General features: G+C 34.6%; 1 protein-coding gene across 2 annotated transcripts; it reads left to right on the top strand.

The window, feature by feature from the left end:
• Positions 1-24,350: 24,350 nt before the first annotated feature.
• Positions 24,351-51,534, top strand: Dsc1 (desmocollin 1). Of its 2 annotated transcripts, XM_047526912.1 has the most exons (17): positions 24,351-24,800; positions 27,314-27,398; positions 28,685-28,887; positions 30,212-30,331; positions 31,175-31,330; positions 33,831-33,975; positions 35,972-36,138; positions 37,299-37,433; positions 38,126-38,311; positions 39,356-39,618; positions 39,973-40,115; positions 46,359-46,571; positions 47,187-47,429; positions 49,168-49,289; positions 50,014-50,262; positions 50,989-51,034; positions 51,118-51,257. In XM_047526912.1, exons 1-16 carry the CDS (start codon positions 24,738-24,740, stop codon positions 51,022-51,024), a joined length of 2,529 nt encoding a protein of 842 aa, XP_047382868.1. In that variant the 5' UTR covers positions 24,351-24,737; the 3' UTR covers positions 51,025-51,034; positions 51,118-51,257. The 2 variants fall into 2 exon arrangements, with proteins under 2 accessions (XP_047382868.1, XP_047382867.1); XM_047526911.1 differs by lacking the exon at positions 50,989-51,034 and having other exon boundaries at positions 24,352-24,800; positions 51,118-51,534.
• The last annotated feature ends 2,595 nt before the right edge of the window (positions 51,535-54,129 follow it).

Raw genomic sequence — 54,129 nt, 5'->3', positions numbered from 1 at the left:
CATTTTAAAGATGAGAAAAAAGAGGCCTATCTACCATCAGATAAAATTGAGCTTTGGTCAGCATCATCTAACAGCCAGGAAAAAAAAAATTCATTCTTCTCTACTTGTCTTCTGATTTTTAAGAACAGAGTTATTTGATGAATTATACAAGATGAATTTGCTTTACAGGTTATTGTTAGTGAAGTCTGCAATGAGATTAAACATTTGGGTTTAAATTTCATGACTTCCCAACATGGCCATGAATCCCAATCATTTAGGAAATTAAAAAAGAAACAAATAAAAGAGTTAAAAGATCCCACCAAGACCCACTGACTTAGAATCTGGTAAGGTTGGACCAAGGCACAATAATATTTTAAAAATTCTCTAGTTGTGTCTGATGTAGTGTGTGTGAACCAGTATTTGAGAAATACTGGTGTTGAACTGGTACATGTTTTCTTTCAAGATGGTTAAATGGAAAGTGGGCTTAAGTATTCAGCTAAATAACTGTAGTATCCAGCTGTTTAAGAAACACTACTGTAAAACTATAGCTTGGGGAAAACCTAGTAGTTTTAATTTCAAGCTGTTTCTTTCCAGGATCTCTGCTGTTACTATTTTATTTTGGCCTGTGTAAACGAATCTCTGAATTTCCAAAATTATTAGACATGTGCATTGACTTCTTAATGTAGGACTTTATAACTGATTCCATGACTAAAGGAGCTGCCAGAAGGTTTTAACATAGGAACTTAGTGTTTTGATTAAATCCTGAATAAATATCCAACAAAAATTAATGAAAACTTTTATTTTGTAGTAGCAGTGTAAGGATCTCTGTATTAGTTGATATCTAAGAATAACAACAACAACAAAAAAGACAGAGATTACAGCATTTGGGGCCATGTTGTTGATCAGATAGCAACTATAGCCTCATGAATGCCAGGCTAAATCATGGGTCATGCTTGAGGTGTAGAGGGTACATTCCACATGGGATTTTATAAACCCCAGTAGTCTTAAGACCCTTTCCATTCTATTCCTAATTGTGCCCTGCTCATCACTTCAATGAGCCACATAATCAGAAGACCAAGAAAGTTGTTTCTGATTGTGTCACTCTCTGGTAGCCCAGTTAGGCTAGAGCCCAGCACATTGGACCCCAGGGACAGTGGACCGCAAATATTTCTCTCCTTAACACTCTTCCATTCTCCTGAGGCAGAACTTCCCTTTTGGTAATCCATTACCCATTCCTTTTAATCTAGGCTTGTAGAGGAAGATTTTAATCCTAATGTTCCTCTCATCAGGCCACTGGGTAGACACACGTGACACACATAACTCAAGAATAGCTTCACAAAGTTTCCTGGGGACTAACTAAGATGGTGGTTTAAAAAGATTTTCACTTGTTCACTGTGAACAAGTAAAAGGCACAAGACAATCTATTAGAGGAGTTAATGGAGGCAAAGGGAGGGACAAAAAATTAAAAAGGGAGCCACAGACAGTGTGAGAGTTCCTTTACTGTCATCCTGTGGGCCTCCTGTCTCCTCCCCACAAATTTTGCTTTTTTGAAGCAATAAGCTTTTCTTTTTGACCTCAGTAATATGAACTAGATTTTTATAACTTGCAACCCAAAGACTTTTAGTTCAATAAAAATTCAAATGCCCTCAATTTTTCACACCAGTAGGGGAAATTCACATTATTTGTCTTTCTCACAGAATGCACTTGTTGGGGAGAGGAGAAAGACCAAGGAATTTTTACTGCAGGCTATTCTCAAGGAAATTCTTATTGCTGGATATTTTCTGAAAAAATGGGAAGACAAGATAATAACAACAACCATGAATACCTATTAAAAAATGTAGGGGCAAGCCAAGAGAGGGACAATAAAGAGCAGATCTTATTCTTTCTATATTTTGTATTTATGGTTTGTGCAAATATAATTACTTGCATGCCTCAAATTTTAATAGAATACTGTATTTTAAGTTCTAAATACCAGTAATTTTGGAAAAACATTCCTAAGTAAACTAAATTTATTCCTCATATAATTTTAAGTTCTGATAGTATCTTAGATACTTTTTTCTTCCGCTTGAAAAGATTTTGAACCAGGTGTGGTGACTCATGCCTGTAATTCCCGTGTCTCAGAAGAAAGGGGTAAGGGGATTACAAGTTCAAGGCTAGCCTCCGCAATTTAGTGAAGGCCTAAGCAGCTTAGTGAAAACTTGTCTCAAAATAAAAATAAAAAAGGATGGGGATATAGTTCAGTGGTAAAGCACCCCTGGATTTTATTTCTAGTACAGAAAAAAAGTGGATTTTGTTGTTTGACTAATTGTGTTATTTTACCAAAACTTCTAAATGATTTAAAATGATCAGTGTTCTTTTTAGAATCCATCGCTTTCATCCTACATTATTAATATGTAGTAATGTGTTTGTGTGTGTGTATAAAATTTAGGATGAAGTAAAGGAAGAACATTCCTGGTGTTGGACAGACCATTCTTCTGCAGGGGAAGTTCCTGTATAATAGTATTCTGAACAAATTATTAACCCGTGTACATTTGACCTGAGCAAATGGAAAGGAGCTCATACCTCTTGAAGCCCTTTATCCTACCTTAGTTTAATCAGAGTGCTCTTTATGTTCAACAGATTAGTCTGAACAGAAAGTTTTGGTCCCCTCTGGTAGTCTGGCCCCTGTTATCTACAGATCCTAGGATGTTCATTCAAACTGACATCTTGTCAGAAGGAGCGGAGCTTCTGTCTTCTCATTTTATGTCTTCCAAAAAAGGGGTGTTAGGGTCCATGAGGCTTCTTGGAATTACGTAAAAACTCACATATCACCAAGAACTCTACAAGATGAAGAAGGTACTTCGACTCTCTTATATTTATTTGAAACAATCGTGCTAGAAATATCTTTTATTGTGATGCAAGAAAAAGGAAAATGAATGGGTAGAGATTTTAACTTCTTGAGAGTTCCCCAGGTTTCAGGTTCTTCATGGGAAATAGGGATTGTAGACTGCATGCATCACTGTGTGTGAGCCTCATAATGGCACTGTGAAGTGGGTGCCATTCTCTGAATTCTTCATGAGAAACTTGAGGCTTAGAGTGGATAAGCAGAGCTGAGCATTTTCTCTTCATCCACTGTGGGCTTTTGATTTCCTTTCTTCTAAAGAAGGTTTTTAAATATAAAACTATGCATTTAGGTGATTTTATAAATTCTCACCTATCCAGAGTATTTGAGAGTGAACAGGGGTCAGTATTATAATTGTGCACAAACACAAAATGTAAACTGAGACTGCTTGGGTAAGCCTGGACCTCTGGTCACAGTTACTTAAGGTCACCAATAAGCCTGCAGGAGATCCTAGGAATAATGGCGGTAGCTTGGGGACTTAACCACAGGCATGGAAGCTTTAAATTCTCACTTCTATGGCCTCTTTCTTTAGGCACAGTATGAGACAGTAAAGTTTCACATTAACTTCCACTCAAGAAATCTCATTTTTGTCAGAAGTGCATTTTCATCCAAATTCACTTGGTTCTCAACAAAATTCCAAACAAAGGATGGTTTCTCTGGCTCCTTGGGAGTTTTTGGTAAAGATAAAAGTCAGTCCTAGATGGCATTGTGCTTTCTGCTTCTAGAATAGGCTCCATTTTGGGCTCTCATTGACTCAGTTTCTCAAGGATTGAACAGGTTGGGACTGTTCTCCAACCTTTGGTCCTCTGGAATTGCTATGCCTATATACCTCAGGAAAAGGGTGAAATTAGTGTTTGTAGAAGCCCTTTGAGATCTCTGATTATGAAAGATGATTTGATAGTATGAAGTATTATTATAATAAATAGACCCTGGGATTTTGTCCATGGGATTATTATGAACCTTATTCTCAACATTAACTCCCTATGAGGAGATGAACTTCAAACATCTACTTGAGAGTATCTTCAAATAACTTTCATTGTATTGGATCAGCAAATGTTTTATCAATCCATAATGACAAATACTTTTGTGTGATGGTTACTTAACAAGAAACTAAAACTTGTTCTACAAGCAAAGATACAATGAATCATATTCTGAGTTGGGATAAGCACTAATGGTACAGGTAGAAACGTGTTCAATTATATGCTTTGGAAGAGTCAGCTATCAAAAAGAAAAAGACTCAAAATTTGTCAGCATTTCCAAGATGAATCCAGGTTTGATGTTAAAGTTAAGAATCATGCCCAGCTTCAGTTAATTTTCTCTAAGTGTTCAAGTCTTAAAATAAATTCTAATTGTTTTGTTATGTTAAGCTACAGAACAAGGAAGTTGAAGTTGACTTTACAGATTAAATTAATTTTTATGCAATTAAAAAGTCTAAAGTTAGGAAATGCACTGTGGAAAAATGAATTGACTTTTAATTTGTATGTTTTCCTTAGTTATCACCAACTTACAGCTTTTAGACATCATTTTTAAAACTCATTATATTTTGGATGATCTAAAGGGTCTTCTTGTTATGATAAGTAATAGAATTATAACATATCATAACTTAGCAACAGATATTTATGCTATGAAGAATTTTTATAGCTCAGTATTAGAAAATATGTTTTCAATCACAAAGCTACTTTAAAAATACATGACTTGATTATAAGGGCATCTAGTGAGATGGTTTCATAACTATTTCTCACATAAATGGAGATACTTTAGAGCACCCAGAAATAGCAGCAGAGGGTGGTATAAGTAGATTAATGGATTTTTTTATTTAATAAATTTCTTTGTGTAGATTCACTAGGGTTAGGTGAGTTACACCAATTTTTTGAGGTATAACTTTGGTTCTCACCTAGAAAGAAATTGAGTTCTCCAACCTGTTTCTTTGCCACATCAAAGGAAAAATTGAGCCGTAAGGTAAACAAGCTCATTATTTACAATTGTGTCCTGTACTAGGCCTGGAGAATTTAGGTACAGAGGATCACTTTGCAGTTATTTCACTATTGTGCATCACAACAGAAAATTCACAAGCAGAATAGTTGTAGAAGTGGTGGTTTGCAAACCAGTTTGCATAAATGCTACCTGTCCTGCTTGCTAAACATGCGGTTTCCTTGATCCCTCTTCTTTCCCCATCCCAGGAGAGATTCTTCTGGTCTGGAATGAGATCAGGAATTTCAGGTTTATAAGCACCTGGGTGTTTCCCAATGCTTGTAATTCAGACGACACTCAGAAAAACTCCAAATTAGTATGGACTGAAACAAGGGTTGGAAATTTAAAGCAAACAGAGTAAAGTTAGAAACATGTGCTGTTTCTCATAGCCCTGACTAGGATGGTAGAAAAATATATGCAGAACCAAAATGAAAAAGAAAAAAAAAAGTACTGTTTTGTCATTTCATTTCCTTTCTTATCAACTTTTTTTATCCTCTTCTTTCTAGGATGATACCTGGTCTGAGTTCACAATGAGCACTTTTTCCAGGGAGTGTTTCAATTTTTAAGGGGACCTTGGAAGTATATTCCCCATCAAATGTGCCTCTATTTATGAGACAGGAAGTTTAGTGCAGTGGCTAACCATGAACTGCCAGGATTCAAATGCCAGCACTCTCATGAGCTGGTTGTGTGACCTCAGACAGTCACTGTCTGCAGTAGGTTTGCTGTCTTTAAAAAGAGATAATAATAGCTTCTATGTCAATGTCTGCTAATTTATTCACTCACCATTATTAACTTGTGAGAAGTGAGCACACAAACAGTGTAAAATGTTTGGAACAGTGTGAAGAGCACATCAAAGCTGGGTAGATGTTACTTAGTACTTAACTGTGGTTAAACCAGGGCATCAGCTATCTGGACCTAAAATATTGATATGATACTTGAGTAAGGTTTTGAGTTTGGATTTAGAGAAATGAAGAATATTCTGTACATTAATCTTTAAAAGCCATTGTCTTCTCTACATAAACTTATAGACAAAAATGGGCACAATAATCAATTTAAAGGAGGCATGGGAGGAGTATGAGAATAAGTTGGATATTTGTAAATGAAGTTGAGTCTCTCATCGATGTATAAAATAATAATAAAAAGTCTCAGAATATACGCAACACAATTTGGCAGCTATTTGTAGTAACATTATTATTTTTTAAATCTGGGGAGAGAAGTACATTGTATTCACTTTAATGAAGCTCTGACAGGTTTACAGGCACCTGATACTTGCCCAGTTGCCTGACTAGGCCCCTGAAGATGATTGACAGTTGTGGTGAGACTTGCTTTGCTTTAGGAATGAATGCCTTTGTTTAGGGGAATGCCTTAAACAACTTGTTGGTGATAGAAGGTAAGGACTTAGAGAAGCAAGTGCTGGGAAGAGATAAGGAAGAAAAGAAATGGGTAAAATTTCAACCACCCTCAAAAAGATAGCCACAAATTTAAAAGAGGATAGAGAAAAGAGTGGAGCCTAGGTAGAAGATTGAAGAGCAAGAAAACAGAAGAAATTCAGGCATCATCACCTGGGCCAGAGCCTGAGAGTGACAGAAGTGACTAAGAAATCCCCTTCATGTAGTTGAGTAAATATTTTAAGAAATATTTTTAATGTTATTGCAAGATTTGCTTCACCATTTCTACTTCTAAGTTCCTACCATCTACTCTTGTTTCTTCAAAGCTCCAATGAGGGCAGATATGACCATTAATTTCAGTTGGGTGGTTTTGTGGTCAAGAAGGGGCCAGGCCTATGAAGGACCATGACTGCACACAGACACACAGAGAAGGAGGAATTGTCCAGGAATCCCAGATGGTACATTTCTGGAAAGTATATGACAGGTCAGGGCAAGACTGAGATCATCATAGAAAGCTGCTACATGGCTGTCATGACTTCAAAGTGGGCAGACCGCCTTCTCCTTCTCAGTTTAGTAAATGATATGTGGTGAGCATATACTGCTTGTCACACACTAATTATGCAATTTACACACATTGTCACTTACACCTCATAAGAAACTACCAGGTAGATACTATTATTATGCTTGTAGACAGACAAGAAAACAGAGGCATAGTCACATTAATTCACTTGTCCAAGATCACACGGCTAAGCAGAACCAGGATGGCAGAATCAGAATGCAAAGAAAGGTGCCCAGATGTTAGCCAGAGTGTGTCACTCTTACCAGAGCATCGTAAGCTTTGGCTGACTTTGGAGTGAGAGGAGGAGAGCTTGGGTTATGTATTATGGCAGCAAAGTTGAACATTCAGTGGGATGGCCTGAGAAGATGATAACACGTGTACAAGGAGAATCTTGAGCTGGGCATTTTGTGTAATAGCCAAGGCCACCATCTGCAGGAGGGTCAGACACAGAGTGTTGGTCAATTCCTGGATTTTGCCATTCATTGTGACATCATTTCTTTGATAACCAGCTCATTTTAAAGCATGTAAAGGAAGGAAGAGCAGAAAATACTTACAGGTGAGACATGAATGCTCTACTTTAAATCAGAAATGAAAGAAAACTGCTTCATCTCACCATTGCTGAACATTATTCTGACAAATGAAATACAACCTCAAACAGGAAATAAAATAGAAAATCGAAAAGCACTGGGCAAAGAGAAGAGTTGTTACTGTTTGCACCTCCCATTTTAATCATCACCCTACTGAGTATAGAAATTAGTGAACAATTAATAGAGGGTTGTTTATTAGTGTTCCACAGGAAACCTTTATGAAACACAGCACTATAATTTATTTTACATAAATATTTATAGACAGGTAACTATAGTTCCGATTACTGTACATAGGTTTAGTCATTCTTAATAAATTCTTTTGCCTTCTTTATAAGTTCTTGAGTGTACCTTTGAGGCATTGTTAACTGTAAGTACATGGTCTTGATGGACCAAGATGTTGATACCCAGAAACTGAGTAGCATCAGCTGGTATTTCTGCCTCCCGATGGAACTCTGTCCCAAGCAAATGCACTAGGTGTTAGTGGAGAAAGGGTAACTCAAAATAGTGTTAAAATGAATGAAAATGTAAAGGAATGCATAAAAGCCAATATATTTTTAAATACAAACATATTCTCCTCTCTGCGCCCCCCCCATACACACAGGACATGGTGTCCAAACTTTTCCTTTGGGAGGCACAGCTTCATGACAGGTGTGCAGCTTGATATGAGATCATGGCCAGGTTTTATCTTCCACCATCACCCTTATTCAGGGCCAAACTATAATAAACATGCAATAGATTTGTGAAAAGAGATCTTATTAGCAACAACTTCAATAAAATGTAATAAAGAACTGACCTGAATAAAAGGTATGCAGAATCAATATGAAGAAAATTATGAACATTTACTAATAATTATAAAATGGATAGAGTCCTTTTTGTACCTGAATTGGAAGAGTAAGTAGTTTTAAAAAGTAAACTATTCATTCAAGTATTTGTAGAGTTTAGAATCTTTCAACTAAAATATAGCAGGGGCCAGGGAAGATCAAAATGTTGTTCCTTAAGTCACAAAACTCATTTAGTGAACTTGATTGACTACAACACACCCCACAGAATTCAATATCCTCCTCAACTCACCAGGGTTGTATGAACAACACAGCCTCTCAAGTGGGGAATCCTACACACAACAAGAGAAGGGCAAAAGGCGGTGAATTTATTATAGAGACTGAATTAACTCCAGACACTGTTGAGACACTGAGACGAGACTAAGAATAGCAGAGGAATCTAAAATATCATTGTTTATTTTTATTGCTTCTTTGACCATCTCTACTTCTCTGCCTTCTGGAGTCTCATCATCCCCATTATCAGTATGTGACAGCATCCTTTACCATCCATTCCTGCCTGTAAAGGACAGCGCCATCATTTTCCTTGAAGGTGCAGTATCCTTGCATCAGTATAGCCTTCATTTCCTTAGTTTGAGGAGTGTCCTTTCAAGGAAAAGAACATGGTAATGGGTTCTTCCATCTCACATAATGAGTTTAATATTTCCTTCCCAAACCTTCTAGTACCCAGCTCCCAACATCTCCACCTCATTTACTGTAGACATTTCCATTTCCAAATTCAAGGAACATTCTTAGCAGCATGCTAAGACCTGCTCCAAGTGTTCTTGTGGGAATATTAATTCTTGGTCACAGAACAGTGCTTTCATATAAAAAAAAATTCTCCCTTATCTAGTTTTATATTCTACCTACTCCAGTTCAACACCAAATTTCACATGTGATCCCATTGTTCCTGCAAGATAAAATGGACTAGCATTTGGAATTCCTTTCTTTTAGAAATGAATTGTCTCAAGAGCAAATACAGCATTTCTCCCACAAGGCTGTGTTGAGATTAGTGATACATCAACCTAGCTAGTTTATGGGATCAGTTGTTTGATCAAACACAAGTCTAAGTGTTGCTATAAAAGTATTTTTTAGACATGATTAGTCAGTAGATTTTAACCTCTCCCTGCGGGTGGACTCAGTTGAAGGTTTTAAGGGCAAAGACTGAGTTTCACTGAAATAGAAGGAGTTCTCAAAACTCAACATAAAAACTCTGTCTGAAAAATCTCCATAGAATCTGCCTCTGTCTCTTTGTCTCTTGTGCTCGCCCTTTCTTAGTTACTTACTTCAAGAAAGGAGAGTCTATCCTGAGGTTTTTGTCTTCCAGGGTACTACTTAATATCTCAGCCTGAATTCTCCCAGAAGCAGAGCCCAAGACAATGTAGAGTCTTCAGTGCCTGGAGTTTATTTGGGAAGTAATTCTAGAGAGAAGGATGAGGGCAGGGGGGAAAAACGTGGGAAAAGGAAAAGCCATTCCCTGGGACTACTACAGTGTTGGAGTCAGCATTACACCTGATTGATGCTTAATTCCATGTGAACTCCTGAGGGGTCTTATGGAATGTTCCCCAGAACTCCTTGGCCAAGAGAAGAAGGGGGGCATCATCAATGCAAAAACTTTCATCTTCCAGTATTTATCATTGTGTTCCATATGGTGTATACATAGGCACAAAGTAAATCTATTGCTTCCATGATGAACCTTGAAACTTGTCATCCAGAACCACTTCCAGAGTAAAATAATGAACTGAAATACTCTCCTCAACAACCATAACCAGCCTCTAGTAGTTCACTCCTCTCTGTCCCATTATCTATTTTATCTTTTTTCCAACTCCTAATTTTTGATTCTGACATTTTATCCCAAATGGTATCCTGGCTGATGCCAAGCAGTTTCAAATCTTGTCTCACTATTTATCGATTTTCTGACCTTGGGCAAGTTATTTAAATTCTCTGGGTCTCAGTTTACTTGTCTATAAAATTGGATAATGACAGTACCAACTTTATGAATTTGTTATGAGTATGACTTGAGATAATGTGTATAAAGTATTTAATAGTATGCATAATGTATAGAAACCAGTCAATAAATGATAGCTATTATAATTATGATGGTGCTTATGATGATGATATTTGTCTAGCTCAAGTCTATGACTTCATCTACTCTCTTACCTTTTGACCCTTGGTTTCTGTTGGACCTGACCAAGAAACTTCAAATTTGGATTTTTCATGTTTTCAATTCAATTAAGACTATTAAAGCAGTGTCAGATACAATTACCAAAACAGAGAAGATGAGGGCTTATGTTATTCATGGTTCCTAACTAAACTACTGATTTTCACACAGGAGTAACTGCAAGATTTACCACTTCCTGCTGGCTTCCATTCTTGTCTTTGAAATGAAGGTCTTACTCTGAACAAAAACTGAAAGTAAGGCCTAGAATACTTCAAAACCACCGTCAATTTTTATTTGCTTATACACACATACTTTGACATCTCCACCCATCTCCTGCTCTTTCCCTCTTGCCTTAGAAGATGCTTTCTACTATTATCCTCTTCAAATAATTCAACATTTGTTCAGAAGCTCACTTCCTCTGCTCTCATTTTGCTTCATCAGATCAACAAACCATTGTTATCTAGATATGCTGGGCATGGTGACCCTGCCTTAGAAGAGCTCCAGAGCCTGACTGCCCAGGTTTCAGTCTTTACTCATTTTCAACAGGGAAACATTTGCCAAGTCACTTAGTTCCTTAATTTTTTAGCTTAACGTCTACTCAAATGGAAAATAATTCTTACCACGTAGAGTGGTTGTGAAGATGAAATTAATGTCTGCAAAGTGCCTAGAACAGCACTTAGAATATAATAATGACTATCGAAGAAATCATTGTTTTTATTATTCTTAATGTAGGGGATATGTTCATCAAGACACTTAGTGAAAGGCAAAGGGAAAGGCAGAGATCCCCTTTCCTTGCCTTCTGGCATCCTGAGCTAGGAGACTAGGTTCTTTCTCCTAGAGATCTGATACTTTAATAAGAGAAACAAAGACTGAGTGACAGATGAGAAGAGGCTCCGCGGTCTTAGGCTTGGAGAATCTCTGTGGGTGGCAGTGTCCAGTGTCCTGTTGTAATGTTGCAAATGGTAGCACCCTAGATCAATGGCCCTGTGAGAGGAACTTCACTGTATTTTCTTATGGTGAAGTCTCCCTGGCTCCCCTTACATTTTCTGAGCCTGCTTCACCAGTTTTTCTGTTGATTCTATGATGAACTTGAAATTGTTTTGATACTGTCCTTTCCTGTACACTAGCTGGTGTCCATTCTTCTTGTCTGAGTCCTGGAATCCTGACAAGTATAGTGGTCACTACAGCTTCATGAAACTCTTTTTTTTTCCCCTTCGGGGATATTTTTATTTTATTCTTACCTATATGCTGTTCAGATGGACATTTTCCCTGATGTCTCTGTCAAACTCTTTATATTCTTTCTCTGGTTCCTTCTTGGATTTCCTTTTTTTCTCATTCTAAACACGCCCTCTGATTGAATCCATGCATGCCAATGTCTTCAACTACTTCAGCTTTATTGTAAATGGTTCCTATACCTATATTTATATTTAAGCTTTTAGTTCTAAATTTAAGATTCAAATGTTGACTTCTTACATGTTATATTACCTGGATAAAGTGACTATATCTTTCACATCTGCTCATATCACTGTCCTCTTGTAGGAAGTAATGCAGAAGACAAAATGATGCCCATCATCCTCGACTCTTTCCCCATTTGTTCCTTCTGTTGCTACTGCTTTATTATAATCTCTTCTTTAGGCAAGACCTTCTGAACCTACCTTTTTTCAAGTGCAAATTTGATAGTTCCCCACCTCATAATTTTGGATGGTTCTATATATTTTACATATCACACAAAATAATTCTAGTCAAATTATTCAATCCCAACTAATCTACTTTCCAGTGGCCTTAATATGAAATTTGAAGTACTAAGCATGAAGAGATTCAGATAAATGATTCCTGTTCTTAGAGAACTCAAAGTCTTCTAGGAAGGAACCTTGTCAGGTACCAGGAGTATCATTCATTCTCCCTCATTCCCCCAGGCTTGCCTTGTCCCTGCTCTCTTTCAGAGCTGCATGGTTCCTGGTAGACTTCTCCTGAGCACCCAGGTGGACTTGGCCTCCTGCTCACACAGAGAGCCTCTTCCACTTCCTTTCCACATTCTTGGTAGCCCACTGGATTGGAGTTGCATTAAGTCTTTGATACATTACTGTTCAGAAAAATGGACTATTAATATTACAATATTTAAAGCATCCCAGCATTCATGATAAGCAGAACTTAAATCAGAGCAACTCCACATTGCACATTGGAAAATAATTAGGGATTTTTGTGTTTATTATTTTAGATAATCTTTCATAGACTTCCAGCTTAGTAGATTGACAGTGGAAGGTGTCTTTATAAAGAAAATTATTCCAACAAGCCCAGAGGCAACTTTATTGGGTTAATGACATAAAACAAACATCCTAAGAATACTGTTTATCTTAATTCATGGGTGATTACTAAGTCATTAAGTTAAAGCAAGAATTCAACATTTAATAACCTTGGCAAAATAAAAAGAAGTCCCATGATTTTTAATTAAATATTTCCTCTCTTTCAAATGAAAAGGTAAAAACAAAACATAATCTTCTTTCTATCAGGAAGGTGTCTGCTGTGAAATATACTTTTTAGAAGAACATCTATGAATATTTGTAGAAGAAATCAAATGTCTTGACTATTTGGCTTATATACTAACAAGTCAAAGCTGCAAGGCATTTGTGGGCTTTGTTTTTGATCTTTTGTGTTTTTTATTGAGATGAATTTAGACTTATCAAAGAGTTGTGTAAAGGGCATCGAGTTCTCATAAACCCTGTATCCAGTTCCTCTTACATGCACCTTTTACATGATTAGAGGATCATCTGGAAACAAACAAATACATCTTGGTACAGCAGTAATAATGAAACCATAGAATTTCAAGGGATTTTATTGATTTTTCTACTAATTGTTCCAAGATTCAATCCAAGATGCTGTTAGGTTTTGTTTTTTGGTTTTGTGGTGCTGGGGATTGAACCCAGGACTTCCCACAAGCCAGGCAAGAGCTATATCACTGGGCCACACCCTCAGCCTGGTTTTGTGGTATGTCTAAGTGCACTACCACCTGCTTCCAAACTGTAACTGTTCCTTTATCTGTCTTTCTCCTGCATTGCTTTGACATTTTGAAAAGCACTGATCACTTGCTCTGGAGGGTGTGCCTTAATTTGGGCTTATGACTTTTCTCACGATTAGGTTGAGGTTCTGCATTTGGGGGAAAGATTTCACAGGGATGATCTTCCCTTCTCAGTACATCACATCACAAGCTACATGATGTCCATATTTATTGTTGACATCATTATTGTTGACTATCTTGAGTATATGACTAAGGGGGTCTTTAACAAAATTCTCCATTAAAATTTATTTTTCCTTTTATAATTAGTATTTTGGAGGATATTCTTTGAATTTGCAAGTATGCTATTTATACTTAAACTTTAGTTGGTACATTATATGATCTATCAGTGGATCTTGTCTGTCGCAATTACTGTTGTGGTATTCTAAAGGTGATTTTCTATTTTTCTCCTTGCCTCTACATTTATTAATTGGATTTCATCAGTGAAAAAGAATTTTTATTTACTTCTATTTATTTCTTTATCCAGTTACTTATATTAGTATGGAACTGTAATGCTTATTTTGTTACTTGGGTTATAGTCTAACAATATGTACTTTGTCGTTTAAGTTGTTCGAACCTTTGCCATTAGTAACTCTTTTAGGTTAACTCTTGTGCTTTTTTGATATGACACTATGTCTCTTTTCTTTTGGGGGCTTTCTTTACTTTGGATATTATAAGGTGATCTACGTTTAGCTTACATTTTTCCTGCCCCAGATCTATAGTCAATAATTTCCCTGGGATTTCTGGTTACTTTTATCATGGAATGGTATTTAGAAATGAAGATCTGTGGACTAGGTGTGCTCATTGCTAGGGGCATCTGAAGGAGGGGTGGGGGAGGGGCCAAGAAATTCACATGATGATGTTGAAGAGAAGTGTCAGGACATCAGTCCTGCTAAAGTGCTAGAGCTGCCCAAGCCCAACTTGGGGAGGAGGAGGGAGATGCCCAGGAAGAATGCCTGAAAGGTTTAAATGGAACTAAGCAATTACTTGATTTGTCTGGCCTCATTGACAGTTATGATAATGTAGAAACTGAATATTGATTTAACTGTAATTTGTGAAGTAACAAGGAAGGAAGGAAATTTTGTTGGGGAATTATGGATTGAGGAGAGAAAGTTATAAGAGAGATAAGCACTAATTTTCTGTAGTACTAAAATTGAAAAATATGCATGATCACACTTTATTAATTAAGTAGCAGAAGAATACTGATGCTCCTTGACCTAATGGTGGGATTAGGTCCTGATAAACCCATGTTAATTGACAATATCATTAAGTTAAAAATGCATTTAATATTCCTAACCTAGTGAGCATCCCAGTTTAACAATAGTACACAGTAGAGTGTCAGCTGTTTACCCTTGTAATTATGAGGACGACAGAGCTGTGATTCACTGCTGCTGTCCAGCATTACCAGAGCATCTTGTCTCATATCTCTAGTAAGGAAGAGATCAAAATTTAAAATTTGAAGTACAATTTCTATTGAATGCATATTGCTTTCATGCCATTCAACTGTTGAAAACTTGAGGTTGAACCATTGTAAGTTGAGAACCTTCTGTAGTTAAGAGTTGAATGTAGCTGCTTTTAAGAAGTGAGAGTTGGGTTTGGGGAGATATGAAGCAACAAACTGCTATATTTTAAAAAAATTAGTGTATTTGATATTTACACGCTACTTTAAAATAAACAAAAATTAAATTTAAAAAAGAAAAAGTACACAGGCATAACATTTCAGATTGATGGAGGTGTGTCTTATCCAGATCAAATAAATACTAACAACCTACATCTAGAGACATATTGGCAAAATTTTTCTAGTCCAGGATTACAACAACAACAACAAAACAAATAAACAACAACAACAACAAAAAACTTAAAAGAGTACAGGAAAAATATGCAAGTTAAAATATACTAAACCAAAATAAATATGAGGAAAAATAAGTAAAAACTATGATCCAGGAATATGATATCTTAAAAATTGTAAACCTTGTATGAAGTCAGTAAAAATTCAATTTCAAATATTTTCAAGTTTACAAAATATTAGCCATATACCTACTCTGAAAAAAAATTGTATTTTCATGTTTAAAATAGTTGACAGCTTCACAGGTTAAGCTTCATAGGTTAAGTAACTGAACTGATTCATAGAGAAGTTTTTATATGAACTTAAAGTATATAAGGGCAAGAAGAAGAACCACTATTTTAACACAGACCTGTTTGACTTTAGCCCTTATACTAGCTGGAGACAGTTTCCCAGGAGTTTGGCAATGTTTCTTCCTTCTTTTTCCTTTCTTTATCTCTTTGTTTTTTTTTCTGAGAATTAAAAACAATTGCAATAGATTATTCTTGAGAAAGGACCTTCAAATTCAGTATACAAAAGCTTATTAATCTCTCTTAAAAAGAAAAGAGAAATAATCTATTCATTATTTTTTCCAGGTGAAACCACAGTAGCAACAAAGTTATAAAATCTGTATGCTGGGCACTATGCTGGATTCTGAGGCCACAGTGATAACCAGATTGTCATGGTCCTGCCTTAATGGAGGGCACAATCCAATGAGGAAGAAAAAGAAACAAAAGCAAAAGAAATCTTAGGTTATAATAATTTCTAAGAAGGAAATGAAGAAGGGCCTCCATGATAGAAAGCAATTTTTCTTTTAAGACTGAAATTATGACTGGTACATGGATGGAATTGGAGACCATCATGCTAAGTGAAATAAGCCAGACTCAGAAAGTCAAAGATTGAATGTTTTCTTTGATATGCAGAAACTAGACCAAAATAAGGGTGGGGGTAGAAAGAAAAAAGAAGAAAAAGGTGGCAAGGGAATTCCAAAAATATATAAGAGAGATCAATGAAGTTGAAGAAGGGGACTGGAGGTGAGGGAGGAGGATGGGAAAAGGGAATAACAGGGCAATGAATTTGACCAAACTTTCCTGTTTACATAAATGGATATACCACAGTGAATCTCACCTTTATGTGTATTCACAAGGCACCAATTAAAGAAAAATCTACAAATAAATTGAAGAAAGATCACTAGAGTAGAGGGAAGGGAACAGAGAGAAGGAAGAGAGGAGGAAAGGGACATACTGGAGACTGGATTGGAGTAAATTATATTCCATACTGTATAATTATGTCAAAATGAAACGGCACACACACACACACACACACACACACACACACACACACACGCATGCACATAACCAAAATGAACTAATGAACTAATAAAAAACATCCTGGAAGAAATTATTTTCTTTCAAAATTTTCTACTTTTCCCCTGAGTATGTGTTTTTGTGTATATTTGACTTCTCCATTTATTACTTTCAGAGTGTTCCAGATTCCATTTGCACATACATGTTCCCCATGTATACAGGATATAAAAACAAAAACTAAATAGTGGCAAAATGTCTCTGCATCCTTAATCACTCCACATGCTAAAAATACCCTTTCAAATGATTTTCGTGTGTGTGTGTGAAGGAGCAGCATGTCTTTTTTTTAAATTTAATTATCTATTTATTTTTAAATTTTTTTACAGATTGCATTTTGATTCATTGTACACAAATGGGGTACATCTTTTTGTTTCTATGGTTGTACAGCATCTCTCTCTTTACAATCAGACTCTACTTTCCTCTCTAGTCCTGGAATCATCATCTTCTATTAAAATCAATTTGAGATTCTTAATTGGCATTCTTGGAGGTGACAACACTGATGTAGAATGCCGTGTCATCAAGTGCATGCTCTTCAGTTTCCAAGTCTTGCCTCCCAGAACACCTCACCTTCATTCTCATTTGGAGCTAATTGGGGTGGGCAGGGAGCTCCATTCCTCCCATTGACCTTTTCAAGTGGCCCTGCCCAGTGGGACTCCCTACAAAGCTGCTTCTTTTTAGACAGATGTCTTTCAACTAGGAATCAAATTGCTGCTATCAAGTTCAGATGGGTGGGGTATGGAGGAGGGAAGTCATATTATCATATTATAAGAGTTACACATAGCATTCTAATTCATATATGATATAAACATTTGCACTTTTCAAGTCAGCATGGAACTCTAGAAACACACATTTCTCTTTGCAACTTATTTTAAAGAGAGAAATACCTGGTGGATGCTCCAGCCATAGGAGATTTTCCACGTTTAGCAAATGAATAAGATGATCTCATCAAGGACAATAACAAAATAATATATTTGATCAATAACTCATGGGATTCTCATTCTTTATTTTTCTTCTTCATTATTCTCTTCCCCTTTTATTCATGGGTATTTTTCTCCAACATCTCCAAAATTACTGTGGATAGATTCTTTACTTAGGTTTAACTTGTTTATTCTGTCTTAATTCAATAAGAAAGGGAAATATGTGCAGGTAGCATGGCACATGCCTGTAGTCCCATCCACTGGGGAGACAGGCAAGAAGATTACAAGTTTGAGGTCAGCCTCAGCAACTTAGGGAGACCTATCTAAAAATAAAAAATAAATAAATAAGAAGTACTGGGGATGTAGGTGAGTGGTAAAGCATCCCTGGGTTCAATTCCCAATACCAAAGAGACAGAGAGAGTTTGTGATTATTTAAGTTCACAATTAAAGATAGAATAGGATTACTCCTGTCTAACAACAAAGCAAAAAGAACAGGTAATTAGTGTTTTGTTGTTAATGTTTAACAACCCAACTATCTAGAAAAAAATAAAATTTAGAGAAAATCCCTGATTCAGAACCTTTGATGATTTCCATGGTGTAAGTTTTTGAGTGCTGTCCTACTTTTTAGCATAGTTCAAAACAAGTGGATATTTATGATTGCATTCATTGTCAGTAAGAATGTTTCACTTATACTCTGCTTCTGTGATGCGAGTTTGCTTCATATAACAAAAAATATATAAGATGCTCTCTGAAGAGTATGGACTCTTGATATGATGTGATGAAAATAGTACTTTCCCCATCAAATCATAGAAAAACATAAGAAAATCCCAACAGGACATTCCATACCTGACCAGTACTCAACCATCAAGATCATCAAGAGCAAGGACAGCCTGAGAGTCTGCTAAACCAAGAGGAGCCTAAGGAGACATGACAACTAAATGTAAGGCCGTATTCTGGATGAGATCCTAGAACAGAGAAAGATACTAGGTAAAACCTAAGGAAATTCAGGAGAACACCTGTAGGCATTCATTGTAATACTGCATTCATTAATTCTAACAGTACCATACCAACCTAAGTCTACCATGCCAACCTAAGATATTAATAATAAGGGAAATTGTTTAACATGCTTGAAAACTCTCTGTACCATATCTGCATTTTTTATGTAAATCTAAAACTAAACCAAAAAGAAAAACAAAAAAGTATAAGCTTTCTTTATTGATAATATTTGAAACCAACTATTATATGATGTCACCTGAACTTTCTTTTCTGCAGGCTAAACCATTCTCTTTAGGATACAGATTCATGTTCTACTTTCATCCTAAAAATTTCTGATCATTGCCTGAATCAATATTCTTTTCATTTATTGGTATTGATTATACGCTTCTCTGTAAACTGTTCTTCCTTTAACCCCTTTATCTGATTAGCTTCCAATATATCTCAAGCGCCACTAAAATACCACCTTCTTCCTGGGGACAAACTGAATCTACAGCATTGCTATCTTTGCCCACCATGCTGTTACCTTCTCCCTTCTCTGTACTCCTGTCATCTGCACATAGTTGTTTCTTCCTCATGCTGGGTCATGATATTTTCTCACACTGTTTCTTTTATTATACAGTGAATAGAAGCCATGTCTGCATTCTGAAATCCTAGAGAAGCATCAGATACATAGAAGGTACATGCTAAATAGAGGTTGAATACTGTTGGTTCTACATGGACTGGTTTCCCCCTCCAACCCATTTAGTTTATTCCCCTGTTCATGAATCTTCCTGAGTCTCTCCTATTTCAAGGGTTTTCCATCCCTTCTACTGCTTATCTAATTCCTAGGTATGTGTCAATTCTCCATTTACAGGATATGCTCCTGTCTTTCTTAACCTTGGCTTCATTTAGTCAGGACACCATTGCTTTGTCTCTCCTGTTTTAATGTCTATTTAGTTGTCTGAGCTCAGGACCCTCGTCTTATGTGTGTATTCCCCACAGTCATTTGGTCTTTCATTAACATGTGATGATTGTCAATATCCCAGTCTATACTGCATGCCCCTTTTCTGAATGCCTGATGCAGTCCAATTCTATGCCAGTATTTAGCTTGTGATTACATATTTCTTATTCTGTTCTTTCTTTGACACATATTTTTTTCTACATTAGCAGTATTGTACTCATTTTTAGGATCCGATCATTTCCCCCTATTCCTTTTGTTTTCCTCACATTTTCTAATGGTCTTTTAGATACAGGTAATTATTTTAAAATAGTAGACTTATTCTACATCAGCATCATCTGAGAACCTGGAAAAATATTGGGCCCATTCCAATCTGAATCCAAACCCTAAGAGAGGAATCTGGGAGTTCCTAACCTCAGCATTTTCTAGACTCATGTTCCCTGAACTCTCCTACTACAAAATTGTCTGTTACCAATTGATTGCAGAAGCATCATAATGCAATAATAATTTGAGCCCAGTGGCTAATTGAGGCTATTTCATAAAGGGCGTATGCTTTATGGGTGTAGTTTCTTTTGTTTAATGTTAATAACACTTAATCCATTTACATAAAGGAAACCACAGTTAACACAAATGTGAAGTGGAGAGGTGTATTTTTAATGTGGTTCAGTCTAAAAATATTTATGGGTTGCTATTTTCTTTTTCTTCCTTTATCCTAGATTCATTCTATACATTGCATACTGTATCTGAAATGTAAAAGTTCTTATACACTTTATTAATTTACTAATAGATGAAATATAACAGAAATATAATGGGTAAGAAGATATTTCTTTCTAATGTATGTTTGGACTACAAAATATTGACCATATATATGATGCAAACAATAAGATTAAAAACTCTCCCAGTGTTTGCTTTTAACTGAAATTCACAAGGAGGTTTGCAGAAATTAGAAATCTGAATAATATGTTGAAACAGTACAGCACCCAACATCCAGTTCTAAAAACACTTATCATACAGCACTGACTTTTATCTTCATCAAATTATCTACTCAACCAATAAGCCAGATCCATCACCAACTTGAAAGTAAGTATTCAAATTCTGGCTTGAGTCAAGATGTATAGCATAAATTTAGGCAAATCCTTTCACTCACAGTTTTGTCACTTGTTAAATGGAAAACCTAATTGTGTGTGTGTGTGTGTGTGTGTGTGTGTGTGTGTGTGTGTACCACAATTTTTTTTTTTTACCACCAGGAGAAAAATCCAAACAATGCAAAGCATGAAAATCCCTCTCAATTTTTAGCATAGTAAATAAATAGGCATAAGAAACTCCTCCAAGTTCCTTTCTACTTCATATTTTAAACAAATTTCTTGTCTTCTGTTGTTCATGAGGAGAATGTGTGTAATTTACTTGTCACTAGGGAGAATAATTTTCTAACAATGAGGGCAGAGGATGTCTCAGGGTGCACCTTCTCCTCTCTGCTAAAAGAATGTGCAGGACATTGCAGTATAGCAACATATTCCCTAGAACCCAAATTATTTGGTTTCGAATATCAACAGCTGAGTTTTCCCAAGGTACACTATAAGGTACCTTCCAGAATAGTGGCAAGCTCAGGTGAAAAGTCTTAGAAACTCCAGTTCAAACTCATAAAAGGGGGGAAATTTTTACCCAAAGTTTACACAATCTGTGTTCTTCTCTATTCACACAGTAGAGACTGTTTCATTTGATTGTGCAGAGAAGTTTCAGTTTCTCGTTTTTCAGTATGTAAGAAATAGTGGTAGTTCATAGTAACCATTGGGAATACTGGCAATCTAACCCTTCATTTTCACCTGCAGACCTGCAAAATAACACCAGAACTGTTGAGATTACAACCTGCTGGTTCATTTATCGTTAGATAAGATCAAATTCTTAGAAGTATTTCATGAAACACCATTCAGAAACCGATCAATAGATGTTTATTTTTGCTACATCCCAAACCAGTTGCAGGAAGCTTGAGAAATGGGTTTTATTTTTAGTTCAATGAAATTGATTCTTTTGAGTATGTGTCAGGTTTGTTATGGGAATGACAACACTTGCATTTGAATCTAGCCCACAAATCAAATTATTTATTTTCTTTGTTGGCCTCCAAAGTCAAATGATGGTTTTTTAAAAAAAAATATTGATGAACTTTTACTACCAACATTCAACTTTGGAGGCCAACAAAGAAAAAAAAAAATTGAGGAAACAGCAGGAAATGAATACAAGTATAAAACATTTGTTATATTCTCTTCATCAGAATTTTAATCCTGACCATAATAGGAATTACTTCAGCTAACGTTCAAAATGTATAACAGATTATAAGTTCCGTGAGGGCAGAGCTGATGTCTTCAGCTTTGTGTTATCAGCACCATGAATAGTGCTTGGAGTATAAAAGGTGTTAATAAACCAGGAATGGATTATTGACCGGTATTATTAAAATTAAAATAAAGGAAAGGTTGATTTAATGGAAATCTATAGAATTTCTTGTCTAGCCTCTATTCCTGCTTTTTCTGTCTATAACATAATTATCCTTGGGTAATGGCTTCTCTGCCATTTTGTTCCATGTGGTCTTGACTCACCTCTGATCTTGGAACTGATGTTTAAGATTCAGACCAGAGGGATTATGCTCTGCTTAAATTATTGGGAACAAGACACGCTCTTCCAACAATGAATTGCTAAACAAATAGAATGTAATCTTGAAGTGCCTGGTGGCCATCATTGCCTCTACACTGATAAGTCAGTGATAACGAAACAACACAAAGAGGAAGCAGAATGAAGTGATGGGAAGAATGTGCCTGAGTCTAGGATATCCCTGGACTTTCCAGCTACATGACCCAACAGATTCCTTCATCCTAAACAATTCTGTTTCTCTTAAGCAAGTTTGAGTTAAGTGTGTGTGTTGATTAGAGAGAGTTCTAAATTACAGAGATGTGTGCTAACATTTCTTTTCATAGGGTTTTCAGCAGTTTTGATAATGCTGGGGAGTGGTTCTTTTAGGCAAAATTAATCAGTCTTCTATGCAAACAGTCTTAAGAAATAATTTCTAGTAATAATCAAGGCACATATTTTACTTCTAATTTTTAATAACCATTTATTCAGATAAAGTCTATGAGTTTCATGGAATTGAAGGGACTTTCTGCTGCAGGAAATTCATGGGACCCAAGAATTTTTTGTCACAGCTAAGACTTTTTTCCAGTACACTCTTCTTGTACTAAGATTGCACCTCTGTTTTTACCCTTGTAGTTTCTGTTATCTTTGGTCATGCATGTTTTTAGGACAAAGTACCTTGTTACGGCTTCATTTATAAGTGCAGCATTCTGACCACAATCTAGTCTTTTAGAATAAATTGAGTCACCTGACAAATCATAGTCTTATCTGCAAATGACTATTTTAAAGTCTTGAATTGATTCATAACTAGGCCTTTTTATAAACTGGCCACACATAAACAATTCTTATGAAATTTGTCACTCTCTATAAAAACACATAACATGTGTTTTATTTATGCTTTCTTGATCTACTTTAAGCTAACAATTAAAGAAATAAAAGGTCATATGGATCTTTACATTTACATCTTTTTTTATGACCACAAATCTGTGTTGGAAAACAGACTGTGCAATATTAACATATTTAAAATAAACTCTTCTACTTGGGTCTCTAAGACTTTAATTATCATTAATTTCCCTCTTAATTGCTAGGATATTTAACTTTTACTGAAGTGCCTCCTTGTACTCTTCAGATCTTTCTCACAGTCACCTTGAGAAAGTGCACACTTTTTTAACATCATAAGATTTCCATTCTCCTTTTTGATCTGTGTATGGTGTTCCTCTAGCAGAGGACAGAGCCCAGTATAGAAACCTTTAAGTATTTGTTCAATGAACAGACAAGCTTGTATATCTTTAAGTAGCTTCTACAAGTAAGTATACTGACAAAAAGAAGAGTAGCATTTTAGTGACTGAGTCCTCAGTTCAGATGTCCACTTCACTTTCTACTCATGGACAAAGAATAGGATTTTGCAATCCAATGTTTCCATCATTTCCTAAAAGGAGCCCTCCCCAGACTCTTGGGAAGATTCACTGAAATGCCTGCTGTAGCTCCCAATTCACAGCAGTGGACCAGTAAATACAGATTTTAGTTCTCCCTCTATAGCTAAAATTAAGCAATTAACATTTGAAAATATTTATCCTCCTCCTCTAACTCCATTTCTGCCCTTGAGTACCATGGATATTATTGAGCTCACTGAGATGTGACAGAAAAAATGATGTTAACGTCCTTACAAGTCTTCGGTGTTTAGAAAACCCAAACGTGATGGCATTATTGTACCATAGGCTAGGATATCTGAGATATTACTTGTAATGCACAAGTAATTAGGGTGAATGGAGTGATTCTAATGAGATTTGCTCTCACAGATTGTAGTTGTCCTAGAAGAAAAAAGATAAGAACAAAAAACATAGCTTCATGCATAACAAAAAGAAAACAATAAGAAAATCACATCCTAGCTACTTCTTTATTTCACTTTTATGAGGTTGAGACACTCTGGGGGAGTTCCTTGTGATGTCCAGTGCACTAAATCCCAGTAGACAGAAAATAATAGGGAGCAGACAGTGCACCTGGGAAGCTGTTGCTTTAGACTGGAATGCCAGATCTCTGGCACAGCCACGATGCTCTATGTGACAGACTACACCTAAATGCTTAGATGGCGAGATAAGTGCAGATGGATGTGATTGCACATGCTCATGCCCTCTGATTTGCCAATAGCCACCCAAGGAGGCATCACTTCCGTGGATGGAGTTTGTGCACAATTTACGTTTGTACCCAGGGGCAAGGCAGGTTAATAAGGCCAAGAAGGAGGGGAGCCCGTGGGAGTGGGTAATAACTGGGGAGGACTTCATAGCATCAACCTGGGGGTAAAGGGAGGAGGGCTGAGGATGGAGGGTGTTCCCTCCTGCTTCTGCCTATGTGTTAAGTGGCAGGAGAAATTTTGAAAGCTGCTGTGAGGAGGAGCTAGTGACTAGGTTTGGGGTGTTTTGTGCCTTACTCTCCCCACTTGTAGGAAAACCTCTTTACATTCAGAGGTCATTGACTTGGAAGGAGGAAGACTGACCAGAGGATAGGGGGAAAACAATTCTCTCCTCCTCACATCTATCACTTGCCTCCTGTCTCTCCTCCAAAGCCAGCTTAGCTTCTTCAGGGTGGCTGCAGAACATCTTGACAAGTGCCAGCCTCTGCTTAGCTGCCCTGTGCATCCCAGGCTACCCCATTATCTGGTCACCGTCCCTGGCCATTGGGACCGCTTCTGATGGCTGTGGCCTCCGCTGCCCCAGGGAGCATCTTCTGTAAGCAGCTCCTTTTCTCTCTCCTGGTGAGTAACAACTCAAGGATTAGGGACTCAAGCATGTCACTACCCGCTTCCTGCCTCCAGTTTGGGCTTGAAAGAGAGAAGAGGTGGGGATGGAAGGCAGGGAAGACAGACTGGGAAAACAAAAGTAGAGCGGAGAAAAATTCAAAGAGTGGAAAGACTTGTGGTCCAGGATGGGGCGTGTTTAGCTTACTCTTCCAGAGTCCGCTGCCAGGATATTAAAGTTTTTCAAGGGAATCTCTTGTTCTGTCTTGTTGTGGTGTTTTTCTAAGGAGCAGTGGAATACATTCAGTCCTTAGGCATTTGGCCCAGGAGGTTCTGAGGTTTATTTTTGTCATTAAATAAGCTCATGCATTCAAAATGATTCTTTCCACTGAGTTGCAAGAATTGGAAAAGGATTTTGGGTGAAGATATAAATTATCCAGGACTTTCTTAACCAGGAAGATCTAAGAGAAAGGCAGAATTCATAGTTAAGCAAGCCGTTTAACTCAGGAAAAATAATAAAGCAAAATGTGACAGTTATTAAAAATACCATTAACTTTCTTTCTGCTTGGATTTTTAATAGTTTGCAATTGCAGGAGATTCTATTTTTTTATTTGATGGGAAGGGAGGAGTTTTCCTTTATCTCCATCCAGCATTTCTAAACTGAGAATTTCATTTTCCATTATTTTGGAAACATATTTTATTTTTGATTTACGTTTTCAGAATTTGAAAGTTTTGCTCTATGGGGATGAATATTTTTGCATATAAATTATATATGATGCAGGGTTGATGGTGAACTTATACTGTTAAGTCTTGGGGAGAAGTGAACTCAGAGACCATCATGAGTTAGTATTAGATAAAATGTGGTGGAATATTTCCAAGGGATTTCACCCACATTTTTTTTTTTTTTACTTTGATTGATTCCCTGCCAAGAATCTTTTGATTTATTCTGTGCCCATTTACCCTTGATCCCCATACTGACTAAAATGGTATCTGACCACAACTCCTCCAAATCACTTAGTCACTGACTCAACCTAAAGACTGGGAGACCACTAATGACTGGAAACATCCATTGGCTCTGCCTGCAGAGGGGGAAGGACTGAGGTGGGGTATTAGGACCCATAGGAAAGAAGATGAGGATGAGAAGAAGAATGTGGATGCATCATATGACAATGTTATTCACACACACACACATATATACACATACATGTATACATGTATATATGTACAAGTATATGCAGGAGTGCATATATCTATATGTATATCTATGTGTGTATATCTGTATATCTATGTATATATTTATATATGTGCATGAAATTATGCTCTTTCCACCTTATATATTTAGATCATTTTTAAACTATAACTAATACAAGTCCTTATCTTTGGAAAGTTCTTTAGATATAATTTAATGCATTACTTTACATTAAAAAATCAAATAAGTAAAAATTCCTCATGTTTTAATAAGAGGTTATGCAAATTCAAACTGAATACATACACATTTAAAATTCCAGTTTTTCATATTGTGTGGCCAAAAAAGATAAAATTACAGTCTATTTAAAAAGACCACTGCAATATATCCAACAGACTTGAGTTGAGTTGGAAAGGAAATGTATATCTTTTAATATTAACATTTATCTATTCTTTTCTCTACACAATATCCCTTAACTTTAATAATATGTCTTCAGAGAAAAACTGGTCATATAAATGACCTATATGGCTCAGGGAACTCTAACAGATCTATTTTATATTCCAATAATCAAAATGCAGTCATTTTGATAAAACAGAAGAAAAACTAAATAAGGTGCCAAGAAAAGAAGAAAAAAATACTTTGTACTTATAGAAGTCTTCAAAGTGATATTTTTTTGTTTTTCAGATAATATTGGGCTTCTTTGAATTACCTAGATTTTTAAAACAGTAACTGTGTCTTGAATTTAATTTGAAACCTTTACTCAAAGGGTAGTCTTTATATTTTGAAATATAGTCCTTTTTAGACTAGTTGTATGATTTGAGATCATTTCGTCTTTGATGTTTTTGCCAAGACAGTCTGAAAAAGTATTTTGAAAACAGAAAATATTTGGGATTCTGATTATTTAGAAGGTTAAAAAAGGCCTCAAATATTTTCTCACCTCATCAAATATATCCTCAGATAGTAGAGATGATGACTTGAGAACAGTACAGATAATGTGTTTATTGAATTCTAGAGTGAAATATTTTCCTCAGGCTAAGTAATCAGAACATTTATGAATGGTCTTAGCGGCAACAAACCATATAAAGTCAATGGATTGTAAAACACTTTCTTGCAATTATATAATATGAATCAGAGTCTATGAACTGTTCACTTAATTTTCAATAGATATTCAATGACAATTGTGTCTGAAAAGTCATTCCTAGTTATTCTAAAAAATGAATATGAAAAAAGAAAGGGTTAAAAGGTTAATTTGCTTTCAAAATTGACAGTATTTTTTTGTAAGACAAAGCTGCAATGTGAAAATGTGTTTTGAAATGTAATTCTGTTTTTTTTTCCTTCTTTTGAGGTTCTGATATTATTTTGCCATGCTTGTCAGAAAATTTCTCTTCAAGTTCCTTCTCATCTTCAGGCTGAAACACTTGTAGGCAAAGGTAAGAAACCATACTGAGAATTTAACAGTTGTAACTTGCTACAGTTAGCTTCAGGCTGCTCTTGTAAAGTTTGGGATAAAAGCCACATGTAGCTACTTGGCATTAAAATTGGCCATACAATAAAAAAGATAGGCTACTTGTTTTTTGTGGTGGTTAAAAATAATTAAAATAACAGTTACTGGTATACTTTTCTTGCCAAAAAAATTAGCAAATATTAGAGTTAATGATCTTAGCCCAAACAAATTAAGACACCAAAACCAGAAGCACATTTTAATTCATATCAGCTGATCTGCTATCAATGCCAAGTGATTAGACATGAGACAAGTAATTCTTAATTTCAATGTTCCAAATAAAATTTGGACTTAATGTTGATAACAGTGAGCAAATACCCACCAAGAATTTATATGATCTATTTCACAGACTAGTGAAAGTCAAACAAAATTTCAGTGGATCTTACTATCATAGTCATTAATACATATTAAGCACTGGGTTTCTTTAACCTCAAAAAAGTATTATAGAAAGATGATTTGTAATATTAATGAGAAATATTGCTTAGGAATAGACTTGTTGCAAGATAGTTTTAACTATCAAAGACTTATTGCAAAATTTTACTGACATCAGATAGTTATAATATCTGTGATATAAAATAACAAATTGTGAATGTGTATGTATCTAGACCTATCTGGATCAATTGTCTATCATCTACAGCTGCTTGACTTAAAATGGGGTCATAGCCCCATTCTAGGTTGAAAATATCAGAACTGGAAAATGCATTTAATACACCTAAACTATCAAACATCATATCTTAGCAATATCTGCTATAGAGCAGCAGTTGTTTCTCCTGCTCATGTGGAACACTGAGAACTATTGCTCACTGCCCATGTCTAGCACGGATGGTTAGCTGAGAAAAAAAATCACAATTAAAATTCAAAATTCAAGTATAGTTTCCATTGAATGTGTATTGCTGTTGCAACATCATAAAGTCAAGGGCCATTTCTACATACATATACAAACCTGTAAGTAAGAGGTAAAGCAGAAGAAGTAGACCAAATTCAATCACTCTAAGAAAATCACTCACTTTTAAACTTAGGATGAAAAGCAATAGGAAATCTAACTCCACTAATTTAATTATTTAATTCTCGTGGCTTCTACATTTCAGAATGGCAGGTGCTTGCTGGTAACCACCCATTCTGATTCCCATGCATGAACTTGCAGTTGTCATTCCTGTAAAACTTGTTCTATTCCTGTTTCACCTGACAAATGGCTGTGAAATTTCTTTTCTACAGTGAATCTGGAGGAGTGTCTCAAGTCGTCTAGCCAAATCCTGTCCAGTGACCCTGCCTTTAGAATTCTGGAAGATGGCTCAATATATACAACACATGACCTCTTTTTGTCTTCTGAAGGGAAGACTTTTTCCATTCTACTCTCAGACAGTCAGAAGCAGGATCAAAAGGAGATAGAAATTGTACTGTTGGCAAGAGATAAAAAGGTATAATAGATAAGGATTTAAGTAGCTTCATATACTATCGTCTTTATGAGTCCTTCATTTCATATACTTCCTTTCAGATTAAAATCGTTGTCCGTGAATGATCATTTTTTTGTCTTTTCCATTTATAATTAATATGAATAAAGACTAGACTGTTAAGGAGTGTCACAGCTATTTAAACAGTTGTATAACAATGAACGACTCTGTAGCCAGGGTGCAAAGTCAGGGGATCAAAGTTTTCAGAGTGCTTTGAGGTGTGGCTATAAGAGATATCCAACTGAGAACAAGGACAAGGGAGGGGCCAGTCTCAAGCTGGAGGTGGAGTGAAGCAGCCTGGAGATGAGGCACCCACTCTCTGTGGCTCCTTCCCAACCAACTGTGGGTTCAATATTTGTCTCTTGCAAGAGGAAAAGAGATAGTCTAAAACTTATTCCCATCTTAGCAGACAATTCCACAAGGTCCCTTTCTTCAGAGAGTGGAGGTGTGGTCAGGCCACAAGATTGGTGTGAGTGTTTTGTAATGGAGACTCATTTTCTTGCAGTGAATAGCATTGATTGGTCCTGGGAGTGAGGAGGGAGAAAGCTGCAGAAATTCACATCTCATTTAGGCCATCTCGACACAATGATTTTGGACTTATACAATCATTTATTAATAAGTGACTCAATTTATAAGAGGATTTCCCAGCTAAATTCATTTTAATTATAAGAATTCCTCTTCACTGAATTTAAAATATGATTGAGGCTTAAAAATATCTTTTAATTTAAATTGTAAAGAATCATGACATTACATAAAATAAAGTGTACTTGAGCAAACACAGCCCAGTGTTTCTATGTAGGTATAAAAATGCTTACACTGTAAGATTGATAAAATTTGGGTTGTACCATTCTTCATGGAATAAAATTAATTCTTCAGTATTTGTTTATGGATCATCTAATTTTAGGGATGTCTACAGCATCTCAAGGTGACTTTTTCCCAATGCTCTATAAATTTCTGATTCACCCAAAATACTGTGCTAGGCTTTTTAGCATGTATGTACAAAGGGTATGCCTATAAATTTCTGACTGTTAACTGGTTAAATCAGAAAATAGGTGGAAGGATGGAATATATTGAAGTCTTGGTTTTAGTGTGTGTATGTTTGTGTGTGTGTGTGTGTGTGTGTTATTGAAAAACAAAAATTCTTTGGAGATTATCCATCATATTGTTAATTGTTATTATCCATCATAAGGTATGAACCTTACTTATTTTCTTCATGCCAATGTATATGTGAAAATTGTAGTCCTAAGAATGATTAACAATGATGTACTTCTTTGTTTCTCATCAAATGTAGGCACCTAAGAAAAGACATACCAAAGACACAGTCCTTAAGCGCAGTAAGAGAAAATGGGCTCCTATTCCTTGTTCACTGATGGAGAACTCATTAGGTCCATTTCCACAACATGTTCAGCAGGTACATTTCATCATATTTAATTTCATATGTATAAAAGCTTTTTTTGTTGTAAAAACTTTCCATTTGAAATTTGCACAGTATTTTGAGTCAGGACTTTTAAACTATTGATATCAATGGAATCATCTATACATCAGAACTAGGATCACATAGAAGTGACCCAATATATTTTATTGTCTTCTCCCAGGAATTGTATTTAAATAGTGAGAATCAGGTTTTTATATTTTGAATTTCTTATGTCCATATTGTGTATCTAAATTCATCTAGTACTATACTAGACTTTTTAGCACTTATGCACAGAGTATATGCCTAGAGAGTTTGTATAATTCAACTTTTGCTTTCACACTAATCCTCCAAAATATTGTCACTTTCTGTTTACTGAGTAAACTTGTCTTACTTCCACATATCCAGAATGCAAGGATAGGACAGTTTTGGAATTTCGAGATTTTTGAAGAATTAATCTTACAAAATCAAATTACTTTGACAATATTTTTAATCATGTAATTTTCAATTCCAAATAAATCAAAATCTCTGTACTATATTTTATGTAGAAATAAGAATAAGTGCATAGAAATTGTAAAGGCATGTTACTCCACAAATTTTGTAGCTATGTGATAATAAAATAATTTAGTATGAAATAAGTGACAGAATTTGTGACTTTGCACATTTCAGAATGCAAAATAAGAATTTGAAAAACATGGGAGATTGTTGGTAGATAATCAGAGAAAAGAAAGAATAAGTGAGTAAGAAAGAGAGTAAGTGATAAAAAAAAATCACAAAGGTTAGGTTGAAAGTATTGATCACAACATATTTGATCTGTTCCTAAATTGTCACTTATTGTTGTAGATCCAATCTGATGCTGCCCAGAATTACACCATCTTTTACTCCATAAGTGGACCAGGAGTGGACAAAGAGCCCTTCAATTTGTTCTACATAGAGAAAGACACTGGGGATATCTTTTGTACTCGGAGCATTGACCGTGAGCAGTATGATCAGTTTTTGGTAGGATTACTGTAATATTTATTCAGAATTATAAATTTATTTTGGTTTAGGAATATTCTCAGTGTTGCATTTTTACAAATTAAAAAATCAAATAATTTATATTTGCAATATAATTAATATTCAATATAAACTCATTTGCTAAAATGAGATAGTAGGTAAAACAAAAGAAATAAAGTTAAGGAAAAGTAGAGAAAGTATAATGATAGCATTTTAAAGGACAGACTTTATTCTGTATAATTCTAGAGAAGTGACAACAAAATTCTGTTGAGTTCAATTTTTTTAATAAAATACCTTAATTATTCTCAATCATTGTTGTATGCTATAAATCATATAAGAATTTTTTTTAAAGACAAAAAAAAAAAATCAATGCTTGGGTCCATGCCCAGAAATTCTGATTTAATTGTCCTGTACTGGAACCCAGTCCTTCAAGGTGATCCTAAATGTATATTTACTACAGTTGGATCCACTCACTGCCTCAGTCCCTGGCATAGCATAGCACATCTTTTCTTTCCTTTCTTTCACTGTTCTTCAGTAATGAAATCCTTGGGTACCATTTTATTTTCTTAGTAAACCAGAACAAATTTACCAATCCATGTTCTATCTCATCCTGTCCAAAGACAATTCTATCTCTTCTGAACATTAAATCTTTTTTTTTATTTCAAATTTTACATATCACTTCAGTATTCTGATGCCTAATCTGTTGTATGACAGACATTTCCAGTGGTATTTTGGGACGATGGTGGATGATACTGATTTACCTCTTATTATATTGAAGTAAAGAGAGTATAAAGAAGTATTTTTGCTAAAGACCTTATAAAAGAAAAATTACCTCATACATGGGTAGTCCCGAGAGTAATATCTTATCAGACTTCTGACAGTTGGTGGTCACATATATGCAATTCTGAAAGAAGGTAACAATTATTGAGAGGGGGAGTGGAGAACTAAATGTTCCAGGACGCTACCACCCTAATAGAAAGATCTGCTGGTTAGAAAGAAATCAACAATAACAATAACAAATCCTGGCTGGAATATAGTTTGTCACTTAGGAAGAATGTGAAATACAAAGCTGGAATGCTAAGACCACAATGTTAAAGACTTTGTAATTCATACAAAAGAGACTGGACCCTAGAATGTCTACTGATGCTCTCTCTAAAGTATTGCACATTTTAAAACAATATAAAATTTCCACTTAATGTATTTCATAATTAAGTACAATGATGTTATTATCATGATATGTTTTTATAATTTTATGTTCCCCTCTGAATTTCCTAAACACATTTTATCCCTAATAATATAAAACAATTGCTTAACAAGTATTTATCTAAGCTCTTACAAAAGAGGTAATCAAAACACTTTTCTAACCACTTTTTTAATTTTTATTTTTCTGTGCAGAATATTGAACTCAGGGCTTTGTGCTCTACCAATTAAACTATATCCCCAAACCCATAGCAACCATTTTTTTATTCCCATAAGCAAAACAAATAATTGATAAAGAACTTATTAGGTCTGTGCTAACTTTACAGCATATTCATAAGAAGTGAAGACATAGCATTAGAAGTCAGTCTTGCGAAGAAATAGTTACCTATTCTATATGTTGCAATATACACTTAATTATCTATTCTGCTGTGGAATCATTTGAGTAGAAGAGAGAAGATGAATGAGAGAGGCACAAAAATGCAACACTGTCTAGAACTTAATAACTGATTAATAAAGCTAATTTGAGAGAAAGAAAAGTTTGCTACCTTGGATTTGAATCCTGGCTTATTTTAGAAATGTTTGCAGTTGGAAAATCAGGAAATGATGTGGTAAAGAACTGAGTTAATATAAAATTTAGTTGACTTTTGGCAGGTTTAGTTGGTCTTGTCAGTAAAGGAACTCTATTTAATACAACTATGATTTATCAAACACTTACTTTGCACAAACCATATAGGAACAGTACAAAAATAATTTAAAAGTGAAAAAAACATTAAATCCTCATAATTGGAGTCAAGATATACCATGTTGAGATGGAGTTTGGGATATATGTATGCATTTGTTAGAATTTTTATCAGGAAAAAATGCATGTTTATGATAGGAAAAATGAGAGCAGGTAGAGACATCATCAAGAGATAGTTGTGATTATCTATATTTTATTACTTTGAAAGTTTATAAACTTTTAAAAAGTGCTTGTTATGAGAATAACTGGAAGACATCTACATACATTCTAACAAATAGAACAGTATGCCTTTAATTGAGAGAACACCTGGAGTTCATGGTGCTTGGCATGCACAGTATTTGTTGGGATAATGAGAAAAAACACAAAACAGCAACTAAAAGGGATTGAAGCCATATGGCAAGCATGCACTGTGCCTGGGCGTTATCTTTCCATTGCATCATTTATTAGTTACAGATACCTCTGTGGATTATTTTTTGAATGACACATTTTGCCCTACTGCTAGGGTTACTTTAATGTATAATTTGTCATTTGAGAACAAGCCAGAGGCATTCTTATTCCTTTTAGGTATATGGCTATGCCACAACTGCAGATGGCTACGCACCAGATTATCCACTCCCCTTATTATTCAAAGTCGAAGATGATAATGATAATGCCCCATATTTTGAAAACAAAATGACGGTTTTTAGTGTGCCTGAAAATTGCCGATCTGGTAAGTTCATATTTTATAAGGGTATAAGATTAATTAACATTTGGTATTATAAGATAAAATGTTTGATTGTATTATTACAGTTAAGAGGTTTTTTGTATTTCTGATTATACATATTTTTCTATTAGATATTGATGTTATATGACATCCCTCTTAAGGGTCAAATTGCTCTGAGCAAGTTTAAGCACATTCATAAGATAAAATTCCATATGCATTCCCTTTTATATCATGACTATAATTCTGGCAATATTTTCTAGACTCGGTTATTTGTAGGGTTGATGGTGGTTGAAATGGAGTTTGGTCTACTTATGTATGCTTAGAAATTCTGTAGTGAAGGGAGGTGGCTTAGCTTTCTAAGGGACTAGCCAGGAATTCATCATGACTATGATACAGGAGTTAAGAGAGGACCAAGAACCACTTGTCTTCCAGCAAAATGAGAAGTTATTATTTTATGAATTCATATTTTGTTTTTAAAATTATCATTTGCCTAAAGATATCTGAAAGGCTGGATGCAGGAAAAATTCTAATCCGGGAAGAGTAATTTATTTCTAATCCAGGAAGAGTAACAAAGAAAAGTTACATAAAAGATATAGAAAAGCCCATTTGTTGGTGTCAAGGAATATTTTTTAACTGACATATGAAATACAAAGAGTCTGATTTTTGCACATTACATACACTTGTTTTTATTGAAATCTCACAGTATCAGTGTTGATTTTCTGAATTTTCTTTATTAATTAACTGTTGGATATTAACCTTTATTTTATCCTAAACTTGTAACCTATGCTTAGTATGATGAAAATTTTAGGAAAACACTAGACTTTAACTTCAATTGAATTTCTTACTAATGTTTTAAAAATTATGTAGAACACTAAAAAATTCTTGACTTTCAAGAATATACAATGTATAAACTTCTAGTTTTATAAGATGACACAGTTTTCAAAGGTAAACCTAGTAGGGTTCACTTTGATATGCACATTTAGAAGGCTGCTAAGTAATATGTAAAGTTTCTATCTAGTTAGCTTTATCTACTTTGGATCTGAATGTGAAACAGACAAACGTTTATATTCTCTATTTTTGCCACATACATGTGATCACAAGTGTTTTATAAAACAATATATAATTGGAAGCTCTATAAAGTTTCAACATATTTTCAAGGATTCAAAAATATATCATAGCATGAAAATTCTAAGATTTTCAAATCCCATATTTGTAACCACATATATATTGCTTTTCTTGGCATATTTTCCAAATTCAGGAAAAGAATTAATTCATTTGGTGTTATATGAAGCCAAGATTGTAACCTAGACTTTCCAAAGGACATAATAACACTATCTAGTTTATTTTTAAAATCAGCAAGAACTGTTGTTAGTTCTTATGGTCTCCTCCATTCCGTGGCTATGCACATGTGTATGTATGTTATTTCAAATCAGTGGTTTGCTGAAACAGCATTCCATAGCCATGTCTGAGCTATGAAGTTTATCTAAAAGGTACTCAAACTGGTATGGTACATAATGTTTATTTCTTTCATATATTGCTAAATACTTGCATATATTAACAATTCAGAAAGTTTATTAAAAGATAAAAACATTTATTATCATAAGCAAAGATGTGCTATTTCTTTCATTAGCATTATTAAGTAGGACTATAAAACAGAAGGTATTAAAGGAAGGACTCCTTCAAAAATAGTCCATGAACTGGGACAGTACATTAGAAAGAATTTGAAAACTTTGGTTACCAGGTATAGTCTGGGACCTGTTCTGATATATATAGAATACAAATCCTGTTATTCCCAGTAGCCACCTAATTGGAATTCAAGAAGTGGGACTTAGAGAAATCCTGTAGAACACGTATATACTCAGATTATCTGTAAAATCAACATTTTGCATTTTTATTTCTTTTTTTGGACATTTTACTTTAACAATGACTTGATTTTATTTTTGTTTAAGATTTGATTATATCAGGATTCTAACTTTCTGACAATATTGGATTTGTCTAACAGGAACTTCAGTGGGACAGGTGACTGCCATAGATAATGATGAACCTGGAACCCTACATACTCGTCTGAAATTCAAAATCCTGCAACAAATCCCAGATCATCCAAAGCATTTCTCCATACATCCAGATACAGGTGTCATCACTACGACTACACCTTTGCTAGACAGAGAGGTAAGGAATTGATCAAATTCTCTCCATCATTAAACTACATGTAAGCTGACAATTAACTCCCAAGACAAATTACACTATGTCCATTGTGGCCCCTTCCTAAGTTTTCTTCTGTGGACTGTGATTAAGGCTTCTCTGGAGGCTTCCTTTGTCTCTGATGAGATGATGGGAAAGTACAAAGTATTAGACAAGGTCTCACCTGATTTTATTTACCTAATGTGATGCATTGGTGCTAAAACTGCTTTGTTTATTTTATTTTTGTTTTATGAAAAGAAAATTAGTTTAAAAGCTAACAAACTTGACTTGTTACAGCACCTTTAGGTTCACAGGAAAATTAAATATAAAGCAGAAATGGTTCCCATGTATCCCCTGCCTCTGACACACAGCCTTCTCTGCTATTAACATCTTGCACCACAGAGATACATTTATTATAAAAAAGGAATCTAGATCAATGCATCATTATCACCCAAAGTACACCATTTACATTAGTGGTGTCACTGCTCTAAAAATCTTTTGTGCTACTCTTATTCATCTTTCCCTCCTTCCTTTCTCCTGGAGACTACTGATCCTTTTTACTCTACCCATAATTTTTCCTTTTTCAGAATGTCATTTGGTTGGAATTATACAGTATGTGGCCTTTTCAAATTGTTTTCATTTTTCTAATAATTTGCATTTAAGTTTCTTCTATGTCTTTTCATGGTTTGATAGCCCATGTCTTTTTAGCACTGAATAATGTTCCATAGTCTGAATATACATTTATTTATCCATTTACCTCCTAAAGGACATCTTGTTTTCCCTGAAGTTTTGTCAGTTATGAATAAAGTAGCTTTAAACTTTGAAATGTTATATAAGAAACATCAGCTTCCCACTGTACTGATTGGTTAGTCTCTTCTTCTGTATTTGTATTCATGGTATCCTTTTACAAAATTGTATTAAGGGCTAAGATGGTACCTCAGTGGTAAAACACATGCTTAGCATGTGCAAGGCTCTGGGTTCAATTATTAGCATCTAAACAAATAAAGAAGTGTGTGTGTGTGTGTGTGTGTGTGCACAATTTGAATATGAATATTTGTAAAATAATCGCAGTAGAAAGAGTTGTTCTGATAATAATAAGTTAGGGGAAGCAGAAGTATTCATCAATGTTCCCTTGTCCTTTTTTTCAGAAATGTGATACTTACAAGTTAGTAATGGAAGTGCGAGACATGGGAGGTCAACCTTTTGGTTTATTTACTACAGGAACAATCACCATTTCACTTGAGGATGAAAATGACAATCCACCATATTTCACAGAAACTTCTGTGAGTGTATCTCTGTATTCATTTATCTAGATGTATTTACATTCTCAAAAAGACAAATCTAGAACTTGGTAACTCTGGGAGATCATGCATTTTGACTTAAATAGTTGCCACTTATAAATAATAGAGAGAAAAGTTTGATTTTTGTAAAAATAATTGAAGTACCAGTCTTTTCTGGAGGCTAGGGACATAACCATGCTTGTGACTACCCAAGAGCTTTTCCACTTTTGAGGTGGTTCATGTGTTCAACATTTTCTTGGTTGCTTACTCCAGTACAGATTGCTTAGACTTATTTATTTTTTTTACAAGGTGAAGAAGAGTCTTTACATTTCAAGTTCTAAGATGAAAAGGGTCTAGTTTTTTCTCCTCTGTTGGACTCAGAGTATAGGCTGGTCCACCACCAAATACAGACTGTCATAGTTGAGCAAACTGTCCCTCATGCAGTAAACAAAGCAAGATATATAGATAGAGATATGAAAACAGATATGAATGATATATATATATGTATACATATAGTGTATATATCTATATCTTATATTTAGGAGAAAAGAAGTAAGCTATGCTTTAAACTGGGAAATTATTTCCCAATACATGGGTGTATATTCCATATCACTTTTTCTTTAAATATGATTTTTAGAGTAAAAAACCACATTGCAAAAACTATAGATTTCTAATAAAAAGGGCATGTTTTTCAGTATTCTACAGAAGTAGAAGAAAACAGAATTGACGTTGTGATTTTACGAATGAGGGTACATGACCAAGATTTGGCCAATACGCCTCACTCAAGGGCTGTGTACACAATCCTACAGGGAAATGAAAATGGAAACTTCAAAATTAGTACAGATCCAAATACAAATGAAGGAATCTTGTGTGTTGTCAAGGTAAATAAGTAAAATAACCACACTACGTTTTAAAGCATTCTAACTTAAGTTTGTGCATTGTCTAAAAAAAATTAATATTTCCTTATGTATATGACTAGAATATTGTAGTGCAGTGCTGAAATATTTTCTGTTATTCTTTTATCCTCCTTTATTTTCTTAGAGGAAAGTAATTTCAGGCACAAAACTCATTGTTCTACATATGAGGAAGACCAAGGAAGAGAAATATTGAATATTGGCATCCAAATATTGCCTTAGAAGCAATATTAGGCACACACTTGCTTCCTTTCTGAGTCTTTCTATCCGCAGCCCCACTAACCTCTTGCATTGTTATCTTCCATCATGATTTCTAAAAGACAACAGATATTCCCAGAACCTTTATGTAGAAATTGTTTTCCTGATAAGATTTTCATAAAACGTCTTTTAATTATTATATTGCATTTCCTTTCTCTTCTGTTTTTTTTTTTGTTCTAGATTTCTCCTTTCCTTTTTCCTTCATCATTTAACTGTTGTTTCAAGAGTCTTTCTGATGATTCAGTTTAGAACTGAGCACTTAGATAATAAACTAAACAGACCCAAATTTCATGTTCTTTGAAAAGATGTTGCTAAGTAATACTATTATGTCTTTTGACTTAGAAACTCAGTACAGTTGCATTGTAGCCAAATCTCATCAAATTATTTTATGTATTAGCTTGGAAGAATTTCAGTTGTCATTGTTATTTCATATGATAGATAATTACATAATATGAATTTTTCAGATTTTGAAATTTTTCTGAAGTTCTATTAATATTTAAACTTGTAATAAAAAAAAAATGAAGGTATGATCTTCCAAAAGAATAGTGAGAAGAAAAGTGGGTTGAGTCAAAAACAAAAATTTTGCATGTGACAGCATTTATTGTTTTAGGAAGCTAATTATTAGTCATTGTAATAGCTACAACTTTTGGTAACATTTTAAATGTGAAAATTGTATTCTCTGTATGTTAAAACTTGGAATCATAAATCCATGTTATATATATACTGACTGTTTAAAGTGTGTTTATTGAACAGCCATTGAACTATGAACTCAATCGCCAAGTCATTTTGCAAATTGGTGTACTTAATGAAGCACAGTTCTCTAAAGCAGCAAACTCACAAACTCCTCCTACAATGTGTACTACAACTGTGACTGTGAGAATTAAAGACAGTGATGAGGGTCCTGAATGCCAGCCACCAGTGAAAATTATTCAGAGTAAAGATGGCCTTCCACCTGGAAAGGAACTCCTTGGATACAAAGCACTGGACCCAGAAACACGCAGTGGTGAAGGCTTAAGGTAATATACTTTTCGAAAAGTTCCTTAATTTTCCTGGGATCTAAAGTTTTTTTTTTTTTTTTCTGGTATTAGAAATTGAACCTGGGGTACTCTATCTCTGAGCTACACCCCCAGTCCATTTTATTTTATTTTGAGGCAGAATTTAAGTTGACTTGGCTGGCCTGGAACTTGTGATCCTCTTGGGTCAGTCTCCTGAGTTGTAGGGATTACAGGAATGCACCATTGTGTTGGTCTCGTTGGAATGTAAATTGATTTCAAATTTAGCAGAGTTCTATGTATTTTTTCAAAGTAACAAATTATAAGATTATGTCTGCTATTTGATATGATAATTTATATTTGATCTTTGAAAATTAGGTATCAGAAGTTAGGAGATGAAGATAACTGGTTTGAAATTGATGAACACACTGGAGATTTGAGAACTGTAAAAGTATTAGATAGAGAATCAAAATTTGTAAAAAACAACCAGTACAATGTTTCAGTGGTGGCAACAGATGCAGGTGAGTGCCATTTTCTAGAAATAAATATAAATATAGGATATGTTTCTAAGAAAACTTTGGGTGAAATCTGTTCATTTCTGCATCAAAAGTTAATACAAGCAATGTTGCTTTAATGTAATCATAAGGCATAATGCAAAAAAGTAATGTTTGTGTTATGATAGCTCATTTTATTGGAGTCCACCCAGTTTTGGGCCCTGCACATCATTAATGTAAAGTTACAAGGGAGTAAATGACCAATCTAAGTTCTGAGGAAACAGTGACCTGTTAACGGAATTCCAATTTTTCCAGATTACAGGTTTAGATTATTATGATTTAAACATACTGAATATTTTTAACACTTCTAAAACAGTTGGGTTCTAGATAGGTTTCTTCTGAGCTTTTTCCTAATGGAGAACAAATTAGTTATCCTATTTCCTAAGAAAGGTATAAAAAGCTATGGTTTGTAATCTCCAAGGTTGATTTTAGAATCTATTCTGTAAAGAGCATCCTTCAAATATATAGTGATCTTTAAACCTTTCTGAAGTTACATCAGTAAATCATTTTCAATATATTTATATATTTTAAAAAATATGTTGAAAAGTGTTTGATAGTGTTCTATTTGTATACATGTACTACTATGCTAATGTATTGTATGTATCATAGAAATACACAAAATAAATATTAAGAAGTGTTAAAAATATAAAGAGAAGTTATGCTAATTTACTTCATTATGTCCATTATATATTTACTCATTTGAGAAAAAAGTTAATAAATAATAATGATAAATGATTTTCAGCTTTTCTGACATAGCCAATTCTTTTGACTATCTGCCTGACCCAAGAAGGTTTCCACTGCTTTTATCTGCATAAAACATGCTGTTTTCTCAGGTATTATGCCCTACTTACTTTTTTTTCCTGTTGATGTGAAACAAGAACCATATTTACAAAGAGAGAGACAAAAGATTTAAGCTAATGGGGATGCTAGCTGCTTGAAGTTTATATGGAGAAGGGGAGCTGATTCACACATCAATCCAATCTCATTTCATTCCTGTTGCCTTGGGTGTGTAAATACCAGAGTGAACACTGTAATTAGTGAGGTGACCAAGCTAAAGATTGATTTCTGTGAGCTAAAACATTTTAGCTTCAAAAATCTGAAATTGCCTTTGGAAGAAAATCTAAATGTGAATATCACTAATAAATCCCGGGCATATAATCTCTTTCCTCCTGATACCACACATACACATACTATTAATATAATTTTTTTAATGAAAGTTTGGGGAAAAAAAGACCTGCTGAAGAATGTGGAAAGCATTAGCTAAGAAATGTAGTTAATTTACCATTACTCTATAATTTTGGATGATTTGTTCTTTCATAAGTAAAAATGAAATCTAAGTGGTTCAAGAACACAATAATGATAAACAGGGAGTCCTATTTACTCATTTATTCCTCAGATGTTTATTGTCTATTAGGTTCTAAGTACCAGGCAAGTTGTCATGGAAACTAGGAATCATAGGAGAAAATTATGGAGAATAAAGTATAAAAAATTAACTTTGCTCTTTAGAGCTAAATAACACTGTTTGTAAGTATGGTGAGCATGGTACAAGGAAATAAAAAGTAAAGTTTATTTTGATCTTACCTCCCAAGGTCATAGTTAACCTAAGCAATAGAAAAATCATGTGACAATGTAAAGATTTTACTCCTTTGAACTCTAATTCATTTATATATGTATATGGACATATATAAATGTATATAATATATAATATATAATACAAATGATATATAATATATAAACATATATGCTTATAGATATAAAAAGCATATTGTTTTGAAGTTTGCAAACATTTCTAGATGATGATCTAGTTATTCTTATAGCTTTCTTAGTATCAAGCTCATGTTCTTTTATTTCTTGTGTGGATCCTATGGGTTAGGCTTATTTCCCTGCTTATTAATCTAGAAAGCACTATTTTATACACTTTCCACCTAGAATACTGTTTCCTCTCCTGCTTGACACTCAGGTCCCATAAGACCTTCAAGTGAATGGCAATAACAACTTCTGTGATTGTGCCCACTAGTCTTTGGTCAGTTCTTAATACCTTTTACACATTCCTGCACTGAGAATAATATGCTAATTATCACACATGATATATCTTCACTCTGAAAAAGATAACCTTCATTGTTTTTCATGTATATTCTATTATCTGAATTATATTAATTAGGAGTTCCATTTTTATAAGGATCCCTCCACCCCGTTTCATGTAAACATTCTTTCATCAAACATCTAGCAGAGAATTTGGTACTGAAATGTATCATTCCTCCATTGCCTGAGAGCCTTTGAATCTCCAGGATTAGGTTATGAAGTTCATTGCCAAGAGTTTTAAAATTTTGGGGACATTTTGCACTTGGAACAATTGGTTCCAATGTAGAAAATTGAATTAAAAAATTTACAATGTATTTTGGGATTCTGTAAAAAATAATTTTCTTAAAATAACAAATATAGAAGGGTTGTCATGTGAAAATTTATAGGAGGCAGGTTGTATCTTCAGTTCTGTAAATATGTCAATGAACTTGATGCAACCTATTGAAATAGGTTGGAAATCACAATCTAGAGTTTATGTATATTATATTAACTAACCACATAATTACATTGTAATTGTTACATTATAGTTCTCTATTTTATTATCATATAACTGCATTATGTATTATACACTCAAGTTTTTTACAGGTGCTCATATCTAGGGTGATGGGTTAAGAAGGAAAAACCTGAAATCTTTCTAACACTTAATTAAAGAACTCTATACATGCTGTGGGCTGGCTCATGATGCAGTGAGCTTCCAGCTACTGAGAGCATTTAAGTAGGAAAGCAGAGCTACGGCTTTCAGAGACCCTCTGGTTGATGCATTATTAGATTGAATTTTAGATAGTCCACAGGTGCTTAGCGGCTCTGACACTCTGATGTTCCCTCCTCACTGATACTTGTCATTTGCTTCTGTGCTTTCAAGGCAGCCAAATATAGTTGTTTATCTTTCCATAATACTCAACTATCTCAGTAGGTACTCATTTTTGAGTAACTTTCCTAGGAAAAGGCAAAAAGGAACTATTACCTTTTTTTTTTTTTTGGCGGTGCTGGGGATTAAACCCAGGGCCTTGTATATGCTAGGTAAGCACTCTACCAACTGAACTATATCCCCAAACCCTACTATTATCTTTTTTATTTTTATTATTTTTATTTGGCTTTTAAATTTTTACAGACTGCATTTTGAGTCATTGTACACAAATGGGGTACATAATTTCGTTTCTATGGTTGTACACAATGCAGATTCATATCATTCGTGTAATCATACATGTACATAGGGCAATGATGTTTGTCTCATTCCACCATTTTTCATACCCCCCTCCCTCTCATTTTTTTCTACATATTCTAAAGTTCCCCCATTATTCTCTCATTCCCCACCCCCACCCCCATTATATATCATCCTCCACTTATCAGAGAAAACATTCAGCCTTTGGTTTTTTGGGCTTGGCTTATTTCACTTAGCATGATATTCTCCAATTCCATCCATTTATTTGCAAATGCCATACTATTCTTCTTTATGGCTGAATAGTATTCCATTGTGTGTATATAACAGAGTTTCTTTATCCATTCATCTGTTGAAGGGCAGGTAGGTTGGTTCCACAATCTAGCTATTGTGAACTGAGCTGCTATAAACATTGATGTGGCTGTGTTACTGTAGTTTGCTGATTTTAGGTCCTTTGGGTATAAACCAAGGAGTGGGATAACTGGGTCAAAAGGTGGGTCCATTCCAAGTTTTCTTAGGATTCTTCATACTGCTTTCCAGAGCAGCTGCACCAATTTGCAACTCCACCAGCAATGCAAAAGTATGCCTTTTTCCCCACATCCATGCCAACATCTATTATTGTTTGTGTTTTTGATAAAAGCCATTCTAATTGGAGTAAGATGAAATCTTAGAGTTGTTTTAACTTGCATTTCTCTAATTACTAGAGATGTTGAACACTTTTTCATATATTTATTAATTGCCTGTGTGTCTTCTGTAAAGTGTCTGTCCAGTTCCTTGGCCCATTTATTGATTGGGTTGTTTGTATTTTTGTTGTAAAGTTTTGTAAGTTCTTTATAAATTTTGGACATAGGTGCTCTATCTGAAGTGCATGTGGAAAAGATTTTCTCTTTATTGTCTTGGTTTTGACTTTTTGTAGTTCTGACTTTGACTGACATCTATTTAAATAATTTCAAGCATCTTTTATTCTGTTTTCATCACCATGCTTAAAAGAGACCATGACAGAAAATGATGTTATGTAATAAATGTTGCTTAAATATAGGATTAAGTGAATTTCAATTTGTTTTCCTATGGTTGCTATATTTTTATTCACTTTTAAAAGTGTGATTTCTCTTTATTTTTCCATAAAAAGAAAGGGTGTCTGCTTAGATTTAAAAGGTAAATCAGTACACATCAGCTCATGTGTAATGTCTGCTACTACATTTTTCTTAACTTTAGAAAAGTTTCTTTTTTACATTATTCAATATTGTTAGTTTGCTGATTTTGAAGTTGTTATTCATATTCAGATTTATTTATAGTTTTCTGGTAGCCTTAAAATATTTATATGCCATTGCAGGTATTTTTCCCTAATAGTATATCTCTCTTTTATTTCTGAATATTTTGAAACTTGTTTCAGCAAGAGCAGTTAAAAAAAAAACATATATTCAGTAGTTACTTTATAGCATTAATAAGTTTAAAGTCATATTGAATAAATTTTATTGTTATTCAACAGAAAAAAAGGTTTACTTGAAATATAATACATAATATAAATTAGGTATTATTTCAAACTAAGAAGGAAAGTGGTTTATATTTGATATGATTTATGATAGTCTTTATTGCAAACTCAACATAGATGTTTCAATATTTAGACCAGCATTCAATGTAAAAAGTATAAGAAATTGCATATTATTTTTGTTTTAATTCCAAACTCATATCGTTTATGGAAATTTATAATCCTTTCACTAATGATAGAATTTGAACAAGTTTCTAAGCTTTACTGTCTCTCAAACACAAATTATGGGATATGTATATCTCCATTTATATACACAGTGAGCTTCCAGTGTATATATGTATACATAAATTTTTTCCCCTTTTATTTTTTATTTTGAGACAGTGTCTCGCTAAGTTGCTCAGGGCCTAGCTAAGTTGATGAGGCTGGCTTTGAACTTGCGATCTTCCTGCCTCAGCCTCCCAAGCTGCTGGGATTATAGGCATGTGCCAATGTGCCCAGCATTTTTAATTAGAAATATTTCTTAAGATTTATGTATGAAATATTAGGACAGTAATGGTGTTTGGTAATCAGTAGTTGAGTGAGAGAGTTTCTACTAACAATATTATATTGGCTGAATTAAGGTGAGAGTACAAACTCATTTTTCTGACTCATTCGATTAAATTTTTTCAAAGTATGAAAACTGTGTTCAATGTGGTGGAATTTAGCTACAGTGAGCCAAGAAATATTGGGCAGATCACTAGGCTCTCAAGATGAATGTGACTCACTGTTTTGCATGATCAATATTTAGTTTGTCATTTAGGGCAGGAGCAAAGTGTTCTGAAAAAAAAAGTGTCTGTAGAAGTCACGGGTTTCATGAGGTAGTGACATTTTAGTAGATTCTTAAATATAACTGGATTGGGTTGGACATGTATTTCAAAGGTAGCACATGCTAAGCGTGCATGAGACCCTGGATTCAAATCCTCAGTACAGAAACAAACAAACAAACAACAACAACAACACCCCATAATAGGATTTACCAGGAAAAGAAGAGGAGAAAAATATTCCTGGTAGTAGCAACAGAAAGTCCCAAAGCAGACAGGAAGGAAAGCACCTAGAGGTTTTAATGGGAAGGTTTTTAAGTTTTGAGCAAAGAATAAATAAGGAAAAGAGAAGATGCTGAGAAGGTAATTGATGAATTATTATTAAGGGTGAATATGGTTTTTTTACAAAGCAAGTGCAAGAAATCAGTTTTATTTTCAACAGGATTTTCTGTAATGATGTTGGAATCTCACACCTTTTACTTTTAAAAAGCACCTGAAAAGATCAGCTGATCTAGTCCCCAGTCTTCCAGGAGGAGTGACGTGTTGCTAGTTTGTATTAATGGTGTCTGAGATCTGGGAAGCTAGATGAAAGCAGATGTCAACTGTGTGTTACATAAATTGTTAAAAATAAATACATTCTAGGTAGAGAAAATAACATATATTTTTTAAATCTCTCTTAGTTGGCCGATCTTGCACTGGAACACTAGTAGTTCTTTTGGAAGATTACAATGATCACCCACCAAAAATTGATAAAGAAGTGACCATTTGTAAGCATGATAAAGATTATGCTATTCTGGAACCTGAAGATGAAGATGGGCCTGATAATGGTCCACCTTTTCAATTCTTTCTGGATAATTCTGCCAACAAACTTTGGACTCTAGAATCAAAGAATGGTAAAAAATTGTGCTAAATCTTGTAATCTGTAGGGGTTTGAGGTGGCAGATTTTCACCTTAGTTTTTCATAATAAACACATGTTCATTTTAGGAGATTATTTTGTAGATCCTAAACACAGGAAAATGCTTTAAAAATATATATTTATGTAATGCTTAGTTTCTTTTTATAAATTTCTTTTAAGGAAATATGTAAATCCATTTTAAATGATCATTTGAATCACCTGTTAAGTATGGGTTAATCTAATGTGAGCATAAAATAGCATCAATCATTTTTTTCTGGTTTATTATAAAATCAAAATAATTTTTAAGAAAAAAAAAGAAGCATTAAGAACAGTGGAGAAGCAGAGGAATGAAGGGAAGAGAGAAAGGTTGAGAGAGGGAAGGAGAACATAATGAAATTAGCCAAACTATGTCATGTGCACCTATGAACATACCACAATAAATTCAACTTTTATATATAATGATATTGCACCATTAAAAAATAAATCAATAAGGACAACCCATTAGAGTTTTATTCCAAATTAATCCACCCCCACCCCCAAGAATACCAAGTAGGAATAATATTTCTATGGAGAGGTAATATTGATATATATTATTTCTACTTTTTCCCCTAGGTAAACAAGGTGTTCTTCGTGCAAAGCAAAATCTTGATTATAACTATTATTCTGTGCCTATCCAAATACAAGACAGACATGGTTTATCTGCAAAACATGTGTTGTCAGTGAGAGTATGTGACTGCACAACTCCATCTGACTGTAGAATGGCTGTTAAAGATGACAGAGATATTAAACCAGGAAATGTAATACTTGGAAAATGGGCTATTCTTGCCATGGTGTTGGGATCTGCACTGTTATTGTGTAAGTATTATTATATAGAATTTGTTAACCCAAGTTTTACCAAAATGTTTCTGTTAGTTTTCCATTACTATAACAAAATACCAAAGGTAATAAACTATAAGAAAGAAAGGTTTATTTTGACTCACAGTTTCAGAGGTTTCAGCCCATGGTCAACTGGCTCTGTTGCTTTTGGACTTGTGCTGTGGAATATGTCATGGAGCAAAGCTGCTTACCTAGTGGCAGTGAGGAAGCAAAGAAAGACAGGAAGGGGCCAGAGTCTTCATATCCCTTTCAGGGGAACACCCAGTTACTGGACTTCCTCCCAGTGGGCCCCACAACTTAAAGGTTCCACCATCTCTTAATAGGGCTCTGAACTGAAGGGTCACAAATTTAACACATAGCCTTTGGGATGCTTAATCCAAATCATGTCCATTTAGAAAAAAATAATATGACTGTTCTTCATATTAATTATCTGTATAGGCTTTGGCTCATGTGCCCTTTTAAAAATCTTGTACGTACTTTATGACTTGGTGTTCTAAGTCAAAAGAAAAACATGCCAATAAAAGTAGATTGAAATTTTTAAAGTAAATGCCAGAGGCAGGAGCCTCATTTCTTCAATAATTAGCTATGAGACACTATGTAAAATATTTATTCTTTGAACTCATTTTTTCATATGTAAAATGAAGAAACTGGATAAAATTACTAAGACTCCCTCCCATATAAAATGTAGTGATCCAAGCAGCAGTCACATTTATGTAGGAAATACATAAAGACAAAAAGATAGGGTAGTTCTACAATTCTAAATATTTATGTTCCATATTATTAATAAAGTGATTTAGTACGTATCATAAGAAGATTCCAATGAGTTAAAAATGGTCATATGAGGGGCTGGGGAGATAGCTCAGTCAGCAGAGTGCTTGCTTTGCAAGCACAAGGCCCTGGGTTCGATCCCCAGCACCAAAAAAAAAAAAAAAAAAAAAAAAAAAAAAAAAATGGTCATATGATGAGTCACTAAGGAAATGTAATGCAGGCATTACACATTATGATACTTGGATTTTGCTTCTTGCAAACATTTTTTTTTTTTTTTCCTGTACTGGGGAATGAACCCAGGGCCTCATGCATGCTAGGCAAGTGATCTGCCACTGAGCCACAATTCCATTACAGATCATTTTTTGAATACACAAAACTAATAGAAACCTTTCTCAGACTTAAGAGACTCTCTCTCTCTCTCTCTCAACCACAAAGAACCATTGCATTTACAAACTTTTCCCATAGCCTTTACTGTGTCCTAATTCACTTGGATTTGAGTTTCAGGATAAACTGGATGTTCCTCATAACACTGTATTAGTTAACATACGTTTTCAAAACCAGACACCGGTTTTATGTAATTACCTCTCTTGTTTATACTTATGTCTAAATTCTTTGTTTTGTTGTTCTAAGTCTGTTAAATGTGTTCTGTATGGTTTCAAATACCAATAATACTATCTTAAAGTTCAGTCAAATAGTCATTTTTTAAATAAAATGAATGTAAGAGATACATAATTTTGGACCCAGGAAGAGAGCTAAGACAGAGATTATATAGATGAGTACATTTTACAAATATTCTGCTTTAAATTTTATGACCAGAAGTGACTTCAATTTGTGGAATAAACTGTTTAAAGTCATGCAAAGAAACTTCAAAAAAAACCTTATAATAAAATATTTAGTATATACTGGAGTGTAAAAATACTATTTTACTTCAATCTTTTTTATTTTTTAGGTATTATGTTTGCATGTTTCTGTGTTACTACTAAGAGAACAGTAAAGAAATGCTTTCCAGAAGATGTAGCCCAGCAAAATTTAATTGTATCAAATACTGAAGGACCTGGAGAAGAAGTGACAGTAAGTCAGATTTAATCTCCTTTTGCAACATATGGTGATCTAGTGATGCCCATGTGATTATTAATAATAATGGCAACAATAATAACCAGCAATGTTTATTGAGCGCTATGCCAAGCAGAGTCCCAAATGCTCTCTGTTTTCATTCATTTAAACTTCAGAAGCCTATTGAATTAGTTCCAAAGTGCTGCATAGCAAATTCAGTGACTTAAACAATAGAAGCTTCTGTCTCACTGGAGGCTACGAATCAGAGATAAAGGTGTTGGCAGGGCCATGTTCCCTCTCAAGGGACTAGGGAAGGACCTGTTCAGGTATCTCTCCTAGCTTCTTGTATCTCCTGGGCTTATGGCGACATACATCTTGACATGACATTCTCCCTGTGCATGTGCCTGTTCCCAAACCTCCCTTTGTATAAAGACATTGGTTATATCAGATTAAGGACTCACATAATCTGGTATAACTTCATTTTAACTTGAGCATTTACGCCTACAGTGACTCTGTTCCCACATAAGGTCACATTCTGAGGTCCTCTAAGTTAGGACCACAACATGTGAAGTTTTAGGGGACACAATTTAACCCATAATACCTACAATGTGGCTACTGCTATAATCCTGATTTGGGGCAACTGAGGCACAACAGCTAAGTGCTATGTCTGTGCTGGGAAAGAAATGAAAGTGAACTGTTAGTGTCAGTTTGATTCATTTTATAACTCTCACTTTACTTTTAGGAAGCGAATATTAGGATCCCCACACAGGGATCCAACATTTGTGATACAAGTATGTCTGTTGGTACGCTTGGTGGCCAGGGAATCAAAACGCAGCAAAGTTTTGAGATGGTCAAAGGAGGCTACACTTTGGATTCCAACAAAGGCCATCACACCTTGGAGTCCAGCAAGGGAATAGGGCAGGGAGGAGCAGACCCTGGCAGATATGCATACACGGACTGGCAGAGTTTCACCCAACCTCGGCTTGGCGAAGTAAGTCCCAGTGTCTTCAAGTTCACATGACATGAATGTTAGGCATCATTTATGAATCAGGATTTCCCCAAAATTTTACTCCTCATGCACCTGGAACACATCACCTTTCTAACGTTGAAGGAATTGTCATAGGTATGGATGTCAGGTTCAAACCCAAGAGCAAAAAGATCTGACTATTTTAAAAATACAGTTTTCAAGATTTTATCTAGGAGTGACATGTGCAGGTGTATTTAAGACTGATACCTTCTTTCCTAAAAATACCAGAAAAAAACATCTCGAGTGAAATATGTGTTAAACAGTAAAAAACAAATCATAAATGATAAATATTTGTCAGTGTATTTGAGTTCTGTATATAAAGTCCTGACTGTCAAAATAAACCAGGTAGATTGTTAAACTTTTATTCTGGGTTTTATTTCATTACTTTGGTTGTTTTGGGTTCAGATTAGTCAGTACAGGTTAATATTAGCAAGTACAATACATTACACTGTTATACTGTAATAGTATATTCTAAGAATCCTAGCCTATATTGGTTTTCCCCATGTATGTGAAGAAGCTACGGAGATAAATTTAAATTATACATATCTATGTTCAAATGGGAAATTGTAAGTGATGTGATGTATCCATAGTCTTAATTTCATAAATGTGTTCACTGGGAGCATTGATTTATTTGCTATATTTAAAAAATGAATATAATACAGACCAATCATGTGCATTTTTTATATGTAGGAATCCATTAGAGGACACACTCTGATTAAAAATTAAACAGTAAAAGGTAAATCAAAGACATCATTTTTATGCTAATATGTTTAGGTGTTTTTTAAAAAATAATAATAAAATGTGCTCTTTCTCAAACAGAAGGTGTACCTGTGTGGACAAGATGAGGAACACAAACATTCTGAAGACTACGTTCGCTCCTATAATTATGAAGGCAAAGGCTCTATGGCCGGCTCGGTAGGCTGCTGCAGTGATCGGCAGGAAGAAGAGGGGCTGGAGTTTCTAGATCACCTGGAACCCAAATTTAGGACATTGGCAAAGACATGTGTAAAGAAATAAATGTTCCTTTTAGTGGAGTAACATCTACAAATGCATTTGTAAGAGTTTATTGAATGGAAAATGATAGCAGCATCTGCTAATTATTTTGTTTATTGGAGACAAACTTCAAGTCTTATAGACAAGGGTACTGTAACTATGAGGCTCCCCTAAATTCTCCTTGTCTGATAGAACTTTCTTTCATATTCTCTAGAAATAAAGTTTTTGTTGTTTATTTTCTTTTATATGCCTGTATATATTGCCCCTTTGGTACTGCACTGTGTGCATTCTGGCATCTTCCATGGTATTTGAAAACTTATTTTGTGTGCTATAGAAGACAGTGTGGGAAAGTTGGGTATTGTGGAGGCAAATCAGAAATGAATTTTCTTTTTAGATGTACAAATTAAATACTTTCTTTAACATCTTGGGAAAATTTATGCTTTTACAAATAATTTTTCTAGTGCCAGAGAATTGCTTTCTTTCTACCTGAGTGGTTTAAGAAGGATTTTTTAAATGTTCTTAGGTGCAGCCTTCTGTTTGGTATGAAAGCTCCTTTCTCCATACTTTTCACCCCTCAGAGGTGGTGCCCACGTCTTCTTTGGGAGCCTTCAGGGCTTAGTGCTTGGATCTATGTCCCTATTGGGGTGTCATAAGGTTCCTACGCTTCTAGGATTGATGGAAAGACATAGACCAGGACGACTCACAGCACCTTGAACTGCAGAGATTTGCCAAGGAGGATATGAGAGGATATCCATAAAAGAATATTAGCCCTGATGCCCATGTATTGGCTTTGACTCACAAATGTGTTCCATTGGTCTATCATGATATACCATTGGCTTAAAAAATATATATGAATACCTTGGCAAGATCACTTGTAATCTAGCTTGACACAGACCCACCATCTCTGCAGCTTTCACCCCACATCTTCAGTATTTGTACAAGCCCTGAAAGCAGGAGGCTGCAGCCCTGATTGACAGGGTTCAGCACTTTGAACATGCCAAAAATTGAGTTGATATTCATATTGGAACTTAATGCTCATTCTGTGTTGGTAATTAGTTTAAAAACTAGAAAATAAGGAATAGTGTTTGGTTTGCATATGCTAAAATATTAAAATCTATTACAGCCACACTGACAAAAATTTTTTTGAATGGTAGATAAATGAAGAAACAAAAGTAAATAAATTATTTTGAAGACATAACATGTTAGGATATTATATTTTATTGATTTAGAGAAAACTACATATTAAAGTAATATTTTATTAATCATTTGTGGCAAACTGAATCTGTAAACAATAATAATACATATCACATGGAAATCTTTCATCCAAACAAAATTATTTTTTTTAAATCTAATTATCTATTGAAAATGAGTGATAACTCTTTTAAATATTATGAATGATTTCTTATTCTCAGTTTCTTAGGAAAGGTGCTTTGTGATATGAAATTGGATATTGGAACAAAAGAAAATGTAGTCTTAATAAGTCAGATTTTATTTCATAAGATATCCATAATGTGCAATTTTTATAACCATTATAAGATAGTTTGAGGAGGGTAATGCAATTTTCATTTCATGATGTACATGTTACTCTGAAAATGATATGGGTTTAAAAATGTTAAGTATAACATAACTTTCAGAACATATCTTAATATTGTCAATTATATTATTGAATGTAGGTATAGAATGTTCTCTGAGAAATTAAAAATTGTTTGCTAAACATTAATTTACATGAGTTTGTCTTCATATTTCTCTTATGCTTGCTTAAGTATGGAAGAGAAAATGTCAAACTCAACATAAAAGTACAATTAACGTCCACAGGTAGATTCCTCAGTTGGCAAGCAAAGACACGCTAAAAGTATTACAAGAATTATTTAAGAATGTAGGAAATGAATTTTGTATTAAGAGTTTTGACTTTCAAAAGTATTATTAAAATGTGTCTCACAGCCAGGCACAGTGGTGCCATATCTATAATCCAGTGACTAGGGAGGCAAAGGCAGGAGAATCATAAGTTTCAGGCCAGACTCAGCAATTTAGTGAAATACTGTTTGAAAATAAAAAATAAAAAGGACTAGGGATATAACTCAGAGGTTAAGTGCCCCTGGGTTCAATTCCTGGTGCCAAAAAAAAAAAAAAAAAAAAAAAAAAAAAAATCATCTCATAGATAATCTCTAACTGTTGTTTGATTTATTTCAGCAATTCAAAATCATATTCTGTTTATGCCCCAGTTAAATGTAAATGTATGATTGGTGAAATTTGTGAAACTCCCCCAGACTGTTAATAAATTTAATTTGTTAATAAAATGTTATATTTCATATAAGTTGTCAGTTAATTGTCAATTCATAAATTAATAGTTATACTTAAGTCTATAATAAGGGGGGAAAATCCAGTTTTCCTCATCTTGATTCAGAGTTCAAATATTTCATGTAAAAAAAATTCCATGAGAATCCCAAATCAGGCCAGGCTCAGTGGTGCATGCCTGTAATCCCAGCAGCTCAGGAGGCTGAAGCAGGAGGATCACGAGTTCAAAGTCCGCCTCAGCAACAGAGAGATACTAAGCAACTCAGTGAGACCCTGTTTCTAAATAAAATACAAAATAGGGCTGGAGATGTGGCTCAGTGGTCCATGTCCCCGAGTTCAATCCTTGGTACCTCCCCCAAAGAAGAACCCCAAATCAATTAAAATTGATCCATGTAATTTTTATGCGAGCTTCATTAAACACTTCCTACCCTTGAACATTTAATTCCTTCTGAGCTTATTAAAAGTATTTCATAAAACTTAATATCTATGCATAAGTTTATTGGTAGAAAAATGTCATATGTTGTGCTATTGGGAAAATGCTCA

The sequence above is a fragment of the Sciurus carolinensis genome, chromosome 15 (assembly GCF_902686445.1).
Source record: "Sciurus carolinensis chromosome 15, mSciCar1.2, whole genome shotgun sequence".
In the NCBI taxonomy this organism is placed as follows: Eukaryota; Metazoa; Chordata; class Mammalia; order Rodentia; family Sciuridae; genus Sciurus; species Sciurus carolinensis.
Note: the sequence above shows the minus strand (reverse complement) of the source record. Positions and strands in the feature narration are given on the sequence as shown.

Excerpts from the sequence above, each read along its gene's own strand:
- Dsc1 (XM_047526911.1), top strand. The coding sequence starts at position 24,738 with ATGGCTGTGGCCTCCGCTGCCCCAGGGAGCATCTTCTGTAAGCAGCTC. Across the intron at positions 30,332-31,174 it reads TTCCACAACATGTTCAGCAG|ATCCAATCTGATGCTGCCCA; the intron begins GTACATTTCATC and ends TTATTGTTGTAG. Across the intron at positions 31,331-33,830 it reads AGCAGTATGATCAGTTTTTG|GTATATGGCTATGCCACAAC; the intron begins GTAGGATTACTG and ends TATTCCTTTTAG.